We start from the raw sequence: 60,948 nt of genomic DNA, 5'->3' as shown, positions 1-60,948 counted from the left end.
GGTGCACAGGCCATGTGGAGCAGCAGATGGCAATCTTGCCCCCTCACCCCCCCGGCTTTGATGGATCAGAAGAGCCAAGAGCCCTCATTGACCACAAGGAGAATAAGCCAGCCATGCAGCCCCACACAGTTCCGTTCAAAACCATCTCACCACTGATATGCAGAGCGCAAAGAGTCATTCACAGGACACACTTTCCAAGATGCTTCTCAAGAGGAACGACTCAATCAGGGGAGTGTAAGACTTCTTGGGTGGAGGCTGTTGGCTGTTCTGAAATATTGTCACTTGGTGGGGGGCCAGCTGCATGGTCACTTCTTTGTGCTTTTAAAAGAAGCGCTTCATCCCAGAAGGGAGAAGCAGCCATGGGAAGGGGGCAATGTTCAGATTGAAACCACAGTGCGCAGGAAGTGAGGGGTTAAATTTTTCTCCTGCTGCCATTTTCCCCACCCACAATCGCCTCCCCCAAGCTGCTAGTTATCATTCCAACAGCCCGATCCTATGCATGTCTACTCAAAACGAAGTCCCATTATAATCATGCGTGATCATGTCTTGGATGTCCCACAACTCACCCAAGAACTGAGAAGATAAAAGAGGGTCTATCAGTTCATTTCTGAGGGGCCACTGAGCCCCTGCTGGTTGCTTGGATTCTTCCAAAGATTACCAGATGATTTGGCCAGTACATAAGAACATAAGAACAGTCCCACTGGATCAGGCCATAGGCCCATCTAGTCCAGCTTCCTGTATCTCACAGCGGCCCACCAAATGCCCCAGGGAGCACACCAGATCACAAGAGACCTCATCCTGGTGCCCTCCCGTGCATCTGGCATTCTGACATGTATTGTATTGGCAACCTTCAGTCTCGAAAGACTATGGTATCGCGCTCTGAAAGGTGGTTCTGGCACAGCGTCTAGTGTGGCTGAAAAGGCCAATCCAGGAGTGACAATCCCTTCCACACCGGGAGCAAGTGCAGTCTGTCCCTGGTCTGTCTCCCTGGCTTTGGGCCTTCCTTCTTTGCCTCTTTGCCTCAGACTGCTGGCAAAGTGTCTCTTCAAACTGGGAAAGGCCATGCTGCACAGCCTGCCTCCAAGCGGGCCGCTCAATGGCCAGGGTTTCCCACCTGTTGAGGTCCACTCCTAAGGCCTTCAGATCCCTCTTGCAGATGTCCTTGTATCGCAGCTGTGGTCTACCTGTAGGGCGCTTTCCTTGCACGAGTTCTCCATAGAGGAGATCCTTTGGGATCCGGCCATCATCCATTCTCACCACATGACCGAGCCAACGCAGGCGTCTCTGTTTCAGCAGTGCATACATGCTAGGAATTCCAGCACGTTCCAGGTCTGTGTTGTTAGGAACTTTGTCCTGCCAGGTGATGCCGTGAATGCACCAGAGGCAGCGCATGTGGAAAGCGCTCAGTTTCCTCTCCTGTTGTGAGCGAAGAGTCCATGACTCGCTGCAGTACAGAAGTGTACTCAGGACGCAAGCTCTGTAGACCTGGATCTTGGTATGTTCCGTCAGCTTCTTGTTGGACCAGACTCTCTTTGTGAGTCTGGAAAACGTGGTAGCTGCTTTACCGATGCGTTTGTTTAGCTCGGTATCGAGGGAAAGAGTGTCGGAGATCATTGAGCCAAGGTACACAAAGTCATGGACAACCTCCAGTTCATGCGCAGAGATTGTAATGCAGGGAGGTGAGTCCACATCCTGAACCATGGCCTGTGTTTTCTTCAGGCTGATTGTCAGTCCAAAATCTTGGCAGGCCTTGCTAAAACGATCCATGAGCTGCTGGAGATCTTTGGCAGAGTGGGTAGTGACAGCTGCATCGTCGGCAAAGAGGAAGTCACGCAGACATTTCAGCTGGACTTTGGACTTTGCTCTCAGTCTGGAGAGGTTGAAGAGCTTTCCGTCAGATCTGGTCTGGAGATAGATGCCTTCTGTTGCAGTTCCAAAGGCCTGGAACAAAGGCCTGGAACTTATGTCCGCATTCTGACATAACCCATTGGCACTGAGGTGAGTAAGACACCTCAGATTCTCGTATACGCACTCCTGAGTGCGCCATCTTGCTGGGTACATTTAAGACACTTTGCTGCCCCACAGGGATTCTCCAGTTAAAAGGAAAGCAAAAAAGAGGACAGAAGTCATGGAAACGGAAGTCATTTCACCCCGTGGCATAGCTGGAGGGGGCGCAAAGCACTGCGCTTTGCAGAGAACCTCACGGCAGGGTGCAAGCAGCCCCTCCCTCCCCCCTTTGGAGCCATTCTGGTGGTGGGAACAAAACGGAGGCACTGATTTCTCCCCTTGCTTTTGAATCAGGGCAGACCTGCAAGCATTTTTTGGGTAAATGAGTCATGATCAAAAGTGACCCCCAAAGCTAGAAAGTTTGGAAACCACTGCTCTTCTTGTCACAAAATTTTCCCACTCAGCTCCATGCAGTACCCAGCCCCTGCAAGTAGGTCATGCATGGGGTATATCAGTCAAGATGGAAAAGGTAGCTATTTAGGACCATTTTTAATAAGGACATGGAAGCGTTTTCAGAGCTTGTTTTCTCAAAATGCGACATATGAGATTGTGCTGAAACCACAAGCATCATTCACACCTGATCCTCTGAGTACACCTCTTCTCTGATCCTACCTTTTCACAAAATGCCAACATTCAGTATGTATGGTACACTTTTGAGTAGTCAATTGTTGGATGTTCATCCTTGTATCTGTTTTGATGGGGTCTTTGCCTGCCCCTTACTCTTGTTCCACAAACACTTCGGAGGATTAGTGCCTTCTCTAGTGAATTTGCAGGCGTGACATGGCCAAAGTAAATAAGTTCTAGTCTTGCAGTTTGGGCTTCTAATGATATGTCTGGTTTTGTATGGTCCAGCACTTCTGTTGGTTAGTCTGGCTGTCCAAGGTGTAGGTAACAACTTTTGTATGCAACAGTGTTTGAGGGTGGATGGTTTGAGTGCAATATATTTTAAACACAGCCTTCTAGGCACCTTCCATCATCTCTGCACGCACAAACCCACTTCATTACCATATTATGTCATCTGCACCTGCTGTTGGGATCTCCAGTGCTTAGCAGCAGGAAAACAAGTGCTCCTGTCCAGAATGACTGGTTTCCAAACAGAGTTAACAGAAGGGCACCTGCAGAGACACAGCAAAGGGCTGGAAGTATCTGGGACAGAGTGGGATTAACTGCCTGCCACCATTTTCTGAAATCAAGTCAGCAACTCTGGTTGCCCATCCGCCTGCCTACCTTGCTGAAAACAGCCCTGTGACTCCATTGGGACCCCAGGGATTCCAGCCAATCAACCTGCTCTCCTCGCCCAGGGACACAGAGAAATCCCAGCTTGCAGTTTGTGTTGCGTGTGTAATTCATTATTGGCAAATAAACAGATGAGCATTGATATGATGTATTGCTTCAAGGCGTTAACTCTTTCGCTGTTCCCAGCATCTTGCTAAAGGGCAGAACAAGACATTTGGTGGAAGACGCCCATCTAGGAATCTGGGCCTTGGACAAGCTTATAAAAAGCAGAGGAGCTCAGGAGGTTATCAGAAGGGAGAGGTGGTAGATGGGGAGAGAATTCAGCACACACACCCTTGTTGTGGCCGGTGGTGGGGCGCTCCTGTGTTCCAAGAGGAGAGTTTTAGGTAGGGAGCAGGAGCCAGAAACAGCTACAGAGAAGGACACTGGATACTGGAAGAATAATTGGGCTATTGGTCCACAGAACAGCACCTGTTATACATGCAGAAGATCACCAGGCTCACTCCCTCCACGAGGGGCTGCCACAGGCCTCTGCCCGAAATTGTGGGGAGACCTTGGGAAACTGTTGCCAGACTGTGTTGAGAATCCTGAGCTAGTTGGAGCATTGGCTTGACACAGTATGGCAGCTTCCTATGTTCACAGAAGCCCCACCTGCCTCCCTGTGGTTTCTGAATTCTTGGCATGTATGAGGGCTAGAAAAACAAGACTTATCCAGACAGAACCATTTTTCTAACATGCAGGCACTTACTGGTTCCAAAGCAGTTGAGGTGGATTCGAGTGACCTCTCAAGGAAGGGCTGTGGTTGTGCAGAAAGTGTATTTTCCCCAAAGATGAATATAATAGTGCTGTGCACGTTGCACTGGTGCTACAGCCACCTACTGAACAGTGTCCATGCCATCTCAACCACCAATAGTTTTCTTCTCCCCTACTTTTGGATTGCTGTATATGGACTATTTAACTTTTTAAAAAAATACCTGTCCAGGTTGAGCAAAGCATGGCAGCACTTGTGAGCCATGGAGAAAACAAAGCTGCCAGCATCTGCAAGAGAAGGCCAGTCCCTTATCTCCGCCCAGCAATTCCCTTACTGCTCCAGTATCTATTATGATTTACCTCCCTCACCCCACTGGACTCCTGTGTGCAGGCTATTCACTGCCCCTCTTAGGTGTTGAGGAACACAGATTCAGAAGATCCCAGACACACAACTGACAGCAACTGCCAAGCCAACCATCTTTTTTGCAGCAAATGCCATATGAGACTAGCACAAAGTAATGGGGGGGGGGGCATGATTGGGACATATTTTTAAGTGCCACTCGGAGAAGCTCTTTGAAGAAAAAGTCAGTGACAGGGCAGGACTCTAGCGTCTGTGGTGGAAAATCACGATTCCGCAAGATTGGGCCCAGTAAGCTTGTTTTCCGCCTTTTATCACACAGCATCTTGTGCAAATCAATTCCTGACAGCAAAAGTGGAACGTCTAATTCAGACTCAGCAAAAACAGACCACAAACTCTCCTGCCAGAACCGGGCAGACCGTTTCTCAGAATGAAGCAAGGAAAACATTCCAACTATGACTTATTGATCAGACCAGTTTTGAACAGAGTCATCTCAACCCTGCGGACTCTGCTGTGTTCACAGGCCACAGAGAGGGAAGGCTATTAATAGGCTCCTCTGCTGCATGTTTTAGTTCAACTCTAAGAGCTGTCTGTTTGCTGAACAGTCTGGAGAACCTCCATTTCAGTTGGATCCCGGCCTCCTAGGCATTGGTAAAAATCTAAACCTTGCAAAAAGCAAGAGGAACGATAGCACAAGACCAAGACATCACAGGCTGAAAGAGAAAAATAAAATGAGGCCAGGACTTTAACGCTGACCGAGCCCAATGCAGTCGGGGTGTTGTTGATTCAGAGGAATGGGGGGGGAGTGGAACTATAGGGCTTCTCCAACAGCAGGAGGGGAGATGTCCTCAGCAGGAGTGCTCAGGTGCTGCCTTTGAAATGTTTTCCAAAGACCTTGGCCAGGAAGAAGCGACAGGCTCAGCAGGAGGCAAACTGAGAAATTTGTCTGAGGGCAAACATTACAAGCCGTCCTCTTTCCCAAAGCCTGCCTGACAGCAGACTTTCTATATTTATCTGGCATATTTTTTAATTCCCATTTTTCAATTTTTAGACATTTGTTTTAAACTACTGCAGCCCACTCCTAGAGCTGGGGGTGCAATAAGCTACATCTTTCAATGAAGTCTAATAAGTATCAAAAACAGGAATACGTGGCAGGAGAAACAGCGTAAGGAAGACATTGAAAGTTGATTTTGTTGTTGTCGTCTGGTTAACTCATTTTTAAAAAAATGCATCAGCTCAGCTATGAAGCTCACTGGATGATTTTTTGGGCTGCGCATGTACTTCCTTCTCAGTCATTTCCTTAGCCACCCTGAGCAACTTGGGGGGGGGGGGGAGGACAGGGCACCAATGACACACCCATAAGGACTAGAAAAAGTGTGCTTCAATTTAAAATGAACAGAACCCAGCTTGGTTCCTCCAGCTCCACAGAAGCACTTCAAGCTGACTTTGCCTTAAGGACTTGCATCAATGTCATTTTCTGTCTTCTGCCTTTGCAGAGAGATTCAACCTTCCTCCACCACCACCACCATCAGGGAGGGCAGAGATTCCTGTTTGCTTGCCAGTTAGGGCTGGCTTCCTGGCTGGCCAGCTTCCTGACCCACACTCTTACAGAACACATACATTCAAACCAGGAACAGAAGCTGATGCAGGTCTGAAAGAACCCACCAAATCAGAACCATCTGTGATTCTTTTGCCTGCCCCAACTCAGCCCACACTCCCAACCACCTGCTTTCCCCAGAGGGGACTTTTCGTTGTCATGACTGAAGTGGTGACAAAAACCTTCTGTGAATGAGGAGCCCTTGAACAAGTCAGCACCTGTTCTTGTGCCACTTCATGGCTGTTGAAAACCTTCTAAAAAGCATCGCTGCACTGCCGGCCACAGTGAGAGGGCAAAAGACACACACACAGATCACTCAGTCCCAAAGCATTTTGGATGCCTGAGTCGGACAGCAGCTGAGTTGCCATCTGGGCCGACTCACCATAGCTCTGAGCAACTGCAGAACTGGGGAGCACTGGTGTCTCATGGCTTGAATTGTGTTTGCATCCACCAACGTTCAGGCCTGGATTCCAGGGCAGGGCTCAGTCTGGTGCTGGGGGCATTCCAGAAAGCATTCCATTGAAATTTTCCCAGAAGGGAATCCCCAACCTAGGAGTATTCGAGGCCGAAGTGCTTGTGAGAATCACTTCAGACAAGCGTTGCAGAGCCAATGGTATGTGCAGAGGCTGGCTCTCCTTTTGACAGCACATCCACTTCAAAGGGTCTTGCCTGCATTTTACTGAATCTGCAATTCAGATTTGTTGCCTGCCACACCCTGGAGATTCTTACTGGGTAAACAAAGCAAAGTCTTCCAGTGGTAAGAAACAACAATCGGACTTGGATTTGAGAAAAACTGCAGGCGGAAGTCTGTAATGGGGGGAGGGGCACCCCGGGATTGCCTGTCTTCACCCCTTGCTGATTGAATCTGACAGTAGATGCTTTGCTTAAGAGAAACACACCTTAGAGGCTCTCAGATGAGGATAGACCACCACTGAAAAACCCACAAATAATGCACATTCTGTACACCAAGCTCTCTCAAAAATCAATGCTGACACTAAATCGATGGGGCATATCAGATGCTGAAGTATGGTTGAGCATTGATGGTTTTGCTACACTGGGTAGTCTGTTTGGGATTAAAAGTATAATAGCAGAACTAGTCTAGTGGTAGCCTCTTATGCTCCGAGTCTAGTCTTAGAATAGCATATGGCTGGGCTGGACCAAGAGCACAAGCGATCCATCTGTGGCCCACACTGCCCTCTGCTGGAAAGAAGGGGTACAGCTCCTCCTGGTGCATCTCCATACAGGCGTCCATCCAGCATAGCACTTTCTGTACAAAACCACTGAAAGAAATATCTCTCTCAGCTCAGTCCCCATTGCCTTGAGGACACCATCACAATGGGATAAATTCTCCACCATCATCTTTGATGATGGCGAACCAGGTTTCCACACTCTCCACCTGCCACAGTTTCCCTGTAACAGATGGGCTTGCCATAACCACCAGCATCCATGCCCTAACACATTTATTCTGTCCTGTAGACCTGAGCAGGTCATTCATAGTTTTGTTTCTTGACCACAATGTGTTGATCCAAAAATAAAAGTGGATCATGGGAATAAGGGGGATTCAGAGAGTTAGTGCGATGTAGTGTTGGACCAGGAAGATAAGAACATAAGAACATAAGAACAGCCCCACTGGATCAGGTCATAGGCCCATCTAGTCCAGCTTCCTGTATCTCACAGCGGCCCACCAAATGCCCCAGGGAGCACACCAGATAACAAGAGACCTCATCCTGGTGCCCTCCCTTGCATCTGGCATTCTGACATAACCCATTTCAAAAATCAGGAGGTTGCGCATACACATCATGGCTTGTACCCCGTAATGGATTTTTCCTCCAGAAACTTGTCCAATCCCCTTTTAAAGGCGTCTAGGGTAGATGCCAGCACCACATCCTGTGGCAAGGAGTTCCACAGACCAACCACACGCTGAGTAAAGAAATATTTTCTTTTATCTGTCCTAACCCGCCCAACACTCAATTTTAGTGGATGTCCCCTGGTTCTGGTATTATGTGAGAGTGTAAAGAGCATCTCCCTATCCACTCTGTCCATCCCCTGCATAATTTTGTATGTCTCAATCATGTCCCCCCTCAGGCGTCTCTTTTCTAGGCTGAAGAGGCCCAAACGCCGTAGCCTTTCCTCATAAGGAAGGTGCCCCAGCCCAGTAATCATCTTAGTCGCTCTCTTTTGCACCTGGGTTCAATTTCAATTCAATTTGAACCTGGGTTCAAATTCCCTCTCACCCGTAAAGCTTACTGGGAGAACCAGGAGCACTGCCTCACATGATGGTTGTGAGGATGTAAAGCCAGAGGAGCCACATACACTACCCTGAGCTACTTGGAGGAAGGGTACAATGTATCAGTGTGAATAATCAATAAAAATACTTGCCCCTGTTGGACCAGAACATCATCAACACTTAAAACCTAGACCAGTGGTTCTCACACATTTAGCACCCAGACCCACTTTTTAGAAGGAGAATCTGTCAGGACCCGCCAGAAGTGATGTCATGACCAGAAGTGACATCATCAAGCAGGAAAATTTTTAACAATCCTAGGCTGCAGTCCTACCCACACTTACTCAGGAGTAAGTCCCATTTACATCATTGTTAAAAGAATATACATAATAGGTTGTTAAAAGTACAGATCTGTAACATTTCCCCAAATGCAGTCACATACCATGGGAGCATCAAGTCTAATATAGTAAAAATAAAATATTGAAATGAATGGGGACCCACCTGAAATTGGCTCACAACCCACCTAGTCTGAGAATCCCAACCCGCAGTCTGAGAAACACTGACCTAGACAAAATAAATTCAAGTTGCACTTGAGGAGACAAGATATCCTGTTTTCACTGACAGCTGCAGAAGACAGATCATAATGAGAGGTCTAACATTTTGAATGGCAATTCTGAGTGTCATAATTCATATACTTAAAAAACATACATTCTTAAAAGTTTAAGGGGAAAAAAGACCACTGGATAGCAATGTTGCGGGGAACCCTTTCCACACTCCTTCTCTTGCAGCCAGCCTGAGCTGGGATGATCACCAGTCTGCAAGCAAACATCAGACATCAAATAGACTGTTTCTGATGTGCATGCCGAGGGGGTTAGTGTAGTGGTTCCCAAGCATGTGTTGCAATGCTGTGGGGTGTTGTGAGCCTCTGGCAGGAAGAGCTGCAGCACATGAAAACCACACACTGGGAAAACCCTGCCTGCTCCGATCCTCTCACTGCTGTTTTGAGGCTTGTGAACACCCTCCAAAACCGGAAGTGGCAGTGACATCACCGCATGACGCATTTCATGGCATCATCATTTTCTTCTGGGTCTCAAGGGTGTTGCAAGTTGGGTAAGTTTGGGAAATGCTGGCTTAGGGTTTGTTTGTTTGTTTTTTGGTCACTTCTCTTTGTGTCAAAGATAGAATCATTGGCAAATGGTAAATGTGCAGGTTTGGAGACTGCCAGTAGGAAACCGACTTCCAACAAATGTTTCAGATCAATTCTAAAAAGCAGACAGGTGCCTTTCACCCTCCCCACATGCCCAGATTCAAATAAGTTTGAGGGAACGATAACTTAATACTTAGCCAATCTTCTCATTTTCATCAAAGGCCAAACAGCTTGTTTCTCACACGTGCAACGCACTGAAAGAACACAGGAAGAAGCCAACAACATCATACGTGGTGGAGCCCAAAATTCATGTCTGCCTGTTCCAAACAAGTGAATCCAGGTAAAAAGCAGGGGAGATTATTAAGAGGTTGGGATGGAAGGTGGGAATTCAGAGCTGCATAGTTGTGAACTGTTCATTGTCACCCTATTGAGGCACTTATGAAATATCAGCAGCAGAAGCTCCCAAAGTAACATGAGGTTTCTTATAGGTCTCCTCTATTACAAGACCATTTCCTTGTTCTCCATTGTTTAAAAGTTCCTGATCTTGCCTCTTGCGTTTGTTAACCAGGTGATTTACTCCTTCACTCCGCTTCCCCTCCGGGAGGCCAAGGCTCCTCAAACAGGCAATCGCTGCGGCTTGTTCTGCCAACTTCTTTGACTTGTCCCTGAAAAACAGAAGACAAAATGGGAAAGACAGCAACACACATGCCACTCACTCCAAACCAACAGGTAGAGGTTTTTGAAAACAGGGTTATTTACTTTACTCCGAAGTAAGCCCATCATGTTTCGTAAGACTTAGGCTGTAAACCTACCTAACTCACCGGAAACAAACACCTCTACCTAAGTATTTGGCTAAAGTTGGAAAAAATGGCCTTCCAGAAAGGTTAGGTTCTTCATCTTGTCACAGTTGACCAATGCAGTTAACATTACTGGCAGTAATGTTAGCTAAAAAGAACCTCCAGATTCAGGGCTGACCCATCCAAGAGGCCAGCTGAGGCAGGTTGCCTCAGGTAGCAGAATGATGGAGGGTGCCCACCTCTATTTGCTCACTTGCCCCCGAGAGGGGGATGGAGCAGAATAAGGATACGGCAGACAGAACACTAATGGGCTGGTGCAGCTAGTTCTAGGGAACGAATGGAAGGAAGCTGTTAGCCTGATCCTGTAGGGCAGTGGTTCTCAGGCATTTGGCACCAGCACCCACTTTTTAGAAGGAGAATCTGTCAGGACCCAACGGAAGTGATGTCATGACCAGAAGTTACATCAGCAAGTAGGAAAATTTTGAACTATCTAGGCTGCGATCCTACCCACACTTACCCAGGAGTAAGTCCCATTTACTATCATCAGTTGGCATCCTTCAGTCTCAGAAGACTATGGTATCGCGCTCTGAATGGTGGTTCTGGAACAGAGTGTCCTCTCCACTGCGCGAAGCCTGGGTAAAGTAGGTATGGAGGATAGGCCGTTACCCATGCAGCAAATCCTCCCTCTCCACGTCGCTGAAATGGTCCAATGGAAAGGCAGAAGCCAATACTGTTGGTTCCAGCGACGTCGCAGGAGTTGCCAGAATGTGACTGTGTTCAGCCATGAACTGTCTCAGGAACTCCGGCTCCGGATTTTGCCTGGAGGTTGACTCCTGAAGCCTTTTCCATAACTGGATGAAGCCACAAGGCAGTGGAGGTTTGGGATCAGAGTTTTCCTTCTCTCAGATGAGCTGCCTTCCCAGGCTAACGAGTCCCATCTACCCGGTGGCTGTTTAGTCGCCTCTTACGACAAGTACAGCCAAACTGAGGGCCTATTCTTAGCCCCCAGCCCCCAGGGGTCTACTATCATTTACTATCATTGTTAAAAGAATATACATAGTAGCTTGTTAAAAGAACAGGTCTGTAACATTTCCCCAAATGCAGTCCCATACCTTGGCAGCATCAAGTCTAAGATATTAAAAATAAAATATTGAAATGAATGGGGACCAACCTGAAATTGGCTCGCGACCCACCTAGTGGGTCCTGACCCAGTTTGAGAAACACTGCTAGGGTTTTGCCTATGTTCTTAGGGCTTCTCCAACAACCAGCCTATGTGAAATTTCAGCACCAAGGAGATGCTTCCATTACAGAACTTTATGGAAAGTAAGTGAAACATTTATGACTGCAGGATTCAAATTCCCACATAAGAAGACTGGCACACATGCACAACTTGTTTTTTCTTAAACACAAGGGCACATGTGTTACAAAAACAGCCTCCTTACTTTAAAAAACAAACAGTATTCTTCTCTTTCCAGGTCCACCACCCAGGATTATCCATATGAATACAGAGAGACAGAGCAAACTGCAAGTCAAGACTTCCCCAGTTAGAATAATCCCTATGGCATAAACTTGTGAGGGAGCCTTGTGCAAGCCACTCCCCCTAAGCCTCAGTCTTCCCCATCTGCAATATGGGGAGATGATAATATTTACTTAATCTTGCAGGATTATCAGTGCTCCATTGAAAGAACACATTTGAAGTCCCTCCAGACTTGGAAAACATTATCCAAATGCTTTTTTCATCCCCTGCCCCCATCCCTCTTGGAAAATACGCCTCCAAAAAGACTTACCATAAGGTCGATCTGTACTTTTGTTCTGCTACTGTGACAACAGAACGGAAGAGTCTGTCCATGGGTCTTTCAACCTAAGGTGTTTCAAGAAGTCAAAGAGGTAACATGACTCGCCCTGCATTGGCTGCAATGAAGTCCCCAGAGCACCTCCCTGCTCTTCTCTCTCCCCCCATGTATTGGTTGCCCCCACTGTACATTCGGATGGTGTGTGTGTCAGGAGGAGAGACCTCTCTCAGTGGGTGGTGTGACTCTGCAAGACACCAAACACACTGGACGTGTGAAGCAATCAATAAGAATTAGGGAATGAGCACTAGCAACAGCACGGGTCCCTTTAAAAAAAAAATAGGGTCAGACATCCCACCCGGCACCCACAAGTCCTGGAGTGTGCCGTCTTTGAATTGCAGCTGAAGATTCCAGACTGTGGGATTCTCACCCTGGGGCCACGGGGGAGATGAATCCGCCATAAGGCAGCTCCCTAGAAACGCTTCTGGAGCAATCAGAGTGGGGAATCTCCCCAGTCGCTGAGGCCAGTTTCACCTGACTGGTCCAGTCACCCCAATTTTTGTTCCATTTCCACCAATAGTAGGAATAACTCCTACCAATACTACAGAGCTAGAAATAAAAGGAGCTTCTGACTAAAACTGAGAGAAGCAACATGAGAAAAGGCAATGGCTGTAGAATTTGCACAGGATATTTCTACCAGTGATTTGGTGGTACATTTAAAAATACAGACGCTCACCTGACAGCCCTCATAGCCATGCCCTATTAGGACAATAACACAAAATCAGCATTAAATTTCTTCTGCACAGTGTTGCCTTCTCCTGTGACTTAATTCATTTCAGACACTGCACGTTCTCCATGCCTGTTGCTCCAAGACCCACTGCAGCATCCTGAGCAGCAGATCTGGCTGGCTGACTTCAGTCACCTAAATCTACCCGCTCAGTTGCTAGTATCATGCAACACACCCGACCTCTGCTTGTACCATGCTGGGACCCAGGTCATCTGAATTGCCTATGTGCCCAACTTTTCATGCAACCTCAGCATGACTCCTTGATCTTGCTGGGAAGCAGATTTGCATGTGAATGTCCAAAGCAACCTAAATGTCTGCCTGGTGTATACATTCAATGCAGACTCACCGTTTCATAAACAGGCTGAGGGTGTTTCTCTTTCCTACACCATTCCAAGAGACACATCTTGGGTGTAATCTGTGGGGGATATTCTCGTCTGAAGGGAGAAACAAAAACAAATAATTAGGTAAGAGAATAAGTGCAATAAATGACTGCAAGAGAAAAGCTGTGCTAGTCTTTTAACAGCAAAAGAACCGTCGGGGCCACCACAAGTGATGGGCCTCCCTGAGACAGGATATTTGAAGGCACAACCTCTTCCAGACAAAGACCAGGACTTTTCAATTTTGTACCCAGGTAGTCCAAATTCGATGCCAAGAGAAACCAAAGTCCATGACCTGTATACATGTTTCAGACAAGACACAGTGAAAGTCAAAGGGCTATGTGGGGCATGGAAGCTTCACCCCTAAAGGAATCAGCCAAATCTTTGCCTCCTGATATGTCATCAAGTATTGTCTGCATACGTTCAAGCATAGCTTTGCCATCATAAGGGCTAGAAACTTGTTTTTCTAACAAAGAGATACAATACTTAAACACAAAAAACCAAGAAACCAAGAACAAACATGAAAGCCAAGATGCTCAGGAAGCCAACATCCTGTCATATTTTGTGTTCTTTATGCACTCCAGCTGAATGATGGTACCCAAACACAAACACAGTGTCCTGGCACCAGCTACTGAAGGAAGCAAGCAACAATTCAGAGTCATTATGCAAAAAGCATATGCCCACTTAACAGATCTTTCTTTCAGGAGTGCCAGACTTGGTTCCCGAGAAGCAAGATGCTGATTTGCCAGACTAATTTAACATCTTGCTTATAACAAACTGTTGTAATCAGCAGAAGCTGAAAGCTCATGCAAGAGTGCACGATGCCAACTCTGCCACAGAGGACGTTTCCTTCAAAGCGGTCTTCTGCTGAGCCATTCATTCCCCATGAAGAGCCATTCCTGCTCTTCATTCCCCACGAAGTCTGCTCCTTTCTCCAGAGTTTCAGAGATGGGCATCTTTCTCTGCTTACCTGGAGGTGCCAAAGATTGAACTTGGGACTTTCTGTCTGCAGAGCAGGTGCTCTTGCTTAGGGCAACAGACCTTATGCAGGAGTAAGCAACCCTGATTTGCTACTACAAGCAACCTAACCTGTTGCAATTTTCAATCAGCTAGGAAGGGACAAAGCCTGCCTATGCAAACTTCAAACAAGAGCAGAGAAAAAGAGGAAGATTTTGGTTTCCCAGATTTAAAGGGTTATTCGGTTTCTCAGATTCTCATATGATTAAAGGAGAGTTCCAAAAATCAAGGAATTAAATGTTGAACAACTATGACATCCTATCATCTTATGACATGACAAATTATGATAAGTTAGAGAAGGAAGAACTAGGTATGAAAATACACTGAAGGCAGTAAGCAAATTCCTCCAATATTAGGAAACAAAAAGCAAATCTTAGTGCTTGACTGGATAGATTTGTTGTAAGGATATCAGTGACTTTCGGAACTTACACAGTGGGTCAGAGTAAACAGAAGCCTTATTATATCTAGTAGTCGTAGAAGGAATTTTGATGATCAATATGAAGAATTCATGCCAAAGTGGATCTATGGTTTGTATGGTTGCATTGTCTCTGAATTAAAAAAAATGGTTTACAATTTCACTTTTGTGGTCTCACTTGGTTACATTTATCTTTTGGACTCCATATTCAATGTACATGGTGCGGGTCTCTGTCTACACTGGAGCACATGAGTTCCAGAATTGGAAATACAGAAATAGACAATTTGATGCAGTGCGGGGGAGGGTGTAGATCAAGAGGTGAAGCACTTGCTTCAGACAGGTTCAATCCCTGGCAGGTATTCAATCTCTTCAGGTAGGGTAGAGAAAAAATTCTTCTCTGAAACTCTGGAAAGTCTATGCCTATCAAGATAGACAATATGGCCTAGACAGACCAAGGGTATGACACTGCACGGACATTTCATGTGTTTGAAGTTGGTCATCCTTGTCTTAAAGAAACAGAGGAAGTCCATCATTTTTCTTACTTGTCAAACCGAACTGCCATCTTTATGACATCTGCATCTTCCAAGGGGTCTTCCTCACTTTGATCCTTGACTTCCAGTAAAGGAGTCTTCACCTCCAGGAGCATGGATATTTCTTTGTAGAAACTGCTCATTTCAAAGACGTTGCTATTTGAACACAAAACCATCAAGTATTTCAAATAATGGTAGAAATATTGCATCCCAGCTGCAGAAAGAGACCCGTACAAGGTTGGGGTGCAGGAAGTTAGAGACAGTTTTAAACTACAAAGAATCTGTTTATCGTGAGGACAGCAAGATTATTTTCCCTCTTTGCAATTGTACTTAAAAGATTTCTGTGGCACCTCATGCCATAGACAGGCCAAGATCAGTATTGGCTAGTGCAGTCTGTGCAAGGGCTTACCAAAGTTGGGAAACTGCATGTACCTCGTTAAAAATAAAAAATACTTAACATTTACATGGTACTTCCTGAGTGTTGAAAATGTTTGTGTATTATCTTGATTCAGCCCTTATAACAATCCTGTAAGGTCAGTTATTATCCTGCATTGCAGATGGGAAGGGCTGAGGCCGACAGAGAGAGGCTTGCCTAAGGTTACCAAGTGAGAGTTCATGGCAGAGGCCTGATCTGAACCGCAGCAATCTTAATTTGCAGCTCTCTAATATAATGGAAGCATGGAAAACTGCAAAGAGGACCTGACTTCTGAAATCCCTCTTTGAACTAAATGCACAGGCTGGAACTATGGCAGACCTAAAGGAGCAGGATGAAGGGGAGACTGACGGCAGGGAAGAGAGAGATGCTCAGTTTTTCCTCTGCCTACAAGCTCCTTTTCCCTCAGGACACAGAAAATATCTATCCAGAAGCCCAGCTGGAGAAAAAGCAGCAAAGAGGAAAGAACTGCAGGGGAAAAGTGACAGAGCAAGGTTTCAGCAGTGCCACCTCCCCTCCACACACACTTCTTTCCTGCAAGCTGCCTCTTCATACTGCCATACCGCAGCTGCTTAACAGAGTTGTCTGTGGTTGATGTTCTATGGCTGGGCTGGACTTCTAGACTGCAGTCCTAAACACTCTTACTAGGAAGAAAGCAACAGTGGGTACTTACTACTTCTGAGTAAACACGTCTAGGATTGTGCTGCTCTCCACTCAATATAATACCCTAGCTGGCCATTAGGGGTCAGTCCCAGCCCACTCTGAGAATGCACGGAGCCAATACTGTTATCTGACATAAGAGAGACCAGAAGACTTCAAGGAAGGGGTGCTGAATTGTTTGTTTTGCCATCATGTCTGATTCATGAACAATGGTGCCGAAGATAAGCCTTGGACAGGTGCAGGATGAGACAACTGTGAGCGTCACATTTGAGTACTGGGGACTGCACAGAGTCAGGTGCCCAAATGGCTCAAATCAGAACTGTCAATTTTTCAAAAATGAACACAGATAGAAACTGGATCCTTTCTGGTCAAAGAGAGAGCGTTTGCAAATGACTAGGCCCTGTTTTGCATAGAGAAGGTTGCTGGATCCAGCCCCTGCCTCTCCAATACGGATGGGAAAGACCCTCCACCTGAAACCCTACGGAGAAACTGCCAGTCAGTGCAGACAATACTGAGTGAGATGGAGCAACTCCATAAAAAGCAGTTTTTTAGATAACCTATGAAAACAGTGCCTGCAAGTTCCAATGCCTGCACACCAAAACAGGCATAACCCACAAACAGCTTTAAATCTCAGCACAGGGGTGCAAACTGCTGATGTTCAATAACAGACCCATATCTGCTCCTCAATCAGCTGGCAGAGCTCAGGCATGGGCCTCTTGCAGGCCTTGTCAGTGTGTGTCATACAAATGGGTCAGTTGCCCCTTCCTTGCACCAAACTTCTATTTAAGCAACCTCCTTGCAAAGTGTGCATCCAACATTGATGGGATCCAGGTCTGGTTTTCAAACCATGAAAAGGTAAATAAAGCAGACAGTGCTCATGTCATCCAAAATGTCCTTCAATGCTTTCACATATTACTGATGGATCTTGATTTTGTTTATAAAGACCGTCACTTTGGTATTTGCTGCACCATGATGAGGAAGATTTCCAGTTCTCCAACTTTGGGGATTCTACCCATGGGCACCACTTTAGTCAAAAGAAAGGACCCTTACCATATTTCCTGCATGGACTGTGCCGCGTGCAGCTTCTTTCCTTGCACATTTTCTAACTGTTCCCTTAACATCTGACACAAGCAGTACTTTGTGTTGGTGTAGTGGTTGTCATATCGCACTGCCTAAGGGAGAGAGACAGGGGGAAAAATTGACAGAAGTTGTATGGCGATTGTGAAGAAAACAGCTTTGTAGTCAATGATGGAAGCTATTTCAGGGATTTGCTTCTAATACGTCTCATTTTGTCTTGCTCTCTCATACTTTGAGACTGAAATTTCTAGATTATCTATAACCAAATACCCAGAGGGCTTGCTGTCAAGCAACCTGTGTCTGGATCAGTCATCCATTTCTGAACCCAGTAGGAGAAACGTACAGCGCAATCCTATGCATGCCTACTCTTCCCCCAGGAAAATGTGTTAGGATTGCAGCCCTTTAGAATGCCAAGAACTCTCAATTTTCTCCTAAGAAAGGTCACATTCTAGCCCTCTCTGCTCCGGATGAAATTTTAAAATGTACTGGCAAAAATTAGCACTGGAGAAATTGCTCATCTTTCGGCAGGGTGGGGGTGAGCCCCCCAAATACTGCACAGGTTTCCAAAATCTGCATCTATTAATTCTGGGATTATGGGAGAAACAAACTCTTCTGCATGGAGTTTAGGCTACTGCAACTGCTGCCATTGTCAAAGGTTATTCAGAATGCAAAAATGACAAGAAGTCCAATGCATACATATTTGATATACTCCTGCATGACGTCCTTCAGGGGCAACGGACCTTCCTTCCTGAAGATGGAGGGGTTCCACATAGCGGCACGGGCCACCATGACTGAGGATGCCGCCGTCGCTTGCCGGAAGGTGCCTATGTCAGAATACGCTTTAATGAAGTCGTGAGAACCTCCACTGAAATAAGAGAGACATTGTGGCCATCAGCACTGATCAAACACACCACCAGCAGCTGAATTCAGAACATGTTGAAGACAGGGCAGGCTACATAAAGACAGCTGCAAATGAGAGTGTTGATGAAGCTGGTTTTCAAAGGATAGGATACAGGTGGGGAAAAGCAGAGGCAATGACACTTCCCAGTCCTTCCCTGCCCCCTTGGGAGTTGGTGGATTAACCAGAAGGGAGTTAAATGAGGTGGGCAGGACAGGGCAGGGAGGGGGAAGGAACCAGGCAGGGACTGTGTCAAAGGCCAGGGAGTATGTTAGTGACTGGGGACACATACCGGCAGCAGATGCTCTGCCGATATCCTATCCGACCCCCTCCCAGCCTAAAACAACCTACTCAGGTCTATGTGGACCTGCGCCAGCAAAATCACTGGCACAAAGCTTAGAAGGCCCAACAGGGCAGCAGAGGCTTGCCCCGGTTCAAGGGAGAAAATGTTCCCTTACTTTGAGAAAGTCTCTGGGACTCAAAGCTCCCCTGAACAGGTTTTGTAATTTGAAGCTTAAATGCCAAGCTACAAGACTGTAGTTTTCTCTTCTGCCAAAGCATTTTAAGCCCTGAGTGCTAATGCCTATTTTGTTAACGCTGTGATCCTTGAGAGCCAAGAGCTAAAGCTGTCATTAATTGGAAAACTTTTATGAACAATGGAGCCCGAGCATTTGGGGGGGCCTTATTGGAACAGTCTGCACCTGTCAGGCACAAGGGACAATGCCAGGAAAGTGCTCAGGTCTGGCATTTCTGTGAAAGAAACCTTGTATCAAGGCAGTCAAAGGCACTTCTGATTCAGAGCAGATGGCCCCAGCTTAAGAACAAAAGCTCAGGAGTATTTTAAAGCAGTCAGTAAGATCTCAGCCAAAACCTCAGCCTGCCAACAAGTACCACCAAGTGCTGTGATTCACAGCAATACAGAATAGGGTGCAGAATTTGGCTCCTCTGAGATTGTGGTTTGGAAGTAAAAAAAAAAAAAAGCACAATGCTTCTAGCACCAATTTTTGTGCATAAGTGTGTGAGCAATATCTCAAAAAGCTGAGGGAGTGGGACTTCAATGCCTGCACAACTCTTAGCTCCTTCCCAAAGAGCTCAAGCAGAATTATGTAAACTAAGAGCAAATGCTGCATGCTGATGGTCACAGGCACTGTCATCGCTACGGAGGTGCAGGCCAAATTGGGTGATGCGCACAGGGGGAGTGACACACACTGGGGAGGGTCACGCGATAAAATCATGGTTTTTAAGAATAATACCATCATGTCATACTGTTGGATGCAGAATTTACAGCACAATGCAATGAAAAAAGCAGAGTGAAATATCTCCTTTCTATCAACAGTTATGGCAAAAAAAAACCCCAGAAAAAAATGCATGGAGCCCTATGGAAAGTGAAACTGAACCCTATCGCGCATTTACTTATGAGTAGGTGATCATGCCTTAGTCCAGCGGTTTTCAACTGCTGTGTGCCGCGAGGCTGCCTCAGGTGTGCAGCCTCAGGTGTGCAGGATCAGAGGAGGCAGGCAGCAGTTGTGTGCCGTGTGCAGGAGAAGCAGCTGCTTTGAGCCTCCTGTGGCAGGCAGCCGCAGGCAGCACAAGCAAGGGAGCAGCCAGGGAAGGGGCTGGTCGCACGCAGCAGCTGCAGAGTCCGCTTGGCGCTTGCTCCTGCCACTGAGCATGACTCAGGCTGCAACCTGATCCTCACTTTCCTGGGAGTAAGCCCCATTGGCTACTATGGGGCTTACTTCTCAGTAGACATGCATAGGGTTGGACGCAAAGGCGGTTGTTGCCTGCCTGCGTGCTGATTGCCCAACCAGAGCAGCCCGGAGGAGCCAGGAGGTGGGAGCTGCGGAGTGAGTGAGAAGAGGGAGCCAGAAGCAGGCAGGCAGGTACAGAGCCAGCGAGTCTGCTGAGGCCCCCAACCTAAGGACTGGCTGGCAGTCCCTGAAAGTCCCCTTTCCTTGCCAGTTTGCCTGCAACTCCCCAAAGCGACCCTCCCTGCACTTTGGGGCTTTTAGAGGAAGGGTGCTGGGCCACAATCCTATCCACACTTTCCTGGGAGTAAGCCCCGTTGACTATAATGGGGCTTACTTCTGAGCAGGCATGCATAGGATTGGGCTTTTGGTTGCACTCTTTTTTCTCAAATACATAAGCAGGCAATTGGCACTTCTCTCTCCTCTTCTCCTCCACCCCCTTCCCCAGGCATACCCCCCCAAAATCTCACAATCACAGTTAGCAACTCTCTTACTGTCCCTCCCCTCACTTGTCCACACATTCCAAAGATACAGAATCACTGCCTCACATTCTCTCTCTCTTTCCCCCACCCCCAGTTTAATCCTGCACTTGTTTCAATCATTTCTCCTCACTGCCCCTCACCCACTATGTGATCAACCTGCCCTGTCTTTGCCAACACTTTCTGGCACTTTTGATAAGAATTTAAACATAGAATTTTTCCTCCTTTTCAGAAACCACATATACTTCCCTCTCCATGCTTCTTGTCATTTTTTTGTCATGTAATGATTTAATTGTATTAATTTTATTAATTCAAGATTAACCGTAATGTAGTAATTTAATGTAAGTAAAAAACTGGTAGTGTGCCTTGACAATTTTAGTGCCTTGTCAGTGTGCCATGAGTTGAAAAAGGTTGAAAATGACTGCCTTAGTCCAACGGAAAGGGCAGGCTGAGAAGAATCCAATGACACCAAAATGGTCCAATGAACACAGCCCCCCAAAAAACACCCAAGAAGGAAGTCCCTCCCTCCAAGCTGAAAAATTGTTGAGTCCATGGAAAGTGTAACTAAGCATTTAATCATGAGTAGGCATTTACTCACAAGTAAGCAAAAGTGCCTTGGCTCTGGTCAGGCCAGGCAATCTGAATGGTCCCAATCTGATGGAACTGGAGCTCAACAAATGCTCCAGAAGGAAGAAAACCTCCCCCGCCCAATAAAAAGAATAAAACAGAGGCTTCCGCTGGAAAGGTGAATTTTTTCCTTTTTTAGACTTGCAAAGCCAGGTGGATCCCGATGGTGATATGGCTTCAACATAGTGTAAACGTAAACAATGTGTAATTTCATGCAGAATGCAATGAAACAAACCGTGTTGAAATACCTGTGCCCAGTCAAAAGTTACAACCAAAACCCAGTGGGGGTGCGGTGATGTTACATCACCACGCCCACCACCCAGGGTGCTGCCCCACCCACTGCATGGGAGGAGGTCCATCAAAGGGGTAATTTGCTGGCCTCCCACACCGGGCGACGCCACCGGTCACAGGGGCGAGGAGGTTTGACTCTGTCAGCTCCTTCAGCTGTGGGTTTGTTTCGGGGCAGGTTACCAAGTGCTGCTCTTGACTTTAATTCCTTCAAGGCTTGGAGCCAAGGTACCCCAAGGACCGCCTCCTTCCATGCGAGAGAGCCTGGAGATGGGGCTCCTGTGTGTGTGCCACCATAATCTGAAGCTCAGTTGGTAGCAATCGGGGGAGGGCCTTCTCAGTAGCAGCACCAAAATTATGGAATTTCCTCCTTGTTGAATTACAAACTGCACTCTCCCTGTTGGCCTCTTGGAAGAGGCTGCAGACCTTATTGCCTCAGTTTGTCTTTTTGTACATGGTCATGGCTGGCTGCCTTGGGGAAGGGGGGCAGAAATGTTCTTAAAAGAAAAGAGCTTCTGCAGGATGCAGAATTGCTTTTCCAAATTTGGATAGCCTGATTCAGAAGTTTTCTGTACGTAAGCACCCAGCTCACAGAGTTCTGAACCAAGAAGGCAATGCTATTGGTCTTTGCTGTCTGCCTTGGGCTGCTTTTCTTAATGTCCTTCCCATTTTTATTATTTATTTTCTTTATTTTTTGAAGATGTCATACGCAGCTTTTCTTCCAGCAGGAATCCAGAGAGACTTGAGTATTCCTAATTTAAAGCACACACACACACACACACACACACACACACACACACACACCAATACACAGTACAAGCAACAGATATAGCCAGCATCATTCAAACCCTAAAAAATTAAACAAAGAGTTCAAAAGCACACAGTCTCTAGAAAAAGATGCTCAAGATTCGGAGGCTTTGCACAGAAGACACCTCCTGCCCCACTTACTTGGCTATTACTGGAATGGAGACTGCCTCACAGATGGCTTTGATCACATCGCAATGGACAGGATGCTGAGGCCTCTCTTCTTTCTTCCTTTGCAAAGGAGAGAGTGGAAGGTAAACAAACAGATCTAAGATTACTGGAACAGTGCAGATGCAATGCCAGCCAGCCGGGCCGGACCACATTCAAGAAGAGCTCACCAAAGCTCCTTCTCCTCCAGAGAAATTGATGGTTTACCTTCCATGGACGGCAATGGCCGCAACTCCTGTCTTTTCTATCTTCTTCACCAGATTTATTGTTTCTTCTTTCTGGGAAGGGGGTGAGAGTGGAGGGTGGAAAAAAAGACATACACCAACATTTTCTACTGCACTTTCTGTAGAATCCTGACATAACAACAGGACGTAACATTTTCCTGGCCGCACAAGGGAAGAGACGATTTCGCGCAAGTTATCTCTTTTTACATTCTCGTGTAGCAGATAGTCTGCATAACTGCTGTTTGCTGGATTTGGCAGCCCTACAGCAACAAGCGCATACACTTCTCTTGAAAATGGAAATTGAAAATTAAAATGAATTGGATTTGCCTCTTAATATGCTTCATTTCTGATTGTCTTGCCTCAGCTTGTCAGGGCAACAGTGTTCTTTTCTCACTGCAGTTAATCTCCGTTGCTTTGGATTGCTAGAGATTTCCTGTACTTTCTGGGTAGAGCCCTTCACATAGATAGGTCAAACATGACAATATATACTCACGGATGGTAAGATTCGGATTTTGCAGGTCACGGGCTTACAAATTCCTTTGACAAGAGTAGTCAGAATCTAAATAAAGGGAGAGAAAAACCATGTAAAACTGTTAAGTAGGAGAAGCTGCCCTACAGTCCTGAACAGCTGATTGCCACAGTTGTGAAAAATTCTTAAACTCCTGCAAAGGTACATAGGAGGCTGGAGCCAGATTATTGGTTGCTCTAACTCAGTATTGTCACAATACCATCAATCTGGTAGGAGTTCTCCTGGATTTGAGGTAGAAATTTTTCTCTACCCTGTCTAGAAACACTGAGGATCAGGCCTGGGAACACATGCAACCAAAGCAAGGACTCTGCCACTGAGCCACAGACCCTCCCCATTTCAGCAGCAGTGGGGGACATAAAAGCATCCCATTTCTAAAAATGCCTAGTTTCAGAACACTAACCACTCATCACCGTTCCCCCTCCTGCCACTCCCTGTATTTTGAAAAGGAATATGGAAATGGAGGCGAGGAGGGCACGTGAAAGAGAAGAGAGTGGTGAGCTAGGGTGTCTCCAAAACTCTAGCCTATCACCAGGGCCTAAGACGGGGTATATGGCCCCAGGATGTGTGGAAGTCAAGAACTGCGGTGCCAGAATGCACCCAACACCAATGCTAGATCCATGGGATTGGAAGAGAGTTGGAAAAGGTTTTGGTCATGCACTTGTGGACAACAGTACATTATGTATGTTTTGCTGCTGTTTCCAGCTGTTGGTGCAACGCAACCCAAAAGCTTCAGTGAAGAGGATGAGAAAACAGCTAAAGGACATTTACTGGTGCCCTATTTTTTCACAACAGAGAAGGGATCATGGGCGGGAGTGGCGGAGGAAGATTCCCATTTAACAGACGTACTGCAGGCCCACAGAAATTGTGCTTGGCCACTTCCCCAGATGGGGCCTGACTGGGTGATAGCAGCAGCAATGCAACGTGAACACAGCCCACTGTCAGCAACAATGAAAGGGGGATGATGGGAGTTCAAAAACCACTGATGCTGAGAAACGCAGGGCTGGGTACACGTGGTGAGAATCCAAAACTTTACAGCTGGTAATATGAGACAGTGGGGTGGCTTGGAGAAGAAAGCAGTCCCGCTTCCTGCATCTCACAGTGGCCCCCCAGATGCCTCTAGGAGTACTCAAGACAACAAGATCCCTGCAGCCTGGTGCCCTCCCTTGCACCTGGCATTCTGAGATAGATGTGCTGAGCCTTTCACTGAGAAATTGGAAATACATAGTAGACCAGCATGTTTAAAAAAAAAAACCTGCAAAATAACACAGTGTAATTTTGAAGACTTGACTGACTGAAGATCCTGAAACAAAGTTACTCTGCTAAACCACCATATAAATTCTGAGTTTGCCAAGTAAAGATTCTGCCATTTCAGAATTCAGAGCTTCAAAGGATTATTCTGGGTTTCCAGGAGAAGTGCAATCACAGCCCACGGAACAAGTCTGTAATCCCAGGATTAAAGGGAAGGCTTTCTCAGATCTCTAATGCAGCATCTCAGGCTAGAGCACCACAGTGGTGGGGAAAGAAAAGCATATCTCCCTTCACAAGACTGTTGTCAAGAATATTTGCACAATGAAGTCAAGGCCATTCAGTCTCTCCCCTTCTCTTTCAAACATATATACTTAAAAAAGGAGAAATCAAACACCAGGAGTGGATTAAACCTGAAGCTTTAAAAATGGTGCTCAGGGTATGCTTCTTGCTCCAACTCTTAGAACAGTCAGCCTCTTATGCTTTGTCAGCACCACCAGAAAATTATCCACAGGGTGAGATCAATTCCAAACACAAAAACTACTTACTGATTCTATTTTGTCAGGATCAGACAGGAGTGCGGCTCCCATGCCTCCCTGGGGAAACGCAAAAAAAGCCTTCATCATCTCGGCAGCACAAAAATGACAGAAGGCTACATCAAGACAGTGATTGTAGCTGCAATCCTGTTGCATACCTGCCCACTTGGGAATCATTCTCAATGGTTAAACCGATTTCTGCCCAGCCCATAAGTGTACACATTTGGTCCCTGTTGCATAATAATAAATAATAAACAACAGTATTTATATACTGCTTTTCAACAAAAAGTTCCCAAAGCGGTTTACAGAAAAAAAAATCAAATAACTAATGGCTCCCTGTCCCAAAAGATCTCACAATCTAAAAAGATGCAAAAGAACACCAGCAGGCAGCAACTAGAAAAGACACTGCTGGGGGGAGGTGGGCCAGTTACTCTCCCCCTGCTAAATAGAAGAGGAGCACCCACTTGAAAAAGTGCCTCTTACCAGTTAGCAGGGGTAACTGCATATAGCAGTTAGCATATATGCAATGTGGGGCAGAAAGGGCTTAATTCAAGGATTTATACCACACCTAGCCAAGGCAGCTAACAACAAAATACAAATACAAAGTGATTCTGTCAATGCAGGAGCACACAGGCTGGAAAGCTGCCTCACTGGCCAAGAGGAGACATTCTGGCTGTGAATTTTTATTAACCACCCTGCTCTTTCTTTCAGGAAGAAAGCAGCTTATTCAGGGTCTTCCATTCAGATACTGAGCAGCTTGCATAGAAGCTTTGCAGTGGGAATATTGAACAACAATATTTCAGCGGGCAACAGCCACTCAGAAGAAAGGAATCCAGCATGCTCTAAGAGCACGACGAGACGGTAAAACACCCCATGTACTTCACAAAGGCTTTTGTCTTTTGAACAGGTGACAAGGGTGAAATCACAGAGACTGTACACAACACAAGCCTAGGCATAGAAGTAAGTCCTTTTGTGTTCAATGGAATTTACTCCCAAGAAAGTATGTACACAGGATTACAGCCTCAGTCTAGTGGAGATTGTCTCATCATTTCTACCAATTTGAGTAGAAAACTGCAGTTTGAGAACATCACAGTCCGGTATTTACAGGCACTGCAGCCAATTCACGATGACAGGCACTGCTACACTCTACAACTGCCCGCTACACAAACTGACCGACACTACTAGCGAAAGCTCCCCACCTGGTGATGTGGGGCTATGAGGAAGCATAGACTTAAAATGCTGCAGTTCAGCCCACAAGAAACATTTATTTAGGCTGGTGACACAGAACACATTCCATTTGGCATTAGTTCATAATGCACATCTCCGAGATAAGAGATCAGTGCCATTCTTGCCCACTGTTAGAAGCAGAAAATAAAGCAGTCACTCAAATCACAGCCAAAGCGCGTTACTGATTATCACTAAATCAAAGGATTCTGTACAGCATTCCATACTCTACAGGCATGACATGAAGATTAAGGAGAAGTCCAGAAGCAAACAGAAGGAGTTCAATCCTCAAGGGAAAACACAAAGGGACAGACAAAGTTCAACCTGCCTTAGTGGAATATTCTTTGGGGCATCCCATGTTGACATCGATCCCAGCCACGTCATTCTCTCTGAGAAGACAAACAGGATATGAGAAATGTGAATAAAAGACCAGGAACAAGCAGGGCGTTGAACCAGGAATGCGAGTGTCATTCATCTCTTTATCTGTCCCACCTTTCAATCAAATGATCTATGGCGGGCAGCCAACAACAAACAGAAACAACATGAGAATAAAATTCAAAGCAGCTACTGTAGAGAGAGGGAGCATCACACAAAAGCCTCTCCCCAGTTCACTGGTGGTCCCACCATGGCTACTGTTACCTTTTTGGCAAACACAGAGAAAATCACTGTGCCCCCCCCCCCACTATGGAAATTTTGCTGCCACGTGGCCCTAGTGCAACTGTCACTAGAGGGTACTTTGCCTTTTCCAGGACAGATGCAATGTAGCTTCTGGCTGACCTCTTGGCAGCTGAGTAGCTCTTAACGTCTCTCCTAAACCCTCTGCTGCTCCAGCTATTGATGCTGCTGCCCTTAAGGAGGAGAAGAAAGGTAAGGAAAAATATCTCCCTTCCACTCCACATTTATTGTTTCTACTGGACACTGTGCATCCAAAACTGCGATGGTCACCCCCAGGCTTATTTGGGGATTGGGATGATGATGACAGCCAGGATGGTGCACTGGTTCAGGAGTTGGGTTTAGACCTGGAAGATCCAGGTTCAAATCCCCACTCAGCTGTGAAGCTTCCTGGGTGACCTTGGGCCAGCCACTCTCTCCCAACCTCACAGGGTTGTTGTGAGGAGGGAACCATGTACACCACCATGAGCTGTTTGGAGGAGGCTGGTTTCACATAAAAAATGTGAAAAATAAAATATAACCAAGAAGGGTTTTCTTACCGCACAAGCCTAAGTATGCCCACTCAGAAGTAAGCCCCACTCAATTCAATGAAACTGACTCTTAGGTAAGTGTGTTTACGACTACAGCTTTGAATATTAAACCCTTTAGGAATTAAACTAAAGAATACAAGATAGCAAAAATTTGCCAGATGACCGGATATAATGGGGGTGGATCCAGCGGAGGGCTTGCTTGAGTGGAACGATACTGCTGTATGCCAGGGAACGGGGGATATCAACCAGTCTTCCCCTCACCCCAGCAGCCTACCACACTATATTATACCACACTATGATTCTCACAACCCTCAGGTTATACTGGAGGAGGGTTAGTAGAGCCTGCAGCTTGGAGGAAGGGACAGAAAAGCCCTATTTCACAAGTGCTTTTCTGGATTGAAACCAGAATCTATCCATCTACTGTTTTGCCTGGTAAAAGTTATGAGGAATATAATCTTTGTTCTTTGGGGGAGCAGGGCAAGCAAAAACACACATGCTGGCAATTTTTGTGGATTTACATGCAAGATTGGACTAACTGGACAAGATTATGCCAAGCAAGTTAAATTGTCAAAGAATAAAAATCTGATACTTACACCAGCTTGGCCACTGCCAGGGCTCTCTCAGCATCTGCCGTCCCCTGAACACCAGAGATGAGAAAAAGACAGGCAGGGTCCTTCTTAATTGAGAGGATGTACTAAAAAAATTCCAAGCCCTGCAACCTGAAAAGCCTAATCTGCAAATGGAACTTTACTAATGGTTCTAGCCTACACACATTTCAGTGAGACTTGCAGGAATGGATGAGAGGAGGTCAGGTGAAATGCCATTTTTAAGCATATTGAGATGAGGCAGTAATGAGGAGACAGAACACTCAATCCATTTCTTAACAGCAACAAGGAGCTGGCCCAGATGGATGAACACAAACACAACCAAATGAGAAGCAGGAGCATCTTGCAGCAAGAAAACCACTCACAGTTGTACTGAAACCCAGAAAGATTCTTACTGTTGCCCTCTCTACACCAATGAAATTACAAAGGAGTTTCCCAGGAACAGGTTTAGCCATTGATTTTTTAACAATGAATAATACAAATACTATTTAGTTAGCAGAAACTCAAGTGTGAGCCAGCTCTTACCATCTGGAAGACAACCGAGTCCTTTTCCCTCTTGCAGGTTCTGAACACAACTCTCTCATTAGGAGTGACGAAGTCCACCGTTCCAAGCGCAGCTGTACAAAGAAGAGAATCAGAACCATGTGAAGGGAAAGGTCACACAAGGAATATTTTTGTTCAAGAGGCTTCTCAATGCTGAAGTCCTAAAGACCTGCTCTTTGCCAATGTTGATTAGACGGATCAACCATTTCACTCAGGAATCTAAGTACGTTTTCAGGAGAGACATCCTAGAGGTGGCATAGAACCCAGACAACAACGAAAAGATCAAAACTGCAACTGCTTAATAATCAGGCAACCATTCCTTACTTTTGCTCTTTTGAAATCTTTTACAAGGCTGGGTAAATGCCTGAGCAACACAATTCACAAAAGAGAAACACCCATCCTTTTATTTTACAACTGATAAAACCAACATGGGCAACTAACATCCTTCTTGATACCAAATCAGTGCCTTCACCGTAACCTTTTTTTTTACATCTGCAATCTGTTAAGTCAAACAAAGCCAGGCCCAATTTTAAAAAATCATCATCATAATTACATAAAATCAGTAGCTGAAAGCAAAGGACAGTTTCTAGAACTTCTTTCTCCATCTGCATACAAAATTGTTCATGGAAGCAAGAACTCAGAAATCTGGCCTGTTCAATCTAGTAAGCATGCAACAGAAAGTCATTATCATGAATGTTCCATTCCAAAGAACTGAGATTTATCCAGGAACATTCTCATACAACATGTGATTGACAACAGCCTATTTTGCTTTCTTTTTTAATTTGTATAGACTAACAGTCCAATCCTATCTGGCTGCCTTGTTGGTGGAACTAGAGTAGCGTGCTGCTGGAGCACTAGCAGGAAGGCCAGAGCAGGTAAACAAGCACAGCAGGTGAGGGGGAGGAAATGGAGGTGGGGAGGCTGTAGGAGGGGGTCAATCCCATCCTCTTTTTTTGCAGCCTCCTCATTTCCTTCCTCTCCTCAGACTTGTGGCGAGATCCACTGCAGGGTGGGCGGCTTATGAAGGGGAAAGGGGATTTATATCTTCTGAAGCAAGGTTGCACCAGCAAGAGGAGGGAAAGGATAAGATTGGGCCATAAATTACTTTTACAGATGATTTAAACTCAATAAAAGCAGCACAAAGCTACCTATAAAATACATGGAAATGTCTTAAGAAAACAAGGAGCACCCAAAGACACTGTCACCTTATTCCACATTTAAATAATGCATAAACAGATACTTGCCATTTACAATTCTCCTGCACTGAAGCATCTTTATGTCAATTAGCTCCTAAAAGATAAAGGCAAAAGTTACAAAAATGCATGAGCCCAGGATGAAGAGATTCAATTTAAACAAAAGCACTCTCAAACAAGAGGAAGAAACACACAGACTAGCACTCAGGCTGAAAGAATCCCACCACCACCTCATGGCTGACCACAGCTTGCATTTACCACCCTAAGAAAACCACTTTAAACTGAGGTTGCAAATCTAATAGTGACTGTTCCCGCAGCTTGGTGTGCAGGTGCATCGTCAACTAGCAGCTTTTGACAGCAAACCACGTATTTTTTTCATTGATAACATCCCATAACTTTTGTAGCAAGTTCCTGTAGTACACTCCTGTTACTCTCAACCCTTTTTGTAAGTAAACTGTCAATATTACACCTTTGTTATCCCAAAGCATGAACAACATTACCTTGGTGGTTGACTGTTGCACCTTAGTCTTTTTAGGGGTGGGTGACAAGGCATGTTTCCATACCTTGCTCATTTCTTTGGTCTCAGGGTCATACAGATATACCCAGCATTCATCCACGGTCAGTAATCAGCTTAAAAAGTCCTCCTCGTTCTTGTGGTATAGGTCCAAAATGCTTTGTATGCTTTGCTGTTTTTGGAAAAGTGTCAACAACCTGGGAACCCACCATGCAGCCACCTTGCTTTTGTGTAAGATTTTATAAATGTATATTGAACTAACGTTCTTCCTAGCTAAGAAATTAACACTCACACGTCTGTGTTCAAGCACTAGCTACTCAACCTTTGCCACCACTGTGGCTGCTGATGGATGCCTTCTCTTGGGTCATTCTGTAGACTGGTGCAACCACATCTGAATTCCCATTTCCATTGTTTGACAGTCTCACATGATGGGAAATTCCTCACCATACACAGCTGACATCTCTTCATGGATCATTTGCACCTATTTCCCTTGAAGATGGAGGAACTGTATCACAGTTCGATACTCAGTTTTGTCCAGCATGATACCTTCTTCTACTCTCGTGGTTCTAATGCTGGTTTAACAGGACTTATAATGCCAAAATCTGGCAAGCATATTATGAAGGTCACCACTTATAACTGTAAAATTACAGATCTCTAGCACACCTAAAACAGGATGAGGGTAAGAACATTCTGGCCTTCCCTCATACTTACCTCTCCATTGCTCCCTGGTTGGCCCACAGTATGCAGTGGACAATGCACCAGCAGTGTTACATGCTCTGGGCCAGCCCAGGACAGCATTAGGCTGTGACAGAGTTGTGGATCAACACCTCCCCTGCTTAAATCTCAGTTGTGCCACAAACTCACCAGGTGGCTTTGTGCAACCCATTCCCTTTCAGCCTCAGCTTTCTCCAACTGCAATATGGGGACAGAAATACTTACCTTCCAGAGCTGTTGTAAGGGCAACTTTGTAGCCTACTTTTATGCTCAGAAAGTATTATACATACTTATTATTACTACTACTAAATCATTCTCGGTAAAACATGCCTCCTCCCCACTTGCAGAACTGCAAGACTGTACAGCCAAACCAGAGCAGATGAGAAATGGAGACCACCTTGCTTCTCTGCAACGCTTCTACTTCCCTAAATGAAAGTTGAACTCTATAATGAAAACTGAAAAAATGGAGCTGAAAGATATATATGATCAATTAACTGCACATAAGAAGCTGCCTTATACTGAATTAGATCACCACACTCGGTGACTTTGACCTTCTGCAAAGATTGAGACACAAATTTTTTCTCTGTCAAACCTGGAGACATCAGGGACTGAAGCTGAGAGCTTTTGCAGGCAAAGCCAACGTTCTGCAGCCCCTCCTGGTACTGAATGATTTCTCATCATCAATAGATTCAAATTCCTAGGAGCCAACTGCAAGTGTTAGGCGCCTTGGACACCAAGCACCTGAGATTTCTTTTTCCTGACACTGCAAATGATTAGAGGAAGTCGGAACAGGTCTATCACCCAGGAACTCATCTGCCATACCTCACAGTAGACGAGATCGGCACCATAGTCCAAAGCCAGCAGCCGCATCGGAAGGGTGCCAACTCGCACCATGGGAGCCAAGATGGTCTTATTTCGGAAACAGAGTGAAGCATTGCTCACTGTCATGGCTTCTTTACAAAGGCCTGAAAGAAATCAGAAACAAAAATACTGACATACATTTCCATTAGCTATGCTGCTCAACACCTTTCCAAGTTGCACCTGGTAACACGTCTAACACGCACTGTCAAGAAATGGAACAGTTCCATATATATATTTAAAATCAGATGTGATCCTACTTCTCCCATTGTAAGGACAATGAAGAGGGATCTATGGCTGAGTCACCACTTGTCTGAAGACCCAACTCTATCCAACTTTCCAGCACAGATACAGCCGCAAAGTAGCCCTGAGAGGCTTCTGTTATGGCCTGCTCACCACAGGATGCAGCACAAGGTGCAAAAGAGAGCGACTAAGATGATTACTGGGCTGGGGCACTTTCCTTATGAGGAAGGGTCATGGCATTTGGGCCTCTTCAGCCTGGAAAAGAGATGCCTGAGGGGGGACATGATTGAGACATACAAAATTATGCAGGGGATGAACAGAGTGGATAGGGAGATGCTCTTTACACTCTCACATAACACCAGAACCAGGGGACATCCGCTAAAATTAAGTGTTGGGAGAATTAGAACAGACAAAAGAAAATTTTTCTTTACTCAGCGTGTGGTTGGTCTGTGAAACTCCTTGCCACAGGATGTGGTGACGGCATCTGGCCTGGATGCCTTTAAAAGGAGATTGGACAAGTTTCTGGAGGAAAAATCCATTACGGGTTACAAGCCATGATGTGTATGTGCAACCTCCTGATTTTAGAAATGGGCTGTCAGAATGCCAGGTGCAAGGGAGGGCACGAGGATGAGGTCTCTTGTTATCTGGTGTGCTCCCTGGGGCATTTGGTGGGCCGCTGTGAGATATAGGAAGCTGGAGTAGATGGGCCTATGGCCTGATCCAGTGGGGCTGTTCTTATGTTCTTATGTACTGACAAGCTGGATAGGACACCACTAGTGTCTAGTGTTATCTAGTGTTACACCACCCTCAAGGGATGGAGTACCAGGACTGGGACAGGGCGCTAGGAAGAGGGCGCACTGAAGGTTAAGGAGGAGAGCAACTCCACCAAATTTCCTTTGAAAAGAGTCTAACTTCTATCAGGTTGAGCTTCCAGAATAAACACCAAGGGAAGTGTGACAAACTCTCAGTTTTTTCTAGAATGATCTACATGTGGAAGGTACTCCCACTGAAGCATAAGAACATCAGAAGAGCCCCACTGGATCAGGCCAAAGGGGTCCCATCTAGTCTAGGGCACAGCATCAGGTAAGGGGAGCAGCATCTGACATGTCACCTTGGGCACCAGGAGGTCTTGGGCTGGCCCTGGATGACACCCATGATTAGCCTTGCTGAATCAGGCCAGACGCCTATCTAGTCCAGCTTCCTGTATCTCAAAGTGACCCACCAGATGCCTCAAGAAGCACACAAGACAACAAGAGACCTGCATCCTGCTGTCACTTCCTTGCATCTGGTATTCTGAGGTAGCCTCCTTCTAAAACCAGGAGGTTGCACAGACGCATCATGGCTTATAACCTGTGATGGACTTTCCTTCAGAAATCTGTCCAATCCCCTTTAAAAAACATCTAGGATCACTACATCCTGTGGCAAGGAGTTTCACAGATTTATTACATAAGAAGCACCCCGCTGGATCAGGCCAAAGTCTCATCTAGTCCAGCCTCCTGCATCTCACAGTGGCCCAGCAGATGCCTCAGGAAGCACACAAGAGAACAGGAGACCTGCAGCCTGGTGCCCTCCCTCTCACCTGGCATTCTAAGGTAGCCAATTTCCAAAGCCAGGAGGCTGCACAGACCCATCACGGCTTGCAACCTTTGATGGACTTTTCCTCCATCAACCTGTCCAGGCCCCTTTTAAAGACATCCAGGCCTTCAGGTGCCTTTACCACATCCTGTGGCAAGGAGTTCCACAGACTAATTACATGATGGATAAAGGAATATTTTCTTTTGTCTGTGCTGACTCTTCGCCACCCAGTTTTAGTGGTGCTCTCTGGAGGAAAAGTGAGATTCAAAAGGAAAAGTCATAAACAGTGCATAGATAGAGACCCTCAGCCCCCCCATACCCACCCGTCCCTGGCTACACCCTCTACCACATGGGCTGTCCCAGAGGGGCCCCTCCAAGTCAGTCAATAGAGGGGGGAAAGATGATGATGATGATGATGATCACCACCACCACCCCTCTCCTCCTCACTCACACACACAGTGAAGGAGAGAGACAGGCAGACCCACCTGATGGAAGGTCCACTTTCCACCCAGCTCTACTGCGCATGCGCGACGCAGCCCCTCCTGAACTCGGCCAGCGACCACTCGCGCATGCGCATCTATTCCATCCAGGGCCGGTGAGAGAGAAGGCTGCGCAGAGGGGGGAACATAGAGCGAGAAAGAGGAAAGCCTAGAGTGACGTATGCAGGCTCTACTGTGAAGTGTGCACAGAATCGAAAAGACACGTGACAGGTGGCAAGAAATGCAGTGGCTGAAGCTGCAGTTACCTGGGAGTAAGTCTTAGTGAACACAACGGGTTTTCTTCTGAGTAGACCTGCCTAGGCTTGCACTGTGACAATGCAAACCTCTGCTTGATGTGCTGTATACTGAAAAGTGAGCCCCAATGAATTCAGCGGGGCCCTTCTTAAGTTCTTATGGACTGGATGGGCCTTTGGCCTCATCCAGCGGAGCTCTTCTTACGTTCGCATGTAATTAGCGGTGTGGAAACCCTTGTCACAGGGGGTGGCGATGGCGCCTGGCCTGAATGCCTTTAGAAGGGGAGGGTGTTGAGTTCTTGAGGAGGACCCGGAATCTGGCCACGTGGACTGTGTGAGTCTACGTGTTGCCGCGCCGGGTAGCCTACCTACAGCGGACGTCCGACGCGGCCTTGTGACGTCATCGGCGAGCGCCGGTGCGCTGCGAGATGGCGCTAGCGCTGTGCGGGGCGCGCGGGGAGGCCTCCCGGCCCGGCGTGCTGCGGGCGTGGCGGCGGCTGCTGCCTGCGCGGCGCCCGCTGGCCCTGCCGCCGCCAGGGGAGGAGGGCGAAGCGGCGACGGTGGTGCGCGTCCCCGTCGCCTGGCAGCTCCGGCGCGCCCGCGCCGCCCCCCCGCGGCCCGCCGCCCCCCGCGGGAAGCTGCTGCTGCGGAGCCGCCGCGCGGAGCTGAGCCAGGCGGCGCGCCAGACGGCGGGGCGCTGGGAGCGGCCGCGCCTGGTCTCGGCCGGCTGGAAGCACCGCCTGTCGCGCGGGGACTTCTTCCAGCTGGAGCGCGCCGGGCGGGCGCCGGCGCAGGAGCAGGGCCCGGGCGCCGCCTCCTTCCCCGCGCTGGGGCTGGGGCCGCTGTTGGCGGCGGCCCTGGAGGGCGCCCTGGGCGTCTCGCGGCCCACCGCCGTGCAGCGCCGCGCCATCCCCGCCCTGCTGGCCGGCGCCAGCGCCCTCTGCGCCGCCGAGCCCGGCAGCGGCAAGACCCTGGCCTACCTGGCGCCCCTGCTGCAGCGCCTGCTGGATGCCCCGGCGCCTGCCCCCGCCCCGGCCTCCACACCCGCCCCCCGCGCCCTGGTTCTGCTGCCCTCCCGGGAGCTGGCCGGGCAGGTCCGCAGTGTGGCCGCCCCCCTCTGCGCCCGGCTGGGCCTCCAGACCAGGGAGGTTGGCGGCGGCCGCGGCATGGGAGCCGTTCGGCGTAGGCTGCGCTCCGGGCCGGCCGACCTGCTGGTGGCCACACCAGGCGCGCTGTACAAGGCGTTGTGGAGGCGCATGCTGACTCTGCAGAGACTGGTCTGCCTGGTGCTGGATGAGGTGGACACCCTGCTGGACCCCACGTTCGTAGACCTGGTGGAAGACATCCTTCAGCAGGCTCCCCTCTCTGGCAGCCTCAAGGAAGTGCACGACGTCTGGGATCCCAGGACCCAGCTGGTCGCCATGGGGGCCACCCTCCCGAAGGGGCTGGGCGATCTGCTCAGCAAGGTCACTGATGTGAGCCGCTTCAGCGTTCTGACCAGCCATAGTCTGCATCGCCTTCAGCCTCATGTGGAGCAAAAGTTCATGCGCCTGAAAGGCAGCGACAAGGTGGCTGAGCTGCTGCCGCTCATCAAAGACCGAAGCCCCTCGTCTGGTGCTGTTCTTGTTTTCTGCAACAGCGCCAGCACTGTCAACTGGCTGGGTTACATTTTGGACGACCACAAGGTGAAGCACCTGCGTCTGCAGGGCCAGATGCCAGCAGCCATGAGAATCGGCATCTTTGACACCTTCCAGAAAGGACAAGCTGACATCCTGGTGTGTACTGACATAGCCTCCCGAGGACTGGACACCACACGCGTGGAGTTAGTGGTCAACTATGACTTTCCACCAACTCTGCATGACTACCTGCACCGGGTGGGGCGAGTTGGCCGCACAGGCAGTCAGTTCCCTGGGACTGCAATCAGTTTTGTGACCCACCGGTGGGATGTGGACCTTGTCCGGAAGATAGAAACTGCTGCTCGCAAAAGAGTTCCGCTGCCAGGAATGGATCCAGTGGTTAAAATGTCTTTGATAAGCAAAAATTAAAAACCTGAACTTAACTAAAGTTCCTGAGTCTTAGATAATCTGTGAATGAGTGTGTAACTTCACATTTCTTATCAAACTGCAGCATTAACACTTTGTACTGCTGTAGTCTAATTTGGAGTTAAAGACTTGAGCAGAACCACAGTTGTTCTGGCCAGGGCAAGAGGTTCTGTTGGATCAGAGGAAGAAATGAGTCCAAGTCCAGGACTGTCAAGAGAGAGCTTTATTCTGAAAAAAAAAAAACTTAACAGCATCTACTTATAGGAGCACCTCTAGGCATCTAGAGCAGTGGTTTGTAAACTGGGTCAGGACCCAGTGGTGGGTCACAACCTGATTTTTGGTGTGTCTCCAAAGGGTGATGGAAAGATCAGATCATTAATTGTCTCAAGCCCTGAGGCTGTTTGAAAAATCAGAGGCTGTTTGAAAAATCAGATATGGGAGCTGCTTATTGCCATGCAGGGAGCTGAGCTCCTGCAGTTTGCAAGCATGTGTAAATAGAGAAATGAAGCTTGAGGATCTTTTTCTGGTTATTAATATTTATAAATAAATATTTCTAGATCTTTTTTTGAAGACTGGTAAACCTAGGTGGGACCTGATACGGTGTCGTTTTAAAAAGAGGATCCTGTGCTAAAAAGTTTGGGAACCACTGATCTAGAGGCATGCCCTGGCACAGCATTTCAGGCAACTCTGTGGCCAACACAGCCTGCCAATGTCCAACTAGGTCTGTGAGTGTGAGCTAAATTAGTGTGAGGTTATATCAGAGGTGTTCGGTGCTAAGTGGTCAAAATATATGGGTTGTCAGCCAATGATGGATGCTCCCAGGCTGTTGCTGTGATTCTCAGGTTGCACCCAGCTGATAATAAGGAGGAGTGTAATGTAGGAGAGAGATGTCTTTACCATTAGGGATAAGAAGTTGCACAACATGTGCAGCATAATTGGTAGAATAGACAGGGCCAAGGGTGGGGAGGATGGACTTGGTTTTAGCATCCAATATCAGCAGCACCTGGGGCTCTTGAGTTGTGCCCAAGTTCTTGTTACAGCTACAAGGCAGTCAGGCCTGGCCTTGGCCGTCACAACAATAAAACCAAAGACGTGGAAATTCAGTGTAAAAACTTTGAGATAAATAATGTCACCACCATAAACAGTCACTAACATGAAATTGTCAGATTCTCTGTAGAATGATGCGTTGCATACTGTGAGATCCTGCACCCGTGCCATGAGGATGGCTGATGCTGCCTGGTCCCTGATTGTTTGAACCAATAAGGTTTAGTGCATAAAGGAAGGCTGGCAACTTTAGGTATGTTCTATTCTTTAGGTCAGGTAGAGAATTTGGGTACAAAATTTTCAGCTCCCCCTTCTGATTCTGGCACCACTGTAAATATTTACATGGACAAGGAGAGTGGAATTGACAATGTCTATATGTATTCTTTAAATAGAATTTGTTAATCAAATTTAATCAGAGTAGGCATTAACCTAGTGTGCATTGTTGCATCCTTGTGCAATCCCAAGGAGCCTTGTAATAAACATGCATGTTTCGCTGGGAGGCCTGTACACTAAGACACTTCTTTTTTTCTTTTTCAAAGGCTTAAAGCAGTGGTTCCCAAACCCAGGGTTGCATCCCAAACAAATGCAACCCTGAGGGTTATTTTTGAGTGTCGTGGGACTGGTTGAGAGTCCGCCAAGTTTCCAACCAGCTGCAGGGAGAGAGGCATGTGCCCTCATCCTCCTCCAGCAGTGATTGGCTTGCAAGAGCAGAGCGTCCTGCTGCAAGTTCAGTTTGCACAGAAGCAAAAGAGAGAAGCCCATCTCTGCTGCTGTCCTCCTAGCACATCCGAAGATGCAGAGGCTTGCAAGAGCAGACAAAGGGGGATTTGTGATTCTCTTTGTGTGTGTGTGTGTTACTCTCTTTCATGTGCACCTGGCTGGAGCAAAATGGAAGCCTGGAAGTGGAGCCTCTCTCACACACACTCACGGTCTCCCTTTCCCAGGAACTCATGCAAGGCATACCTCTTGGGCTCCAGGACTACAGGTGGGTGAGTGTGTGCTCAGATCCCAGGGAGAGAGTCTCCACTTATGGACTTGCAACTAGTGTGCTAAGATAGCAGCAGGCTTGTTTTTGCAAGCTTCTTGCCTACTCAGATGTCCTTGGAGGAGGGACACGCCTGTCTCTCTATGTTATTTCTCTATGTCTCTCTATTGCTAAATGACTGTGGCTTAGATCAGCTAGTCACGGAGCCCACCAGAGGACAGGTGACTCTGGATTTAATATTGTGCGGTACGCAGGACCTGGTTAGAGATGTAAACGTTACTGAGCCATTGGGGAACAGTGATCATGCTGCGATCCGTTTTGACGTGCACGTTGGGGGAAGAATACCAGGCAAATCTCTAACAAAAACCCTTGACTTCCGACGGGCGGACTTCCCTCAAATGAGGAGGCTGGTTAGAAGGAGGTTGAAAGGGAGGGTAAAAAGAGTCCAATCTCTCCAGAGTGCATGGAGGCTGCTTAAAACAACAGTAATAGAGGCCCAGCAGAGGTTTATACCGCAAAGAAAGAAGGGTTCCACTAAATCCAGGAGGGTGCCCGCATGGCTAACCAGCCACGTTAGAGAGGCTGTGAAGGGCAAGGAAGCTTCCTTCCGTAAATGAAAGTCTTGCCCTAATGAGGAGAATAAAAAGGAACATAAACTGTGGCAAAAGAAATGTAAGAAGGTGATACTGGAGGCCAAGCGAGACTATGAGGAACGCATGGCCAGCAACATTAAGGGGAATAATAAAAGCTTCTTCAAATATGTTAGAAGCAGGAAACCCGCCAGAGAAGCGGTTGGCCCTCTGGATGGTGAGGGAGGGAAAGGGGAGATAAAAGGAGACTTAGAGATGGCAGAGAAATTAAATGAGTTCTTTGCATCTGTCTTCACGGCAGAAGACCTCGGGCAGATACCGCTGCCCGAACGGCCCCTCCTAACCGAGGAGTTAAGTCAGATAGAGGTTAAAAGAGAAGATGTTTCAGACCTCATTGATAAATTAAAGATCAATAAGTCACCGGGCCCTGATGGCATACACCCAAGGGTTATTAAGGAATTGAAGAATGAAGTTGCAGACCTCTTGACTAAGGTATGCAACTTGTCCCTCAAAACGGCCATGGTGCCAGAAGATTGGAGGATAGCAAATGTCACGCCTATTTTTAAAAAGGGAAAGAGGGGGGACCCGGGAAACTATAGGCCGGTCAGCCTAACATCCATACCGGGTAAGATGGTGGAATGCCTCATCAAAGATAGGATCTCAAAACACATAGACGAACAGGCCTTGCTGAGGGAGAATCAGCATTGCTTCTGTAAGGGTAAGTCTTGCCTCACGAACCTTATAGAATTCTTTGAAAAGGTCAACAGGCATGTGGATGCAGGAGAACCCGTGGACATATATCTGGACTTTCAGAAGGCGTTTGACACGGTCCCTCACCAAAGGCTACTGAAAAAACTCCACAGTCAGGGAATTAGAGGAAAGGTCCTCATGGATTGAGAACTGGTTGGAGGCCAGGAAGCAGAGAGTGGGTGTCAATGAGCAATTTTCACAATGGAGAAAGGTGAAAAGCGGTGTGCCCCAAGGATCTGTCCTGGGACCGGTGCTTTTCAACCTCTTCATAAATGACCTGGAGACAGGGTTGAGCAGTGAAGTGGCTAAGTTTGCAGACGACACCAAACTTTTCCGAGTGGTGAAGACCAGGCGTGATTGTGAGGAGCTCCAGAAGGATCTCTCCAGACTGGCAGAATGGGCAGCAAAATGGCAAATGCGCTTCAATGTCAGTAAGTGTAAAGTCATGCACATTGGGGCAAAAAATCAAAACTTTAGATGGGTTCTGAGCTGTCTGTGACAGATCAGGAGAGAGATCTTGGGGTGGTGGTGGACAGGTCGATGAAAGTGTCGACTCAATGTGCGGCGGCAGTGAAGAAGGCCAATTCTATGCTTGGGATCATTAGGAAGGGTATTGAGAACAAAATGGCAAGTATTATAATGCCGTTGTACAAATCTATGGTAAGGCCGCACCTGGAGTATTGTGTCTAGATCTGGTCGCCGCATCTCAAAAAAGACATAGTGGAAATGGAAAAGGTGCAAAAGAGAGTGACTAGGATGATTACGGGGCTGGGGCACCTTCCTTATGAGGAAAGGCTACGGCGTTTGGGCCTCTTCAGCCTGGAAAAGAGACGTCTGAGGGGGGACATGATTGAGACATACAAAATTATGCAGGGGATGGACAGAGTGGATAGGGAGATGCTCTTTACACTCTCACATAACACCAGAACCAGGGGACATCTGCTAAAATTGAGTGTTGGGCGGGTTAGGACAGACAAAAGAAAATATTTCTTTACTCAGCGTGTGGTCGGTCTGTGGAACTCCTTGCCACAGGGTGTGGTGCTGGCGTCTAGCCTAGACGCCTTTAAAAGGGGATTGGACAAGTTTCTGGAGGCAAAATCCATTACGGGTCATAAGCCATGATGTGTATGCGCAACCTCCTGATTTTAGAAATGGGTTATGTCAGAATGCCAGATGCAAGGGAGGGCACCAGGATGAGGTCTCTTGTTATCTGTTGTGCTTCCTGGGCATTTGGTGGGCCGCTGTGAGATACAGGAAGCTGGACTAGCTGGGCCTATGGCCTGATCCACTGGGGCTGTTCTTATGTTCTTAAGTTCCTCTTTGTACATGTGCAGCTGACTAGAAAACTGGTAGACTCAGCCCTTCCTGTGATCTTTGACAAGAGAAAGAGGACATTTTGCCTTGGTGCCCGCATATCTCTCTCTCTCTCTCTCAATCTCTCTCACCATATGATTAAAAATAAAAATCTCTCTGCGTATCTGTCTGCCTGTCCTCTTGGCCCCAGTGTTTACAAACCCTCCCACTATGCCTTGGTGTTTGGGCTTCTCCTATCTGGCTGTGTGCATGCATCTTTTCTTTTGTGTGAAAGCCTGCCCTTCAGTCTTCAGAACATCTCTTTCTCAACATGCTGGTCTAGCAACTGTTCAGGGGAGTAAGTAGGCAAAGAAACAGATTGGTTGGGTCCGAAAGAGAAGGAAGAAGATGACAAAGAGAAAAAGAACCTGGGCAAGAAACAGGACAGACTAGAGAGTTGAGAGAGCACACTTGGATCAAAAGTACCATTAAGGTGCAGAAATGTCTGTAGAAATTGGGGTATTACAGTGTGATTTGCAAAGAGTCCCTAGGGCAGTGGAACCTGCAAAGAACCTGAACAGTGGAAGGAGAAGGGCTGCAAAGGAGAACATGGGAGAGTTACTTGCTGAGAGCTGAGATAGGAGGAGAAAGAGAAGGAGGGATGAAGGTGTCCAGGGGACTGAGCCCAATCCTGTTGTATCTTGGCGCCAGCACTGGGTGTTTCAAACATGCTGTAAGGCATGTCCATGACACCCAGAGAGGAGTCAGCACCAGTGCCAGTTGGTGCTGAGCCCAGTGCTGGATGGATGCTGCCCAGAGCACAGTAAGAGCTCTGGATGGTGGTGAGGGCCTTGGGGGAGGGGGTGGGGCTGGCGGAGCCCTGCTCCGCTGTATCCTGTCCTGTGTTGGGCTGCAAAGCCCAACATGGAGGCTCTCAAGTCTGCACCACCAAAATAGCCAGCTTAGACTTCAGAAGCTCCATTCCCCTGAGGAGACCTCTGGTAGCCCCAGTGGTACCAGGTATTTTGCAGTGGTACCACTGCACCTGACACTGCTGCGGGGATAGGATTGGGCTGCCCAAAGAGAAAGAACAGGGAAAGGGAGATGATCCACTGAAATTTTAATTTAATTGGAAGCTGCCCATGTGCAAATTATTGCATAAGACTGGGTTTTTTAAGTATGGTGTCATTAAGCTCACCCAGAAAATTAAGCAGCATCATGGTAATTAAATGGCCTTTCCCAGTTTGAAGAGACACTTGGCCAACAGCCTGAGGCAAAGAGGCAAAGAAGGAAGGCCCATAGCCAGGGAGACAGAGCAGGGACAGACTGCACTTGCTCCCGGCGTGGAAGGGATTGTCACTCCCGAATCGGCCTTTTCAGCCACACTAGACGCTGTTCCAGAACCACCATTCAGAGCGCGATACCATAGCCTTTAAAAAATGGCAACCTTCAGTCTCGAAAGACTATGGTATAAGCCTACAGCACCCGGTATTCCCAGGCGGTCTCCCATCCAAGTACTAACCGGGCCTGACCCGAGATCATGGTATAAGCCTACAGTGCCCGGTATTCCCATGCAGTCTCCCATCCAAGTACTAACCAGGCCTGACCTTGCTTAGCTTCCGAGATCATGGTATAAGCCTATAGCACCCAGTATTCCCAGGCGGTCTCCCATCCAAGTACTAACCAGGCCTGACCCTGCTTAGCTACCGAGATCAGACGATATCGGGCATGTGCAGGGTAACAGTTGCTGCCCATAGTCTTTAGAGACTGAAGGTTGCCTACAGAATCATGGTAATTAAATATACGGTTGAGTTAAAAGCCAAGGTCAATTAAAAATTAGTACTACTGTTTGCCCACTGTCTGTGGCAGGCAGTAATAAGGCATTACTCATTGGAGTTACATTGGCCTGCCACAGACAGCTGACAAAAGGTAAAGGTGGTACTCATTTTTAATTGATCTTCTAACTTGATGACTGTTTAGGTAATTATGGATTTTGGCTGGGAAAGCCTTAGTAAATATCATGGTAGTCACTGAAAAAACCTGGTAATTTTTGTTTATTTACAGTATTTTTATCCCGCCTTTCCTGAAGTGACCAAAAGCAGGATAAGGAATTTCATTTACTAACAAGTACCAACTCCATGGGTCACTGGACTAAGAAAGAAACTTTATTTAGGCTGCTATCCTATCCACACTTTCCTGGGAGTAAGCTCCATTGACTATAATGGGATTTGCTTCTGAGTAGACATGCATAGGATTGTGCTCTTAGGGTCATGGTAAAATTGGGAAGTGCTGGCTTAAAGCTTGCTTTGTAATCTAGTACTGATCCTGGCAACTTTTTCTCTTATGTTAGTCATGCCTTCAAGCACTCATAAGAACATAAGAACAGCCCCACTGGATCAGGCCATAGGCCCATCTAGTCCAGCTTCCTGTATCTCACAGCGGCCCACCAAATGCCCCAGGGAGCACACCAGATAACAAGAGACCTCGTCCTGGTGCTCTCCCCTACATCTGGCATTCTGACTTAACCCATTCCTAAAATCAGGAGGTTGCGCATACACATCATGGCTTGTACCCCATAATGGATTTTTCCTCCAGAAACTTGTCCAATCCCCTTTTAAAGGCGTCTAGGCTAGACGCCAGCACCACATCCTGTGGCAAGGAGTTCCACAGACTGACCACGCGCTGAGTAAAGAAATATTTTCTTTTGTCTGTCCTAACCCGCCCAACACTCAATTTTAGTGGATGTCCCCTGGTTCTGGTATTATGTGAGAGTGTAAAGAGCATCTCCCTATCCACTCTGTCCATCCCCTGCATAATTTTGTATGTCTCAATCATGTCCCCCCTCAAGCGTCTCTTTTCTAGGCTGAAGAGGCCCAAACGCCGTAGCCTTTCCTCATAAGGAAGGTGCCCCAGCCCCGTAATCAGCTTAGTCGCTCTCTTTTGCACCTTTTCCATTTCCACTATGTCTTTTTTGAGATGCGGCGACCAGAACTGGACACAATACTCCAGGTGTGGCCTTACCATCGATTTGTACAACGGCATTATAATATTAGCCGTTTTGTTCTCAATACCCTTCCTAATGATCCCAAGCATAGAATTGGCCTTCTTCACTGCCGCCGCACATTGGGTCGACACTTTCATCGACCTGTCCACCACCACCCCAAGATCTCTCTCCTGATCTGTCACAGACAGCTCAGAACCCATCAGCCTATATCGAAAGTTTTGATTTTTTGCCCCAATGTGCATGACTTTACACTTACTGACATTGAAGCGCATCTGCCATTTTGCTGCCCATTCTGCCAGTCTGGAGAGATCCTTCTGGAGCTCCTCACAATCACTTCTGGTCTTTACCACTCGGAAAAGTTTGGTGTCGTCTGCAAACTTAGCCACTTCACTGCTCAACCCTGTCTCCAGGTCATTTATGAAGAGGTTGAAAAGCACCGGTCCCAGGACAGATCCTTGGGGCACACCACTTTTCACCTCTCTCCATTGTGAAAATTGCCCATTGACACCCACTCGCTGCTTCCTGTCCTCCAGCCAGTTCTCAATCCACGAGAGGACCTGTCCTCTAATTCCCTGACTGTGGAGTTTATTCAGTAGCCTTTGGTGAGGGACCGTGTCAAATGCCTTCTGAAAGTCCAGATATATAATGTCCACGGGTTCTCCCACATCCACATGCCTGTTGACCTTTTCAAAGAATTCTATAAGGTTTGTGAGGCAAGACTTACCCTTACAGAAGCCATGCTGACTCTCCCTCAGCAAGGCCTGTTCGTCTATGTGTTTTGAGATCCTATCTTTGATGAGGCATTCCACCATCTTACCCGGTATGGATGTTAGGCTGACCGGCCTATAGTTTCCCGGGTCCCCCCTCTTTCCCTTTTTAAAAATAGGCGTGACATTTGCTATCCTCCAATCTTCTGGTACCGTGGCTGTTTTGAGGGACAAGTTGCATACCTTAGTCAAGAGATCTGCAACTTCATTCTTCAATTCCTTAATAACCCTTGGGTGTATGCCATCAGGGCCCGGTGACTTATTGATCTTTAATTTATCAATGAGGTCTGAAACATCTTCTCTTTTAACCTCTATCTGACTTAACTCCTCGGTTAGGAGGGGCCGTTCGGGCAGCGGTATCTGCCCGAGGTCTTCTGCCGTGAAGACAGATGCAAAGAACTCATTTAATTTCTCTGCCATCTCTAAGTCCCCTTTTATCTCCCCTTTCCCTCCCTCACCATCCAGAGGGCCAACCGCTTCTCTGGCGGGTTTCCTGCTTCTAACATATTTGAAGAAGCTTTTATTATTCCCCTTAATGTTGCTGGCCATGCGTTCCTCATAGTCTCGCTTGGCCTCCCCTATCACCTTCTTACATTTCTTTTGCCACAGTTTATGTTCCTTTTTATTCTCTTCATTAGGGCAAGACTTCCATTTACGGAAGGAAGCTTCCTTGCCCTTCACAGCCTCTCTAACTTGGCTGGTTAGCCATGCGGGCACTCTCCTGGATTTAGTGGAACCCTTCTTTCTTTGCGGTATACACCTCTGCTGGGCCTCTATTACTGTTGTTTTAAGCAGTCTCCATGCACTCTGGAGAGACTGGACTCTTTTTACCCTCCCTTTCAACCTCCTTCTAACCAGCCTCCTCATTTGAGGGAAGTCCGCCCGTCGGAAGTCAAGGGTTTTTGTTAGAGATTTGCCTGGTATTCTTCCCCCAACGTGCACATCAAAACGGATCGCAGCATGATCACTGTTCCCCAATGGCTCAGTAACGTTTACATCTCTAACCAGGTCCTGCGTACCGCACAAAATTAAATCCAGAGTCACCTGTCCTCTGGTGGGCTCCTTGACTAGCTGATCTAAGCCACAGTCATTTAGCACGTCAAGAAATCCGGTTTCCTTATCGTGACCAGAACACAAATTGACCCAGTCAATATGAGTATAATTGAAGTCCCCCATGATTACAACCCTGTCCTTCCTTGTCACCTCCCTGATCTGTTTCCTCATTTCAAGGTCCCCATCAGATTTCTGGTCTGGAGGACGATAGCACGCCCCCAGTATTACATTGCTGCACAAGCCTGGTAATTTAACCCACAGAGATTCTACGGTGGAGTCGGACCCACCTTCAATCTCTACTTTGCTGGATTCTATCCCTTCCTTAACATAAAGGGCCACCCCACCCCCAACACGCCCCTGCCTGTCCCTCCTGTAGAGTTTATAGCCCGGGATTGCGGTATCCCACTGATTCTCCGCATTCCACCAGGTTTCCGTTATGCCCACTATGTCAATATTTTCCCTTGTCACCAGACATTCCAGTTCTCCCACCTTTGCTCGTAGACTTCGGGCATTCGCATAAAAGCATTTATACACGGAATGCCCCAGGATGGGCTGCTTATTTGCTCCTTTGTCCCCGCATCCTCTCATTGTGCCAAACCGTCTATCACATCCCTTCACCCTACCTTTCCCAATTTCTTCTCCTACCCTGCCTTTGTCTTGTTGTTCTCTAACCTCCCCATCCTCATCCCATAGGGATGAGGAGTCCCGAACCGGATGCCCCTCGGCTCCTGTCGGCCTTCCCCCAGGGATCAGTTTAAAAGCTGCTCTGCCACCTTTTTAATGTTATGCGCCAGCAGTCTGGTTCCATTCTGGTTCAAATGGAGCCCGTCCCTCTTGTACAGGCCCCGCTTGTCCCAAAACGTTCCCCAGTGCCTAACGAATCTAAACCCCTCCTCCCTACACCACCGTCTCATCCACGCATTGAGACCCCTGATCTCCGCCTGCCTAGCTGGCCCTGCGCGTGGAACAGGTAGCACTTCAGAGAACGCTACCTTTGAGGTCCTGGCTTTCAGCTTCCTGCCTAAAAGCCTAAATTTGGCCTCCAGGACCTCCCAGCTACACTTACCCACGTCGTTGGTGCCGACATGCACCACAGCCGCTACCTCTCCCCCAGCACTGTCTACTAGCCTGTCTAGACGAGAAGTGATGTCCGCAACCTTCGCACCAGGCAGGCAAGTCACCATGCAGTCCTCACATCCGTCGCAAACCCCCCTCTCTATGTTTCTAATAATCGAATCCCCCACTACAAGAAGCCCCCGACCCCCCTCCCGCCGAGGAGTATCCCGAGTGCGCTCGGATACGGGCCCATCCCCTGGAGAAGGGATCCCCCCTAGGGGATTGTTTCCCTCCTCTCCAGGATGACGTCCTCCAGTCCCGAGACTTCCCACCCGGGCACCCGAGGAGCTGCACGCCTGAGGTTGGGACGAAGCCTGATCGTCCCCGGAAGTCTCCCCACTCAAAGGCTCATCTATACTCTCAGTTCTCCCTCACTTTTGGTGTAGCATAGTGTGAAGTGGGCTTTCCATTTTAAACTTGTTTGTGTCATAAACTTACTAGGTGGCCTTAGATAAACCCTCCACCCCATTTCAGCTTCAGTTTTCCCCATCTGCAATATGGGGATAATATTTGCTTATCTTCTAAAGATGTTGTGTAGAAGTCCTTTGCACATCTGAAAAGCACGACTATAGCTCTGATTTTTAAATTTAGCAGATTCAAATTCACATATGAAACGGAACAGCAAACCCAAATGTATTTACTGAATGTTGGGTTTTCTTTATTTCTCAGGCTACTGAAAATTAATCTCAACAGGCAGGTAACCATGAGTACCTTTGATTGAAAGTTTGGCTTCCTCTGAATTATCCTGACCTGCTATTAGACACTGCCTCTTAATTGCTTCTCAACTTTTTCTCAACGTCATCTCCCTTATTTATATCCACTTCTTTCCTCCCTTTTTGATTTTAATTCCTGCAAAACCAAATAAAGTTATTTTTACCAAAGCAAAAACCTGTGCTTTTTTGGTCTTTTGTTTTCACAAAAATCTTCTCCGCACTGGAAGCACCCACTTGAGCTGCTTTCTGGCTTTCAGGAAAGCAACCAAGACTTTGCAGCTTCTTTCCGCAACTGCACTTCAGTTCAATTTAGAATCCAATCTTCCTTCCGTGACTTCTATTTATGTTTGTCTTTCTCTGCTGCCTGCTTCCTTTCTAGTCGATGGATCAGATGCATCAAAGTGAATGACTACTAGCCTTTTTGGGGGGTATGTGTGTCACTGAAGGATCTCTTCAGCCATTTTTTCCATTAAATTGGAACTGTTCTGGTTGGAGGAGATGAAAAAACGAAGATGGTTGAATGTTCACAATGTCTCACATATTGATTAACACAGTCCTTTTGTGGAACACTTTAGTTCAGAAGAGCATAAGAACAGTTCTGCAGGTTCAGGCCAGAGGCCCATATATCCTGGTTCTCTCTAATCTACCAGCTGCTGTGGCAAAGTGCCCTAGCAGGAGAGACAGACTTGTCACTCCTGCCATTGCTCCTGTGCAAGCAGTATTTCAGAGGCAAACTGCTGCTGAAGCTGAAGTAGCACACAACCATCATGACTAGTAACCACTGAGAGACCTGACTCCATGAATTTGCCTCATCTCCTGAGACTACCCAAGCTATCGGCCATCACCCTATCCTACGCCAATCAATGCCACAGGCTAATGTGGCACTGTGTGATCAAGTACCTCCTTTTCTCCAGCCTAGGTGTCCCGCCATTCCATTTCATTAGTCAGCTTCTGTGTCTAAGATTGTGAGACAGAAAGAGGTTTCCCTTTGCATTTATCATTAGTTAGGATGTGTTATATAGGCTCTGTGATACCTGTTTTTGACATCAAAGCTGATAAAGAGCTCTGCATAACTCAGAAGCCTACTTAAGTTTCCTTCATTGGACTGATGGATTGTCTCAATTGGCCTGGTGATAGCACTGTGTGGTTTAGGCCAGTGTTACTCAAAGTGGTGGTCTGCATACTAATGTCAGTCTGTGAGCCATCAGCTGTTGGTCTGCAGCAAATTTCTAGGAAAGACAATAGTAATATGGCACAGATGTGGTACTGGTCCCTGGCACATTGAGAAAAACAATTGCTGGTCTGCCCCATCAGATAGCTGGAGAAGTACTGCTTTAGGCTGTTAGCAGCGCAATTTGATATATTTAAGCTTAATCTTTGTTGCAGCACAAAACGTTTTAATACAGTGTTTAATACCATTTGTACAGCACAAGATATTTATTCCCATCTTGAATGAATCAGTGTAGCACTTGTCATATTTACAAGAGCAGCATGGTACAGCTATAATGTATAGCCATTGGCCCCAAAACCGACAGTTATGATAACACACAATCATAGCTTTTGGCACAGGACAAAAGCATTTAGACTGATTGTCTCACAGCAGAACAGACAAAGCAGTTCACAGTCAACGCCTTGGAGCAGACAGACAGACTAGCACTTAGAAGAAACCAGATTACAGGGCCTTAGTCCTCAGGCACCAATGAAAACTGCCAGTCCAAAGGCTTCCAAGGCTGGACACAGGCCACCAAATCCTGCCTCCTGTTACTCAGTGCCACGTACTGCTCCTTTCCTTCCTGCTTCCCAAACTCAAAGAGGAAGAGGAGAAAAAAGGAAGAAGAGGAAGTGTGGAAGAGAGAATGATCAGCTTGAGCGGAACAGGAAGTGTGGAGAGTGTTGGGCTTGACCGATTTTCAATCTTTTTCAGCTCAGGGCACACTGACAAAATGCTAAAACTGTCAAGGCACACATCAGCTTTTTGATAGTCAACAGGGCACACCATGCTGGTTGCTGGTGGGGTGGGCTAACATTCCCCAAAATACTTAATAATAAAAGACCCTCACCCAAATTCCCACGGCACACCTGCAGATCATTCACAGCACACTGGTTGAAAACCACTGGGCTAGAGTGTCAAACTCTCCTATATTCTGCCCCATTTCTCTCTGTCAAATTCCATGACTGGGAGGACAAGGAGTGATAGTTGCAGGCAGGCAGAAGGACATCGGAATCCCCTGCCAATCCCCCATGTGGCCACCCCCTGATGGCCAGGCTGGGCTGTCCCTATTTCTCTGCTATGGCTGTGCTACAACAGGCCTCTGCTGTAATGCCTGGGGGCAGAGCTTTTGTACCCAGCACAGCTCCTTCGTACAGATGAGAAGATGTTGCAGAAGGGGTGATGCAAAAGCAAAAGGATGCCCATGTCCCTGACACGCGCAGAATCCACCTTGCTTGGCACAGCGTTTTAAAACTTTTCCTGAGGACTGCACAGTCATGGGCATTTGACAACCTCAAAGATGCTTTTCACAAATAATTTTAAATGGATTCCTGGAGTGGGCCTTAAGACTGTGGGTCCTTAGAATAAATTTTAATGCACATTCTTTGCCCCCAGGTCAGAGTGGCCTGACTGAAACAGTCAACATAGACCAGTGATTGTCAGCTGGTGTGCCACAGCACATTGCAGTGCCACGAATGGTCTGTAGGTGTGTTACAGGAGTTTGGGGGAGGATCATCTATTAATAGGGCCATTGGGGGATGTGACCCCCCCTCTGGCAGTGTGGTGTGCCTTGTCAGTTGTCAAAGTGAAGTGTGCCCTGATTTTAGTGCCTTATCAGTGTGCTAAAATTTGCTGCCTTAGATAGAGTGTCTGCTTCTGCCCATCTCTGCAGACCTCCCTCCTGCTTCTTTTATTTACAAAAGGGGGGGGGAGAAGAGCAGAAGAGGAAGTGTGGAGGAGAGGAAAGTGGTAGGCTCGAATGTCAGATGTTCTCCACTCCTCCGTGCTTCCTCTTCCACCCTTCCCCTATTCCTTTCTGAATCCAAGGAGCAAGAGAAGCAGAGGCAGCCACTGGGGCACTGCCAGGTAAATTGGTGGCAGCACTTCACACACCTCCTCAGGTGCCAAGACTGGGCCCAGTCTTGGGCTGGCCCTGCTCCAGGTGTGCCCTTCCAGTCTTTTCCTTTGAATCCTCTGCCTTTACAAATAGACCCATTTTGTACATAAAGGTTCCTTTCCATTAGCAATTAAACCTCAAAACTAAACAGTTGACTTTGGCTGATCTACGTATGCAGCAGAATAAGTTGACAGGGTCCATGAAGTGCAGAATGGAGTGTTCTAGTTTTGGCTGCGGGGGGGGGGGATCATATTCTTGAATACTTTGCTTTGTGGATTTGGTTTGTGGCAAAAAAACAAAACTAGCTTATTAGTGAAAAGGTTTCTAGTCCACTCAGTTCCTTATTGTGTCAGGGTTTTTTTCACTGCAGGGAAGTTTTTTTGTTTTTTTTCTGCTAGGGCAATTAAACAAAAATAAAGAATTCTTCACCAGGAGGCTGATGTGGTACAGTTCCTTTTACCAGCATAGGACTCTACCACCTCATTTCGCTGCACATGTAGGTCAGTCCTCCATTGTCTTTCCTTCCATGCAATATCAGAATTGCCTCAGAAAGTTAAGCCACAAGGAATGCACAATTGCCTAGGCAGTCATGGTGAAGAACACAAAGCTCATATCACCACCATGAACACGACTGATGAGTTTTCCAGAGTAAGTTTGTTGTCTTGGATGTGCAGTTCCCTCGCAAAGTTTCTCAGTTGCCTTGGCTCCTCTTCTGTTCGTTCCTTCTGATGGCACTTCTGTTTCCAGTTACTTGTCACACATTCATCGTGGAATGAGTGGTGGAAAAGTTCTCCATGCGGATCCTCACCAGTTCCGCAGCTGGGGTCGGCCGGAGGAGATTTCTGCAGGTGAAAACTTGCCGGCAGGCTTTGCGGAAATTCTCCGACAGAAAAGCGTAGATGATGGGGTTGATGCAAGAATTCCCATAGGCTAAGCAGTGAGAGATGATGCGGAAGGTGAAGGAGATATTGTTCAAGGGGAACTGCCCAAACTCTGCCCACATGGTGATGATGTGGTGAGGGAGCCAGGAGATCAGGAACACGGCAACCACCAGCAACACTGTCTGGGCTGTCTGCAAAAGACGCACACGTACACATAACAATGTATTAATGTTGTCCACGGAAAACGTGATCTATCTGCATAGTGCAGGTGTGTGTGGGGGCTATCTCAGCCTCCCAGTTCAACAGAATGCTTGCGGCAGCTAACAGATAAGCAGGATCTAATCAAATAAACGTTGAGCAAAAATCCCAGATCACCTGCCGAAATAATTATCTTATTTCCTTTAATTCCTCTATTCAAGGTGCTGGTAATTACCTTTAAACCTCTTTCACATCCACATCCATTTGCCTGCACGTTGCCACCATCATCAGATGCCCTGCTTCATGTTCCCTCCTGATCTGGGAGGTTGGGAACACAGAACAGAGCCTTTCAGTGGAAACTACACCAGCTCTCAGATTCCCTCTCTGAATTTCCTGACCGGATTTGGCACGAGGATCCATTTTCAAGAGGGAGTAAGAGCTTTTGCTTGCCACCATTTGTTGTAATTCGTTTTTATTGAGTGATCATTTTTAATTCATGTATTTGTGTTTGTTTCTGTATTTTTATCTGCTGTCATGAGCCACCTCCCAGTCAGCTGAGACTGAAAGTCTGCACGTAAACATTTCTAATAAATAAAGCAAACCAGAGGGGAACAGAAGATAAAGTGGAACTCTCAGGCTTCACCTAGACCAGGCTTCCAAACTTGGTGCTGAATTATATACAACAATTTTGAAGGCAGTCACACTCTGGATGCCCCAGGGAGCACACCAGATAACAAGAGACCTGCATCCTGGTGCCCTCCCTTGCTTTGTATCCAGAGTGTGACTGCCTTCAAAATTGTTGTATATAATTCAGCACCAAGTTGAGATACAGGAAGCTGGACCTATGGCCTGATCCAGCAGAGCTGTTCTTATGTACAATGGATTCTGAACTGCATTGGAACACAGTTGTGTTTAAATCTCATTAGGGGTTTTGCTTCCTTGAGCATGACTTCAATGCCAACCCCTCCAGCAAACCTATGCCTTCCTCCTTGCCTTAATCTCCCCCAGCCCCTGCCTTCTCGAACCAACCTACCCTCCTCCCATCATGTCTGTTGCTGCTGTTTGTCTGAAGGCTGGTTTCCAGATTGCCCATGAGGTCTTCAGTGCAACACAGAAGTGGCAGAAAAAAAGAAGCAAGAGTGCACACATAGTAGGGACTCAAGATAGGGACCTGAGTCATTTTGAGTCTAGACTCATTTAGAGTTGAGTCGGGGGTCAGTGAGGTTCAAGACTCAAGTCGCCTTGAGTTGTCCAAAACAGTGTTTTTGCACAGCTTGAGTTGAGTCGACCTGAGTTGAGTGCCCATCCCTGCAAATCTGGCCTATGAGAACTTCCAAATCTGGTAGGAAACAAGAGACAGCAAGAATGTGAAAGTAAAATGCCCTGTTCTCTTCCCCAGAACTTCTCCAGTTCAAACATGAGTGCTGCAAAGTAAGAAAGTCTGTGATAGTTGTGTGGTCAAAGAAGAATAGAATGCAAAATCTTTTTCTCAGGACTAGAATCAAAGATGCACTAGCCCCCCCCCCCCCCCACACACACACACAATTTCTATATGCCAGCGTGGGCCTTGTTGGCCTCTGTGAACATCTTTTGAGTCACCCAGTTTGAAAGAAGAACATTAAAGTGTTGATCTCCCACATGTAGAGAATTGTTTTCTGCACTGGAAGGTGTAAAAAGATCCTTATTTCAGAGTCAAATGGGAGAAAGCGCTACATAGGCCAACCCTAGATTTAATCTGGCATTCACTCCCCTTGAAAGGTCTTGATAACTCCCTATGTGTAAGTGTGAAGGCACACCATGATAAGATCATGTATGAGTGCTATACCTTTATGCACAGGGTTGATGCCCAAAATGAAGGCATTGTTGGAGATTTGTTCCCAACAACAGAAGTGGGTGAACAGAGGCAAGTGGCCCCAGAATCACTCATCTGTGGAGTCCACCCTAGTCAGTCTCATGAACGTGTGCATATGTCTAATTTGACCCTTATGGAAAAATCCTGCATGTAATATGGCTCCAATTAATTGGTTTCCTTGCACCAAATCAGCCTGGATCACTATTTCAAACAGCCTTATGACACACTTTAGGTATATTTACTTAGAAGTAAGTTCTACCGCATTAAATGAAATTTGTACACAAGCCTATGCAGATTCACTCAGAAGTAAGTCCTACTTTGTTCAATGGGGCTTACTCCAAGGTAAGTGTGTATGGGATGGCACTGTCACTCTCAGGTTCGTGTCAGTAGGATTGTAGCCTTATTGCACAATCCTACCTGAGGGTAGAGCTGCCACAGCGACCACTACACTAGCCTAGGCAGTTGCAAGCATGGACTCTTAGACTCTCCCATTGCTCACAAAAATGACTCATATCCTGAGCACACAGGACTCTGCAAGCATGGATTGAGCCGCCTGTTGAGACTGACCATCGGTTGAGTAAGCTGCCTGAAGTTCAGACATGGCTAACACCTCATTAATTAGTTCCCTTGGCAGGCAGCAAATCTATTAATTCTGCTCTTTCAAGCCACAGCCCAAAAGAAGAATGTAAGCTGGTTTATTTTCTCTTCTTTGCTTATAGTTTCTGGACAAATTCACCCTAAAACCAAAATACAGTGAGCATTTGCAAACACTCAGCCCTATGCACTGCAAGCAACTGGCCGGGGAGCACTGTCAAGCGCAACTTACAAAGTTGGCACAAATGCCGGCAAGTATTCCTGTACTGTGGCATAGCCAGAGGTGGTGCAATGTGCTGCGTTTTGCAGGGAGCCTCACTGCAGCATGCAAGGGGCCCCTCCCTCTCGCCTTTGGAGCCATTCCAGGCAGGGGGAAGAAAGCAGATGAGTGCCCAGAAGGCCTCCCTGGAACACTCCCAGAAGGCCTCCACCTCCATTTTGCTCCCACTGCCTGGAACGGCTCTGAAGGGAAGGGGCCCCTTGTACACTGCAGTGAGATTCCCTGCAAAACGTACTGCTTTGCTACTCAAGCTATGCCTCGAGCTACACCACTGTTCCTGCAGGAATAGCAGAAAACACAATGAGGCTTATCCTCTGAAAGTTCACTCCTTGAGCAAACTATGGCTGCAAGCATGTACTTTGCTTGGAACACTGCTGGAAGTGACAACTGACTACATGCGGCTCAGGGGTCTCTGGGGGTGGCTGGCACTGCTGTCTGCTGGCTCCTTCTCTTACTTTCCATTTCAGCTCCCGACTCAAATCACATCTGCCCAGGACAGACCAAGACCTCCTGATGCCTGAAGCAACATGCTTAATGCTGCCTCCTATACCCAATGATATCATTGATATGCCAGCCTCTTCTTCTCCTACTCTCCAATGTCTTCCCTCCACGTTTCTTTTTTCTCTGCCCCCTTTTTCTTTTTCCAATCCAGTGAGTAGAAGGAAAAGCAGTAAAGGCAAGAAGTGAAGAGTGCCCCCCCCCCAACAATCTGCTGCCTGATGCAGCAGCTTCAGTTGGCCTTATGGATGGGCCAGCCTTCATCTTCCTGCTTCTGTCTGCTTCAAAGTACACAGCCTTCCAGAAACTGGCAGCCTAGTGCTCTTTTTCAACACAGAGAGGGAAGGGAGGGGAGGGGAGGAAGGAGGGAATAATCCTTCACCTCCCCCTCACTCTCAGGGAGGAGTTACCAAAATTCCATCAGCCTCTAATTTCTAGGGAAATCTCCATTAAAGGCCTATTTAAGCTTCATTAAGCTCCATTAAGGGACCACTAAAGATAATTCTAGCCTACTAAAAGCAACAGTTGGCCAGCATTTCTGACCACCAACCTGTGACAGTATTTTCTTGTGTGTAGATGTATACTTGATAATGGACTCTTATTTCTTATTATGGGTACCTTGTGAGACTTTAGCTGCTCTACGCCCACACAAAGGTTTGAATAGAGGCAGCAACAGGGACCGGCCAAGTCAGGAAGGAGCCAAGCTCCAGGGCCATCAGGAGGCCTACAGCTGAGCCCTGATATCCTGCCCAAGAGCTGGGATTGCAGCCCTGATCCTCTGCACAATCTGGGGCACTTTGTGGCAGCTGCACAGCAGTGCAGTGCACTCCCCCCTTTGCAGTAGGACTGTGACCCAGCAGTGGAGCAGGCGCATTTCACGATCTCTGGTGAGCAACCAATTGGCTAAGACAAGAGGGAAGAAGGAACTGTCCGTGTAAGGCAGTTTCTTCTGCTTCCCTAATCAACTTGATTCCTGGAGGAGTTGATGCACAGAAGCCCTTGGGAATGAGGCTGAAGCTCGAGCATCACCTTGTGATTCGAGATTTGTTGTTCTTGGTTAGCAGAAGCCAGAGGAGGTCCGTCAAGGCTCCTAACAATACAGGAAGATCCCTACAGGGCCAGGCCTAAGTTCTATCTAGACCAGCATCTCGTTTCCCACAGTGGCCCACCAGTGAAGCCCACCAGCAAGAGAGAAAGGTGGGCATCTTTCCTTGCCCTGCAGTTGACCATTCAGAGGCAGGCTGCTGCTGAAGAAGGAGATGGCACATAGATGAGGCCCGTCCCCCATGAATTTGTCCAGTCCTCCTTTAAAGTCATGCAAACTAGTGGCCACATCTGGTGATGGATAGATTTACTCCCCGGCACCGCCCCTGTGCCCAGCCATGGAGGGGAGGAGGGCATAGCGCACTATCAGGATACCCCAAACAGGCTTTGCCTCTTTGCTCTTGCCACAGTTTGTCCATGTTTCTCACACACACATCCCAGAGCTATTTGTAAATAAAACTACCCCCCCATCAAGCCACATTGCGCAATTAGGTGCACACAGGGCCAGCTCATCCATTAGGCCAACCTAAGCAGTAGCCTCCCTGGATGTTTGGTGGAACATCCATCCCTGTCCACCTTCCTCATTGCTCTCCCTTCTCCTTCCTTTTCCTGGATTGAGAAGGAAAAGGGGAAATGTGGAGGGGGAAGAGTGTTGAGCTGGAATACTGTAGAATGGGAGAGGAAGAGGATGGCACACCATTGGTTAAAGGGGGAAGCATCATCGATGCTGCCACAGGTGTCAACAGGTCTTGGGCTGGCCCTGGGTACATACCCAGTTTGACCCTTAATTAGAAGATTGGTGTTATGTACATGGCAGTGAAAAGCATTATCTCGGCAACCAGTTAGGAGGGGAATTTTGGACTTCTAACCCTTTTTCTACCCCTCAGTATCACTGTCATTCCCCTTTTGACCCCGTCTCCACTTGGATGCTCAGCCATAATGCTGGGTCTGAGTTTGGTGTGGCCTCCAAACATAACTGCAGAAGTGCAAGCCTCAGATGGGCACCTCCAACAATAAAGTGCTGTTGGAAATACACTTTAATTATGTTGCTCTTGGTTACCTCTGTGAATCCAAGTATTTTGTCCTGGATGCACTCAATGTGGCACAAAGCGCATTGAGTCATTGAGGGCCGAATAGGCTGCAAAGCAACACACTGCTGAGACTTCTTTTCAGTGGCTGTGGGGAACAATGGTGGGAGTGAAGCTTGGGGCATTTGCAGCAGAACATCCAGCAACACACTAGCTGGGATTTAAAGGCACTGTGGGTTTGGCAGGGGGAAGTCGGGAGCCAGGAAAACAAAACATCACAAAGACATTCAACCAGATAACCAGCAAGACATCAGAAGCTGGAAAAAGAAATGACACCAGGAATCAATGGACAAAACACGGACTGTTTTCAAGAATTAGATCCTGCCTAAGATCACTTGGATCCCTCGAACAGCTGGCAGTAGCTCTTTGCACTCCAGTCAATGCAAAGCTGTGCTGGTGGGGCACCTGAGTGGGACACTGCCTTGTGGGTGGGGACATGGTGCGAATGGGGACATGCAGTCCTCACCTGCAAACAGGGACCCATCCTGTGAAAAAGGACCTTGTGGCGCAAGTGCACCTTTCACACAGTCCGCTCCAAGTCTGCTCCTTTTGCACACAGAGGCAGCCAGCAGAGCTGCTTCAGCTGAATCACAGCATAACAGCTTACCTCTTACTGAGCCTGAAGCAGCTTCTCAGCTCGGCCCTTGTTGATATCACGGCTGTGGCTGTATGGGGTCATGCCTGGAGTTCCTCTCCTCCTGCTCTCCCTTGACTACTCGCCTCTTTCAGAAGCCAATGAAGGGGACAGATCCCTCCCACAGTTGTTCTCTAGCAATTGGTATTCAGTGATATACTGTCTCCAAAGGGGAAGATTTCATATAGTTGCTGACTGATAGCTATTGGTTCTCCTCTCCAACAAATGTGTCTAATCCCTCTTTAAAGCCAACTGAATCTGTGGGGCTATCACAACCTCATGTAGCAGTGAATTCCACAGGTTAATTAGGTGCTTTTCTTTCTCTCTGACTTTTCACTTCTGGAAATCCTGGTTCTCTTCTTTTCTCCAGGGCACGTTGCAAATCATGTGTTTACTGTTTCTTCTGCATTGGCTGCTTTGGTTTTAAAGCTTATTCCTCCCTTCAATTAATTTGTTTTTCATGGAAAAGCACTTTGACAGCTGAGTACAGGACACATATATCTGCCAAAAGCCTGGTAATGTGGCTTGCTGGGCTGTTTCATTGGTCATTTCTCCTCGCTCTTTCTCTGGCTGTGCAATTGTTTACTTGGGTTGGAGTCCACCCCTGAGTCCTTAAAGGGAGATCTAAAAATAAGGCAACAGGAAGGGTGCCTTTTGGCCCAAGCAACCATCGATTCACCAATGCTGGTTATAGCAAGACTTTGCATTTGTAACCACAGAAATTGGTCTGCTTCCGGCTCTCCTCTGGGGAACTGAAGCAATGGTTTAACACCAGGGCTGTGGTGGGAGATTTTGCAGGGCAAGAGGTCATTCATGACTGTCCCCACAGCCACACCTCATTAAGACTACGGTAGTTGGCAACCTTCAGTCTCGAAAGACTCTGGTATCGCGCTCTGAATGGTGGTTCTGGAACAGCGTCTAGTGTGGCTGAAAAGGCCGATTCGGGAGTGACAATCCCTTCCACACTGGGAGCAAGTGCAGTCTGTCCCTGGTCTGTCTCCCTGGCTGTGGGCCTTCCTTCTTTGCCTCTTAGCCTCAGACTGCTGGCAAAGTGTCTCTTCAAACTGGGAAAGGCCATGCTGCACAGTCTGCCTCCAAGCGGGCCGCTCAGAGGCCAGGGTTTCCCACCTGTTGAGGTCCACTCCTAAGGCCTTCAGATCCCTCTTGCAGATGTCCTTGTATCGAAGCTGTGGTCTACCTGATTAAGACTATAATCAAAATATCGACTTTACATTTGAATACCCCCCTCCACCTTTTTCCATGATCAGGTTCAGGGCCTGCCCAGTGCCTCAGGCAGCATGCCAAATGCGACTTCCTCCCCCCTTCCCTAGTGATGTACAACCTCTACTACTCCCTGGATTGGAAAAGGAAGAGAGGACAGAGTGGAAGAGGAAGTGTGGAGGAGAGTGGTGAGCATCTCTGACACTCTAGCCCACTGTTCTTCTTGACACTTCCGCTTCAACCCCCTTTTCCTTTTCCATTCCAGGAAGAGGAAGAGTGAAGGCAAACTGGTGGACAAAAGCCCACTTGCCTCCACTTCTCCTCAGGCGGAAATGGGGAAGAACAGAAGCTGGCACATCAGTGGGGAGAGGGCTACACTCAGCTTGCTGCCTCAGCTGTCAGGAGGCCTTGGCTGACCCTGGCACGCAGACTGCATGCACTCATGATTGCCCCTGGAATGCCCTGCTTCCCAGGCTTGGCCCAGTCACAAGCTTATCTGTGGGCTGGGCAGGTGATGGTGACTGAAGTCCTGAGTACAGGCAATTCTTTACACCCCACCCTGGCTTGCTCTTTGGCAGTGACCTTAGTGCTGGGGAACTGAGGGAAATCTTCACTCTGGCACTCCCTTTTCTCTCTTCCCCAGCAACAGATGTGGTCAGACTCAGCAATGAACCCTGGAGGTGAGACTTCTGTTGGAGAACAAACTAGGGCTAGGAGTCCATTGACTCAGGATGGGGCAGGCTGCAAGATCTCTGAGAGTTCATGGGCCCCAGCGCATGCCCAGGTTGGCCTCTTCTCTGAAACTGTACAAGAACTGCTTGGACTACAGACGTGCAATTTTGCACTTTTCTGTGCACTACGTACTTCGGCATACAGCGCCAAGGAGGACCTTTGAATCCAGCAACTGTCCTGGGGATGGTGATCAAGCATCTTCCCCTCTTATGAGCTGACAAAACGATAAGAGCATTTATTTTAAAATGTGATGAAATCTCTTTTCTTGCTCCTTTCCATTTTTATTCCTAGTTGCGTGTTTGAAAGTCTGATTCAGCCACAGCAGAACTTTTAAAGAAAATGAGAGGCTTTCTCATCATAATTTCCAGAGTACTGTCCGTTTACCCGGATTGTAGGCTTATCAGCGATAACATTATCCAGGCGGACACTGTCTTGAGATGAGGAAGATGCAAGTAAGTTGTTCATATTTGCATATCAGCACAGACAGACAGCAAACCATTTTCTCTCCCCCCCGGGATGCCCTCTCACTTCCCACTTCTGTCAAAACTAAATCTGACATTAATTTGGGTTCTGTGATAAAATCCCCTATTGCTCTTGCCTATTTTTGCCCGTTCTCTCACCTATTTTGAACCAATTTAGGCCCCCAGAAGCTTTTTAACACTTCATCCTGTCACTGAGTCATCCAGATGCAAAATTCCATTATCCTTTGCTTAGCAGCCCCTCTTTTCTTCCAAGAGCATCTTCCCCTTGTCCATAGACAGGGAGAAGCCTTGAGCCAGTTCATTGGCCCTGGAAGCCCACCTGATTCTCAAGAGGGAGAAATTCAGGGTCCCAAGTGACATTCTCCCATCACTGATATCCAGAGGTTACCTGGCTACAGTGGCATAGCTTAAGGGGGTAAAAAGCACTAAGTCTTGCAGGGAGCCTCAATGTGCATGGGTCCCCTCCCCCTCGGAGCCATTCCGGATGGAGGTGAATGCCTCCGTTTTGCTCCCCCCACCTGGAATGGCTCCAAAAGAGAGGGGGAGGGGTCCCATGCACATTGCAGTGAGGCTCCCTGCAAGACTTAGTGCTTTGTGCCCCCTCAAGCTACACCACTGCCTGGTTAGCTATGCCGCTACGCCACTGCCAGGTCATAAAACCAGGAGCCTGACCCCCCCACCCCCATGCACACAGTTACCCTCGTCCAGCAAAAGGGCATTAGATGCTTGGTATGAGTTGTGCCCACTCCCTTAAACGTCTTTGAGTGAGGGAAGTGGAACCTGGCACAGCTTGAACAAATCAAGATAGAAAATGGATCTAGTTTAGTT

At 47.4% G+C, this 60,948-nt stretch overlaps 3 protein-coding genes across 3 annotated transcripts in view; 1 reads left to right on the top strand and 2 right to left on the bottom strand.

Annotated features, from left to right (window-relative positions):
* Window positions 1–8,756: 8,756 nt before the first annotated feature.
* DUS2 (dihydrouridine synthase 2) lies at window positions 8,757–33,967 on the bottom strand. The gene is made up of 16 exons (XM_066637242.1): window positions 33,905–33,967; window positions 31,566–31,708; window positions 29,567–29,612; window positions 28,305–28,396; window positions 27,768–27,811; window positions 26,297–26,361; window positions 24,761–24,804; window positions 22,932–22,997; window positions 22,422–22,492; window positions 22,191–22,277; window positions 17,899–18,067; window positions 17,176–17,297; window positions 15,045–15,188; window positions 13,040–13,127; window positions 11,904–11,977; window positions 8,757–9,984 (listed from the first exon to the last, which is right to left on the bottom strand). Exons 1-16 carry the CDS (start codon window positions 33,942–33,944, stop codon window positions 9,756–9,758), a joined length of 1,524 nt encoding a protein of 507 aa, XP_066493339.1. The 5' UTR covers window positions 33,945–33,967; the 3' UTR covers window positions 8,757–9,755.
* Window positions 33,968–34,580: 613 nt separating this feature from the next.
* On the top strand, window positions 34,581–37,501 carry DDX28 (DEAD-box helicase 28). Its single transcript, XM_066637992.1, has one exon. It carries the CDS (start codon window positions 34,581–34,583, stop codon window positions 36,195–36,197), a length of 1,617 nt encoding a protein of 538 aa, XP_066494089.1. The 3' UTR covers window positions 36,198–37,501.
* Window positions 37,502–51,370: 13,869 nt separating this feature from the next.
* LOC136660684 (galanin receptor type 1-like) overlaps window positions 51,371–60,948 on the bottom strand; it is a 15,486-nt gene continuing 5,908 nt past the window's right edge. Inside the window, exon 3 of the mRNA XM_066637991.1 lies at window positions 51,371–51,688. Within this exon, the coding sequence (XP_066494088.1) occupies window positions 51,371–51,688 (318 nt within the window). The remainder of the gene's footprint in view (window positions 51,689–60,948) is intronic.

This window comes from Tiliqua scincoides, chromosome 9 (assembly GCF_035046505.1).
Source record: "Tiliqua scincoides isolate rTilSci1 chromosome 9, rTilSci1.hap2, whole genome shotgun sequence".
Lineage (NCBI taxonomy): Eukaryota > Metazoa > Chordata > Lepidosauria > Squamata > Scincidae > Tiliqua > Tiliqua scincoides.
The sequence above is the reverse complement of the archived record's forward strand: the minus strand, read 5'-3'. Positions and strand labels throughout refer to the sequence as shown.

Bases quoted from the DNA above. Each gene is read 5' to 3' on its own strand.
- DUS2 (XM_066637242.1), bottom strand. From the start codon at position 33,944: ATGCGCAGTAGAGCTGGGTGGAAAGTGGACCTTCCATCAG. The intron at 27,812-28,304 runs GTAAGAGCTGGC...TCTGGTGTTCAG, and splicing joins ACTCGGTTGTCTTCCAGATG to GGGACGGCAGATGCTGAGAG. The intron at 11,978-13,039 runs GTGAGTCTGCAT...GAAACACCTTAG, and splicing joins CTCAGCCTGTTTATGAAACG to GTTGAAAGACCCATGGACAG.
- DDX28 (XM_066637992.1), top strand. From the start codon at position 34,581: ATGGCGCTAGCGCTGTGCGGGGCGCGCGGGGAGGCCTCCCGGCCCGGC.